The 72,089-nt window shown below is 40.1% G+C and overlaps 2 protein-coding genes and 1 long non-coding RNA gene across 3 annotated transcripts in view; 1 reads left to right on the top strand and 2 right to left on the bottom strand.

Annotated features, from left to right (window-relative positions):
- Positions 1-12,354, bottom strand: part of ptch2 (patched 2) — a 29,537-nt gene extending 17,183 nt beyond the window's left edge. Inside the window, exons 1-5 of the mRNA XM_019262072.2 lie at positions 11,700-12,354; positions 9,889-10,081; positions 652-841; positions 491-560; positions 308-399 (exon numbers count right to left, since the gene is read on the bottom strand). Coding sequence (XP_019117617.1) covers positions 308-399; positions 491-560; positions 652-841; positions 9,889-10,081; positions 11,700-11,846 — 692 coding nt within the window. The 5' untranslated portion in view covers positions 11,847-12,354. The remainder of the gene's footprint in view (positions 1-307; positions 400-490; positions 561-651; positions 842-9,888; positions 10,082-11,699) is intronic.
- Positions 12,355-23,557: 11,203 nt separating this feature from the next.
- On the bottom strand, positions 23,558-54,228 carry eif2b3 (eukaryotic translation initiation factor 2B, subunit 3 gamma). The gene is made up of 12 exons (XM_010752769.3): positions 53,914-54,228; positions 51,487-51,652; positions 49,340-49,497; positions 41,874-42,033; positions 41,142-41,253; positions 34,262-34,351; positions 31,929-32,065; positions 31,488-31,678; positions 31,258-31,320; positions 31,011-31,159; positions 27,149-27,252; positions 23,558-23,801 (listed from the first exon to the last, which is right to left on the bottom strand). Exons 2-12 carry the CDS (start codon positions 51,632-51,634, stop codon positions 23,749-23,751), a joined length of 1,365 nt encoding a protein of 454 aa, XP_010751071.1. The 5' UTR covers positions 51,635-51,652; positions 53,914-54,228; the 3' UTR covers positions 23,558-23,748.
- A 3,389-nt stretch (positions 54,229-57,617) lies between these two features.
- LOC113747019 (uncharacterized) lies at positions 57,618-62,366 on the top strand. Its single transcript, XR_003463298.1, has 3 exons — positions 57,618-57,896; positions 58,986-59,102; positions 61,914-62,366. It is a non-coding gene; the product is annotated as an uncharacterized LOC113747019 (long non-coding RNA).
- Positions 62,367-72,089: the final 9,723 nt, after the last annotated feature.

Below are 72,089 nucleotides of genomic sequence, written 5' to 3'. Positions count from 1 at the left end.
CCCTCACTTTCTCTCTTTGAATTTCTCTGTCAGGGCACCCCCCTCCAGTCCCTCTCTGGGCCCTAAAAGAACTCTATTACTGACCGCCGCTGTCAGTCACAGCACCCACTGACAGACTACTGAAAGCCCAACTGTATGTCTCCATCGAGCATGTGTTAAATGTTATGGACTCCTCCAAAAGTCTGCAACGCAAGTCAGATGGAAGCAATGACAGCAAAGGGAGAGCCAAGACTTTCTATGAAATGTTTTAATATGCAAAAAAAACAAAAAAACAAACGTAAATTGAGTCAAGTATTCCAAGACTTACGGTAAATAGGCGGAGCCTCCTTGTAGTTTGGCCCCTTCCCAAAAACAGTCCAATGGGGTGATTATCATACAGGGGAATAGCTTGTCAATCATCTGGGATCAGGAAATAGAAAGGAAGTTTTATTACACAAATCAGGTAAATAAAAAATGGCAAAAAAATAATAATCATTTGTTGTGAACTTACCCTTTCAATCATGACATTTTCTATAATAGGAACTCCTGATTTATAGCATATTTTGTTAAGATCCCACGATCTACAAGAAAGAAAACAATAATTAGTAAAGAATTAATAATCCACAACTTTTAAAAAGCACAATGAATATTAAACGTCCATGGTGCACTCACTTTCCAAACAGGGACACTTGGACTTTGCTAGCAGACAGGGCGGCTTCCATGTGAACCAGCAAAGCCTCCTGGGTAAGAATATTCGTGCCCTCTTCTTTGGGGGTCTGGATAAGCATCTGTGAGGTAAATACTGACTCCTCTCCCTGCTTCTCCTTGGTGTAGCGAAGCTCCGTGCTCACCCGACTACCAGCTAGAAAACAAAGAATAAATGATAAATAAATACTGAATTCTTGAGATAGATAGATAGATAGATAGATAGATAGATAGATAGATAGATAGATAGATAGATAGATAGATAGATAGATAGATAGATAGATAGATAGATACTATTCATAAATAGCACACAAATTCTTTAAAGTGCACACAAAGACACACATTTGGATCTTATAACAGTGTGTTGCGTGCATATACATATGCACACACACTTTCACAAGAACACACACATATATCGACCAACGCCCTTGGCCCTCGCCAGTGTTGGTTTTGAAGGCACTTCACACAAGCCAGCGTCTGGCCAAGAGAAATGAGTAATACAGCTTCTCATTGGCTCCTTCTGTGAAACAGATGTGCCCTGTTAGTTAGGAAAACCAGGCTTCTGATGCCCCAAAATCCTCTGCCACTCTTCTCAGGGCAGCAGATATATATCGACAAAGACATTTTGAATACCGACTTGCCATTCTTGATCTTTATATGCCGTGTCTACCTTTGAGGTAGTCTAGATGAAAATAAGTTGACCAAAACTACATCATAAAACTATAATGTTGGAACCAGATGACAGAAGAGAAGAGAAGAGAAGAGAAGAGAAGAGAAGAGAAGAGAAGAGAAGAGAAGAGAAGAGAAGAGAAGAGAAGAGTGACAGTGGAGGTGTTGATATGGCACACAGAAGCTGGGAATGAAAGACATCAAAGAACATGAAGATACAAGTAGATAAAGAAAGGTAAATAGTTTCATATAGAGATAAATATGGATGTCAGCAGTGGTGATGAACAAGAAAGAGATAGAAAGAGGATTAAAAAAAAAACAGAGAGAGAGAGAGAGATATGTTGTGCTATGCGGTAGACTCCAGCCCCCTAATTACAGGAGGTTGCCCTGAAAAGAGTTTGCCAGCCGGGGGGATCTGTGCCTGTGCCAAGTGGACATGAAACATGCCGCGCTGGATCACAGAGGGCCCGTCTGCCCCTCTCGCTGTCCCACTACATGACAACCCCAGAGAGAGAAAGAGAGGGAGGGAAGGGAGGAGGTGAGGGGGGAAGTTTGGAAACAAGGACTACCTCCTTAATTCTAACTCTCGTCACTCTTTTACTCACTTTCCCTACGCCGCACTCAATCCCGCCTGCATCTATTCCTCTCATACTCGTAATATTCTCAACAGCTCCTGCTTCTGTCTTTCTCTGCATCTATCTCCCTCTTTCATTCTTTCTTTCTTTCTTTCTCATTTTCCCCCCACACTCCCGGCACCTCCCCCAGCCTGGAGTAGGCTCCTATAATTGATGGGGAGAAAAGAAAAAACAACTATTCAGCCTACGCCGCGAAAGTGTGAGATCAGGTTAAAAACTCTAGGCCTTGGAGACACAGTCCAATATTTCTAGGCTTTCGCTTTCAAGGCTTTAATTACCTACGCAGGGGCTTGAAAATATAAGGTCACCTCGTTTATTTGCAGTCATGTGTGTCTTTTTTTTTTAAGTGTCTGGCTCAGTGCATCCCAAAAAGAAAAAAAAAAACAAAAAAACGACTCAAACGGGACATGTTCTTTGCACATCTGGTCTTACAACATTTGTGAAGTTTTTATAAGGATTTTATTCCAAGGGAACCACAACAAAAAAAGATTTCCTCAAAAATTTTGGAGACTTTTTTGTCTCTTTTCAAAGTGCTGGTTCTTTGAGTTTATTTGACTGGAACTACTTTCGCGCTGTCTAGTACATGTACAAAGAATCTGGCTTGGTGTGAAAACGGTGCTTAGAAGTACAGTTCTCTAGGACAGTTTCCTCACTACACAGATTTCCAATCAAAAAAGGGTACTACAAAATGGAACCCTTTCTGTTCGTGGACCTCTTTGACATCTGTTAAACCTTTTTTGACATTTCGTATGTTAACCTCTGCAGTGTGGGGTTTTGATCCCAACAGGAACTGGGTGGCTCGGAGAGACTCTGGCTCTGTAATTACAGGCCTCCTGAAGTAAATTATAGCTATTTGTGTCTCGTTCCTCCCATCTGGACCACCCAGGCAGCAAGTCCTCTCTCTTCTCCCTCTCTCTCTCTCTCTCTCTCTCTTTCTCGCCTTCTCTCCTCAACCCCTGGTCCGGCCCCAACCACCCAACTCTGAGCTTCATGACGACTCTTCTCAGTTCAGCACTCGCTTCAGAAGCAACCTTGTCTTTTCTTTTCTATCTGTCTTTCCTCTCTATCTCCTGGTTTCCCGTGTCTTTTCGCTCCATCTTTCTCCTTTTCTACTTCTTTCTCACTCTTTTTCAATCCCCCATACCCTCTCCCTGCACTCAGCCTGCGCTCCGCTCAGCCTTAAAGAGACAGTTCCCGGAAATTTTCCCACCCTGGGAAGAAAGCGCCTTTGAGTGTGGAAGTTGGGGTTTCAACACCCCAGTGGCTGGTAATTTTATTACATGAGCAATTTTCTAACATGAAATATTAGTCCGTGTTTGGCAACATGATGAAATGAGAAACGAGAGAAAATAAAATGATCACAACTTCTTTTAAATCACATCCACAGTTCTTTCATTGGATGTTTTTGAGAAACTCGACCACCATCTTACAAATTTCAGCAAACAACTCGACTCTGTTGGGTGCAACATGTGAATTCATTTACTAGCTTCACCACTAAAAGCACTTTCACAACAGTTACGACACTGGGAAAGTGAAAAGCAAATGAAAAATGTCATAACAAGCACTGACATGGTTTCATGGCTGTGGGTGTACAAATATAACGTTTGTATGAATGTGTGTGTCCATGTACCTCTGTGTGTGTGGGTGTGAGTCTGTACACCGGTGTAAACACTGGACCCTGTCTCCACCAACCTCAGTCATTTCCTCTCCACCTGACCCTTCTATACCCAAAAGCCGAACACCCAGAATCCCCTAACTCAATGAAATATGTGCGGCTTCTCACATCTGGCTTCTAGGACGGAGGCAAGGCCATCTTTAAAATGCTGCATTTCAAATTTATTCTATTCTATTCTATTCTATTCTATTCTATTCTATCTTCATGGCTTACAGGTCTAGTCCTAGTTCCAGGCCATGCTAGGTCAGAGCAGGCCACCTTCAAAGTTCAGTGTGGTAGATTAGCTGGATTAGGGGGCCTCTGAAAGGCCCCACGCTGCTATGGAGGAAGACCCAAGACGAAGAGGGTTGAAAATGACATGTATGTTTTTACTTGCTACATAGTGCCGTGGAAGTTACCTTTTCCTGATTTACACAGCATGACCGCATGCGGAGAAATGAACTGCTGATTTCTACGCAGGACCTCTGTTAATAAAAGATAGATTTAAGGGAAAGAGAGTTCCGACCACCAGAGAGAAGAAACAATATTAAGAAAAGACAGAAAGCTATTCCTCGGCTGGCATCTTGCATCATTTACTTTTTCACTCAACACTTCTTTTTTTTCACAATGTCCTCCAATAGCGGTCTATTATGTCTTTAGATTTTCAGCAAAGAGCCAAATGAGAAACTCATTCTTTCTGCCTGGCACCCAGCATCACAAAAAAACTTCTCTGTCCTTTTGTCACATGTGGACACACCAGATTCAGGACCCACTTTGGGTCCTCAGCCCGGCCCTGCCCTATGGCATTCCCTAGCCAGGGCACCACCTAAAGCAGGCTGCCCCCAGCAGATGGGCTGTTCCTCTATACAATCCTTCAATACAGCAGTTCCAGACTGAATGCAAACCCCTTTGTCATTCAACCCTTCAATTTCTTTCAGATGTTTCCCAACAAACAGCGGAATAAAATAAAGAGGGAACTTCTTTTTTTTTTTTTTTTTTCACAACAAAAGCAAATGGACCAAAACTTTCCCAGCCTGTAAAACAATGCCAGAGTTGGCTGTGGGAGGGTGAGGCTAGGGGCAAGAAAGAGAAGCTGGCACTTTGGTATCTTACCTATAGAAATACAGTGTGCGTGTGTTTTGTCTTCACACGCACCCTGTATCTGTTCATTAATCGTCAAAGACAGTTGTATTATTTTCGGAGGACAAAATCCTAATTAATGTGGGGCATGAGAAAACAAAAATGATCAGTTACAGTGTGTTTTCACCCTGCACCCTCCCACCATCGGGAAAAAAACAAACAGATCACACCTTAAAAACAGTATAAAACAGCGAAAACAACATGAAAAATCAGTTTCACTTACATTCTATTCAGATGTGCCAGTGGTGTTAGCCACCACACATAAATTTCCACCAGGGTTGGCATTTAGGCACTTTCTATTTCCATATGTATAGGCTTGCCTCTGCTAATTATGCTAATCATGGGCAGAGTTGGCCACTGTGAAAAATAGTCACATTAGACACTCCACTGACCGCTAATACTGCTTAATGTGTGGTTGAAACATACATTCATCCCTGCCTGAAAGGCAAAATTTTTCCACGTTGCTGGTCTCATTCAGACGAGAAATGAATTTATTGAGCCCAAGAACCATTTCTTTTTTCCCTCCCAAGTACCAAGAAAATGTTCAGTCTCTCTCCATCTCCCTCACCCTTTACTTTTTATACTTTCATGGTGCAAAGACAGAGGCAAATGGTGCAAACTCTAAGGTGACTGGTGCCGCTTTATTTTCGCACAGACCAAAGACAAAGGTTGCTCTTCATTGAGGAAAGAAAGGGTGCCACACTATATTGATTGAGTTTTCATTATCCTGTTTTCACTTGCATTGCAAGCCTTTCACAGTATATTGCATTCAATGTTGCAAAGACTGACAGTCCAGTGCCCTTTTTCTTATAAAAGGTTTGGCACCAAACAACACCAACAGCTTTACGTTGTCATTGTAAATGTGGCTGTATCTTCATAATCCACATGAAATGATGAATGCTGGATGTTTTAAAATCGCTACAGGTAGGGAGCAGTCTGTGTTTCCTGCATCATGGAAGCAAAAGCCATGTGTCTGTCATATGCACATGTATCTATAGCTGCTCAATCTGTGTTTATTTGTTAGGGGGTGGTCTTGGTCTCACTGTTAAAGAGTGTGTGTGTGTTGGGGGGGGGGGGATGCTGAAAAAGGGGATGGAATGAGGGAGACTTGGACTGAAGGATGGCGGGAAGGGGGGTGAAATAAACATTTAGAAGTGACCCAGGTTGACTCTGGTCTTGTTTGTTCTCTCTACCAGTGAGGTCCTGGGCCCTGAGCACTGGGAGTTTATTTATCTAGCTGGGGCACCACCGCGCACTATTCACCTCCAATAATGCCTCATAGAGCTCCCTTTCTCTGTCTGAACTGGGGCGCTGTGTGCGCTCCGATGAATTATAGCATTTACCTGCTGTGCCGCTCTGAGGTTTGTTTAGAGAAACTGCTCCAAACACCGAAATGCCCACGTGTGCATTCGCTCATTTGCACAAACTCAGGCGTGTTTTTCTCTAATCTTTCTCGCTCTTTTAATCAATCTGTTTATTGGTCTCTTCGTATATGCAAAAGACTAGGTCTGATTTCATAGCTAGCCGGCAAACCTAGCCACTTCAGTCTCTATGCATTCATGCTACGTGGACTGTGTATGGTCTTTACCTCCCCCTTTCCTATCCTCTTTCTACATGGCCTCTTTATGGGACATGTGGTGCGCCTGCTATCCGGATAGGCCCTGTCTCACTGCACTCATATTTGGACAGCTTGAGTCTGTGTACATGTCTGTCATGCCTCACCCAAACTCTGCCAAGAAGGATGAGTTTAGTTAATGTAAGAGTAAACACCACCACTTTTACATGGAGGCCATTTCTTTCCTCTCTTTTCCCAAAACAAGCTTTTCAAGTGAGGCTCTGTGAAAAGTGGAATAATCTGATCTGAATCTGATCATTATATAATAATGCAACACGCTGCACAAAGAAATCAGATTTAAGGAGGGGGAAAGCAAGAAACTGTATACTCTCTTGTAGTTGTTTTCTGATGAGAAAAGGACATACATCAGGCAGTCTTACACTTTTCATGTTTGTTCAAGTGGGACAGGCAAAAAAAAAAAAGTGTCAGCTAGCCATAAACCTTCCACCCTGTTCCTGCCCCAACCCCCCACTGTCTCCTCTCATCCTTCTCTTCTTCCTGCACCTCTTTTTTTTTTTTTACGATCTCTCTCTTTTCTGCTCGTGGACAATACAGGCCGAGTCACACGTTGCCCAGCTCACACCAACTTTCACACTTTCAAAGGGTGGGCAAGCTATATAAACGTATAGGAGAGTTTGTTTACAGTACGCAAACATCATTCACGGTGAAAAGACAGAAAATTAAAGAAATATGATGTCATTCAGCCATTTATAAATAATAAGGAAAACTTCCAGTGTCACTTTCCACAAGAATATTCAAATCTGTTACAATTAAACAAGACCTGTGTGAGTCATTTCGGGCATTTTGATGGGTAATTTCTATCTCAGATTGAGCAGTAAGCCACAAATAGTCCTTAATCCCCCCGTCAGACTAAACACCCTGATACTGGGGCTCTTATTCTCGCCAACACAGGTGTGATGGCTGAATGCATGACAAACCCTTTTACTTTCTTGTCCCGTATCCTCTTTGCAAATGCACAAGATGAACCAAAATGATGAGTAAAGGAGAGAGTGGAAGTATTTTTTGCTTGGGAATGCAGGTACTAACTTCAACCTCCCTATTCTCTGTCTATTCTCTCTAGACAGACTGCACCGCTGTGCCCTGCTTCACAGTGTTTTGGTGCTGTAGGAGGGAGGAAGCAATTAAAAAAGCCCTGGTGGCCTGACTTCACAGAGCAGGCAGACAGACAGGTAGAAATATAAACAGACATACACAAAGCACAGGCAGACAGGAAATTCTGGCGGGCAGACAGACGGCAAGGCAAGCTGTACACACCAAAGGTGGCAAAGATGACAAGTGTATGTGTTTGTGTATGCGTGGGTAGAGTGCGGGGGCAGCCTCTAGTATGAATATATGATGGGAAGCATATGCCCCTAACACATTCACACACACACACATACATCTTACACCCTGCTGGCAGTGTTAACACATACGGTGTCAATTCACAGCTAGTTTATACTGAACAAATTAGGATCCAGTGTGAAAGCTTTGTTTATGCTGCAATCAGGAAGAGCTGCTTCATAAGATTACTTGTCAGATACAAAAGAAATGACTCACAAGTACGTGTTATAAATTATATTTCTCCTAAATTACATTATATACACAAAAACAAGTCCAATAAAACTAGAGAAATAGAGAAATATTTTGCGTGCCTTAATATGAAATAATTTGTCTTATTAGAGAGCATATCATTCCTCCCTCTTCTGGCTTATGTACAATGGTGCATGTGTGTGTGTGTGTGCTCTTCTGTGTTTGTGTGTGTGTGTGTGAGAGAGAGCGAGAGACAGAGGGAGAACTAACCTCTCCTTGTTACCGAACCACTTTACTCTCCATTGAGGCCCTAGCAGCTTTGTCAATGGGCTATTGGTGGAAACAAGGCAGGCAGAAACTTTAGAAACATGGCCACGGCCTCTTAAAGGCACAGCATTCCTTTTCAGACCCCCCCAGTTCAACTCTCTCAATCCCACAGCAAAACAACTGGCACACAAACATCTAAACATCTCCTTTAAGAGATGGATCTGCCAATTAGCTCAAGAGGTAATCCCGAAGCTTTACACTAACCAGAATGAAACCAAAGGAAAAAAAGAGACTGTGGAAATTCAAACTCTTGTTGCCCGCTTTTGTATCAAATTCAGGCTTTTGCAACCTCAAGCACCCAATTTGCAGAGATTGTTTTTTTTTTTTTGTTATATTTTATTTAAATTGGGCCTGATACGGGAGGCTTATTTAAATTCCTCCGCAAATGAAGCGCAGAGCCTAACAAACACTTCTGACACCAGCAGCGTGTGATTTCTCCAACACCTCCGCACACAGCTCCTGTGGGAGCTGCTTGTCCCCGTCCTCTAGTGACATGGTGGGCTTAAAAAACCCCATAGAGTCTGTTTATATTCACCAACTGCTGTAGCGCTTTTAGAGTGTGCAAAACAGGTGGGTAAACTTCAGCTGCATTCACTTATATTTTTTCTTCTTGTGTGAGGAGGAGAGGAGGAGGGAGTGAGGGAGGGGGGGTTTAAGGGAGGTGGTGCCTGCTTGCCTGCCTGCCTGCTTGCCTCTTGTTGAATGGAATCCAAGAATAGTTAGGGACCACACAGGGAGCCGAAAGGGGGGGAGGGGTCAGAGCCCTCAAAGATGGCTAACCATTCACACAGTCCATCTGCTGCGGGGATCAGCCCCGGCACTGAAAGCCTGGGGGTTTAAAAGGAATTCGGCCAGTGTGAAAAACCAAATAAAGCTGCCTCTAACCCTGAAAATGTACAAATAACTTAAATCTAAAATGCACAGAACGAGGAGGGAAAGCTTTGTGAGTCAGCGCACAATCACAAACACAGTCATGCCTTTAGGACAGACATAAGATAGCGAGTGTGTGAGTGACAGAAGAGGGGAAGATACTATTGTAATGCAGGCGTGTTGGATGTGTTTGGGTTTCTCAGGTAAACTGACTTATTGAGAGACATGAACAGACATGACCAAACAACAACTGAGCTTGCAGGATACAACATACAGTATATTCCCACCCCCAAACGCCACAGGAAACCAAATTAATATCCAAAGTTAAATATGCAAGCTTCTTTCATCCAAACATAATAAAATAACTTCAAACCAGCTCCCACAAATCAGGTTCCACGTTGCTGCTTCAGTAAGATTTCAGCCAGACAAGCAGCAGCCAGTCACTGAACACCTAGTGCCCTCCCATGGCACTAAGGTGACACTAACATGGCCACCCTGCATCTTCCCACCAGCCACTATTGTCATTCAAACTCCAGTTAAACTCAGTGGGGAAAAATACAAGCTCATCAAAATGTACAAACATATCTCAGCTGAGTATTTATGAGCATAAAGTCAATAAATCCAGCAACAGACCAAAGACTGAACTCACAGAATGACAGCTTACCTGAAGGGTAAGTGATGTATCTGAGTGAGAAATACTAACAATAACTAGAGTCTGGCTGCTTCACAAGAACATCCGCAAAGATTAACAGAGATAAACTCACCTTCCACCCATAGCTGTTCGATGTCCGTTTCGATGGCTGCGACTCGGAGTCCCACAGACAGAGCCCCGAATACTAAGAGTCCAATAAAGAGGACCTTCCCACAGTGCCTCTGGATGTGGCAGCCCAGAGAGAACAGGAGGGCCTGGAATCTCGCCCGGATCCACAGAGGAGCTTTCTGACCTACCGCCTTCCCCTGGATTCGAAGTAGGAGGGAGGGCGACAAAAGGACAGTATTATTATTACTATGTTACATAAATAATGAATAAATAATGCAGAACTGTCCACAAAGGCAGGTTTCGTGGCTGTGTCTCTATCTGTCTCTCAAGAGTGAAGAATTTAGAAATCTAAAGCACAGCAACAACTCATATCTGAGACACTGGATAACGCACGCATCTGTACCCAGAGAGATGTGTCTGTCTGTGGAATTTAAGCTCTATCTAACATGATGACAACTCAGTGTGCTAACGAGTAAACCACATATTTGATGCCAGCGCTGTCTTTCCCTGAGTGTGCTGTCAGATTCATGCTAAAACTTCACATCTATCACCTGAACTCAACCCAGATTTAGGATAGGGTCTCCCACATTTGAGATGATTTAATCAACACAGTTGTGGCAATAATTTGTACTGATATAAAACTTTTGGTTAAACTTGTTTCCAAGCAGTTTAAACTTACAGAGAAACAAGCAAATGAGATTATAAAAAACACATTTTGATGTAATGAAAGCTGCAGAAATACTGAAATTGCAGATTATAGGTATCATTTAAGAGAAAAACAACAATACTGTCTGATTAACAAGATGTCTCTGACTCTATATGAAACACTGTATATGAATCTGATCTTTAGTGAGTATGCGGTACAAAGTTATAAACATATATGTCCTGAACATTGGTAACTGTTGCAACTATTCAGGTAAGTAGAAGTCTCGTTCAGTCTGATGAATACAAACAGAATGAGCTGGCTACAAAAAGAGTTTGTATTGCTTCATAGTAAACTACATTATATAGTTTTCTTCCACTCTGATTTGTAACAGAAATGTTAGATTCTCTACTGTAGGCCATTCAGTCCCTGTGCTACAAATGTCACTGCTGCAGAAGACATTGCACTGGTGTTGTGGTTTCTCTCAGCAGTGCTGAAACACGTCCAAGCATCCGGGCGGTCCAAAGATGCTTTGTCAGATCAAACTCAATCAGTGAATTCCTTTACAGGACCCACCACATTTCCAAACAGACCCCGGGCCAGTGCGCTCTCCGCTGCCTGCACAAAGCCAAAAACACGCACAACACGGCTGGGATATGAGAACAAACCCACACTCCCTCCCCTCCCGGTGGCTTTAACAACAACAACAACAAAACAAAATAAATGAATGAGAGTCTGCTGTCCATTCAAACAAACAGCATAGTTAACTGCCAAATATGTAAACGCTTGTTAACTTGTTATCACTTTATTCCAGGAGGTTTCCAAAAAAATGTCTTCTACAAGATTTGATCCCAGTAAACATAACGCATGCAAGACTGCTGCTGTCTATATCAACCTGATGACAATTTATATATATTTTTCCCTTATAAACAGTTAAACTGAACAACTCCTGGTTTCGCTGTCGACTCCCTCGGGGAGCTCTGGTGGTCCCCGGACCCCCAGTTTGAGAGCTTCTGCTTCAGCCTACCCTACATTCCCACATGCGCCCTCAACTCACGACTAGATAAGGGCTAAATCACAAGCTGCCTTTGGAGACTTTTCATTCACGTTTACCGACTGAATGAAAGCTGCCTTCATAGTAAATCCACACTATACTGGGAGCATTGTGTCACCTTTGAGATCTGTTTAAGTGCGAAAGCAGCGTGGCAGTAGCTGGGTCTCCGGAGTAGGTCTGGGTTCGCAGGCGGCTGGGAACGCGTATAACTCGGGGGTAAATCTCCATAGACGCCGGCCCCTGGGACCCCGCGATCCGAGGCCATAGTCCTAAGAGGGTAAACGGGGCGCAGAGCGAAGCGACAGAGAATCGGTGCGAGTTCAGAAAAAGCGACAATAATCCAACATAGAAGAGGAGCGCATCCAGCAGCGCCGGCGACAAGTTAGAGGAACGTTTTCTAGTCTTCCTTGGAGCCAAACAAGTCTCGAAACTCCATCCCAACATTATGCGCCGAAATCCGTATAGATCCTTCAGTCTTCATTCGTCCCGATAGTTTATGAAACGACGTCTCAGAGAGGAGTAGTTGTAGTAGTAGTAGTAGTAGTAGTAGTAGTAGTAGTGGTAGTAGTAGTAGCCTATGTCTGAGCCGTCCGTGTCAAGTCTAACTCCGATCCCGTAGCGGTAACATTTGGAGAAGTTCGCCTCTCGGCAAATCCTGAAAAGGGAGGTTTGATGGAAAAGGGCTCCGGCTCCCATTGGCCAAGGAAGAGGCAAATTACTTTGCAAACATCGCCTATTATTAGCTGCTAAGCAACAGCTCACCAAAGTGGAGAGAGAGGGGGACCACCCAGGCTGCTGCTGCCTGGGCTGGAGGGAGGGGAGGAGGAGGAGGGAGGGAGGAGGAGGGTGGAGGAGGGAGGGCGGGAGTGAGGGAGGAGGAGGGAGGGAGGGAGAGAGGGAGGAGGGGGAGGCAGAGAGGAACTCTTTCAATAAACTCTGCTGCACAGGCGCGCACGCACGCACACACCATTACGCACACACACTCACGCACACAGCTTGCTGCCTGCCTGCCTGCCCGCCTCACTTGCTCTCTGAACATTATTCCCAGTGGCCTGGCCCCTCCAGTTTGTAAGAAGCAATCGCACATGCCATCTATTGATATCACAGCGGCAGGCACGAACACAATTTTCAGCTTTTCTGTTTCATCAGCACAGACCAATCAGTGACAGAGAGAGAGAGAGAGAGAGAGAGAGAAAAAAGTCAATTCAGCTTTTTAGACAAGAATGTAAACATGATTCTTTTTTTTTTCTGTATGGGAGAATTACAGATCTTTCAACACTTTTCATATCACTTCAGGGTATCTCATGTTGGATGAGGTTTTGGAGCCTCACATTTGTTCCAGAACACCCTTAAAAAGACATTTTTAACCTCTCAGGCCTCTGCTGCTGGTGCAGTTTGTTATATGCAGCTGTGAGAAGATATGTGTGTAGGTTTTTTAGCACTAACAGCTGTAACCTCAGCTCTCGTGGCCAAATGCTTCTAAAAGTAGGTTGATAGGCTTTCTTACACCCTAGAAAATCCAACCTCTCATCCCTGTAAAATATTCACCTTAAAGGATTGTGGGAATTATTCCACGTACGCACATCTCTTTCATCAACACATCGGAGCTGCCTGGTTCAGTGTGACACCCTTATCTCTGTGGAGATTTTTTGGAAAGTTTCCATGTCTTGCAATGCATGATTTCACGAGTTCAGAAAGCAGTTCACCTAAGAACAACATCTGAAACGAGAAAGAAAGAAAGAAAGAAAGAAAGAAAGAAAGAAAGAAAGAAAGAAAGAAAGAAAGAAAAAGGTTAGGGGTGTCTCGGTGGTTTGCTAATGTAAGCCCCCATTGGCCCCACTCATGACAGTATGAGGGTGAAGAACAAACACTTTACCAGATTACACATCATTCTCTGCCTTAAACACCAACCTGTGCTGCTGCTGCCGCTCAGAACATTTGTCAGCTGACTGGTGCTAATTTGAGGAGCTTTGGGTGACTGTAAAACAATTTGAAGCTGGAGTAAAACAATTCGAATGCAGGTGTTAGTGCTATGAGCTCATTCAGTTTGTGACAACAGGTTCAATCAATGTCACAACCTGCTGCTGAGCTGTTGTGTCCATCATCATTGTTTACACGGAGACAAACGCAAAGCAGACTGAGGATGTGTGGTGATCATAGGTACTGGGGATCAGCGTCATTATGAAACATTTACAGCACAAACACAAAAGAAAATACAAAATAGTTGAATAGTGACAAAGAAGAATGATTATATAGTTGTAAAGGCTATAAGTCATGCAATTACAAGTCGAGTCATCCTAACACAGTTCTCATTCATTTTACACTCAGTGTCTTAAATTAATTTAAGTGGGGAATGCCATCAGTTGGTCCTAGAGCCCAACTCTTTAAATGTTTAAGATCAAAATCCAACAATCCTATAATGAGAAAAAGAAAATATGCTCAAAATATAACGTATCTTTATATATAAACCTATATACAGGTATGTATGCATTTTGTCTCACATGTTATTGACCATTTATATCAAATGTTTCTTTGATACTGGTGTTTAGCATGTCATATATACTTAATATGACATGTTTGTCCAGGATGTTACATATCAGACTAGTATATAAAGTACCAAACATATAGTACAATGTGTGAAATTTGTATCGAAAGTAGCTGTTAGTATGATGAAATGAATTCTGTATGTTCATAAACATAACGCGCATATCATAAACTGTTTTGACTGGCATGTATAAAAAGTTGAACAGCAGTCTTATGTCTGTCAGAACTTAGTTTTTTTTCTTTCCAACTACAATAATACTTAAATGTAGAAGAGCAGTGAATTGGATTCTTCTCAGAATTAACGATCTAATGATATAATCAGGAGTATTTTTTTCTTATTATTCGTTTACTTAAATAAGATCTTGAAAGCAGGACTTTCTTGTAATGTGTTTTTTTTTCTTCATTTCTAACATTTTTGTACGGGATCTGAATACCTTTTTTAAGCATTAATCACAATCATTCGAATATAAATAATAACAAAGCCAAACTCTTTTTTTTTAAAACTAAAATCAAGGTTGACCAACATGGCTTAAATAATCAAAACTTTAACTATGGTTACAGAAAAGCAGCAAAGATTCAGTTGAAGGCGACGTTTTGAAGCCAGTTTTGTCTCAGAGAGATAAAACTGGAGTCAAGTGTTTCTGCTGGTATGGAGTAATCTCCTTAGATCTCGTCTTACATCTTTAAAACAGGATAAGTCCACTCTTTTGACATGAAATGTAGGATCACAGATACTGCAGATAGTGCAGCAGTTCAGTGATACACCTCCATATATACTTACTCATCCATCTGTCCAAACGGAGCCGACCATACGCTCTTATAACCTGCTCACGTTTCTAGAGTGGCACTGGCCGGCCTGTTTTTCCGCTTTGCTGGAATTGGGTATAGTTTGCCTGGATTGGGTTGGGTCGGGTTGAGTGGTAGAGGGAAACAGGCAGCTGGAAATGGGAGCTAATGTGGAATGTGAGGAATTGGGTTGTGTGGTAGGGGGCCCCTTCAAGCCTAACAAACTCAGGGAGGTCCGAGGCCTGGTCTGGAGGCCTTGGATAAATAAACCATCTGAGATGACCATGCGCTGTGCAGATATCTGCCATCACACCGCTCCGGCCTCCAAACACAAACCGCCCAAGCCCTCTCTCCCATGTCTTGTGTCCCACATGGTCCCCCCCTCCCACCATCCATCTCTCCCACTCTTTATCCTCTCCCTTCATCCATTTTATCTCCACTACTATTCCTTTATTTCTAATTATTTCTTAACACCTTCATTTTTCCCTCTTGTTTCATCTGCTACTCTACTCCTGCTCTTCCTCCTACCTCCTCCCCCTATCTCCATTCCTCCATTTCATGTCTCCCCAGTGACTCCATCCATCCATCCGTTCATCCATGCATGCATGGCTGGCTGTCCGTCCGGGGTTCTGTCTGTGCTATAGGCAGAGCTACGGAACCGCTCTGGCACTCAGGCGTCACACAACAGCCGAGACGCCCAGAGTTCAGGCCCAGAAAGTGTTTATTTATTGAGAGACTATGAGACTGCGCACGACTACATTTCTTCTTTTTCTCTCATAAGGAATAAGTAAAGGTGGATGAGTGAGTAGAAAAATGAGGGATAAAACCGTTTTTTTTTTTTTTTTTTTTACTGGAACAACAGTGACGGTTGCCATCATTTAGGACATGCAGAAGAAGAAGAAGAAGATATACTTTATTAATCCCCCTATGGGGAAATTCTTCTTTCACTCTATTTTATTTTTTACATGCATTTTAACACACACACACACACACACACACACACACACACATGCAGTACAAGGGCATAGACATGCAAATGTGGAGAGAGATGGTGGAGTGATGGACAGCCAGCCAGACCAGCACCCAGCGAGCAGTTGGGTGGGGTCGGTGCCTTGCTCAAGGGCACCTCAGCAGTGCCCAGGAGGTGAACTGGCACCTCTCCAGCTACCAGTCAGTAGAAGTACTGACCACAGTAGAAGTGAGGTAAAAATAAAATGCAATGTTACAGGATATGTTAATAAAAACAACACTGCAGTGTATCTGGGGAACACTGAGTAAGTTACACAAGAAAAAGGCAGACACAGCTAAAAAAGATTTAGCTTGTGAGGAGCAAGACAGAGAACTATAATAGGATTTTAATATTCTTAAGACATTAGCTTAATGAAAAATTAACCCCTCTGAAAGTTAAAGGAAATATGTTTGACAGAAACTGGGAAACGAGTAACTTAGCTGATTAAATATGGAACAACTGGAAACAAGAACGTCTTTTATACATGTCTGATTACCCATATGACAGCTATTTGTTATATGTTATGTTATATTTGTGCTGTTGGGATGTGCTGTTTCCAGATAAAATAAAGAGGTGAAGATCAAACTTTAAAAGCACAACACTACATCATTCTCTCTTCCGATTTCCACATTTAATGTCAGTCCTTAGTGTCTCACTGAGCTGTGTAATATAGCAGCGAGTCCTCATATGCCCAGTTAGACCTGGCCTGGATAGAAAGGAAATCACACTTAAGAATCATGTATTATTATTATTACATGTTTTATTTTGTTTTTCAGCGGAACCAAGATCCCGCAAATATATTCTAAAGAACCTTCTCTACTCTTGCTCATGCTCTTGTCTAAATATATATATATATATATATTATATATATATATATATATTAATTAATACTAAGTTATTTAAGCTCTCACATCCTGAATAAAAGCCTCATGCCTTCTCTATAGAAAACTAATCTGGCTCCAAAAATCTAAATAAGTGATTTTTTATTGCAGGTCTGGAATAAAGATAAATACCCATATTCAAGCTATATAATCTCTGAGCAATAAGAAGGTGATTGAGGTTGTATGATGATGATCATTTTTTCACCCTCTCATTACACCCTGTGTATACTTATCTATGTGTGAGGGCAATTTACAATATTTCCATTATGCAAACCACTTAGATTTGAGATGTCACACAAAAATCCCCTCTTAAAAATAAAGAGAGAACAAAACACAAACACATTTCGGGTTGAGTCTTATTCAAATGAACAAATCATTTTCGTGATAACTGAAGTGAATATTTGGCTACAGGCCGGTTGACTATACAAATAAAGCTGTTCTAAAAACACAAAGAGCTGCGTGATTTGATGATGGCAGGAAATATGCACCAAATGAACCAAAACCCTGGTACTTTTTCAGCCATAAAACATGTTCATCTTGTGTGTTTGATTTAAAGTTCACAGAGTCATCTTACATATTGTCGGGAAAACCCATGAGATGTTTTTTCAACTTCGCAAGACTATAATTACAAATGTTTCTCAGATATCAGTGAAAACACAGACAAAAAAAAAAGCAAAAAAAGTTGCCCGGTAGCAGAGAGACACTTCTGCATTGAGCACCTCTGTCAGTCTAAGAGCAAAGTTGAAGCTGCCACCCACAGTCTCACACAAGATTAATTATGATAATGCATTTCTTTACCCCTTTGTCATCGTAATGAATGGTTGCCTTTCTGGGGGAAAAACACACAAAACACAGAGAGAGACAGAGAAACACACTTTTCTTTAAGTCTTTGTTTGTGCGGTTGTAACAGAGGTATTGTCAGACGCAGCTAGCAGGTGGTAATGCAAACTCAGACCTGTAGCTTTAAAAGAAAGCAGAACCTCGCAACTCTGTGTGTGTGTGTGTGTGTGTGCATATATAAGTATATGTGAACAAACATAGCTGAAGCGGTATGGCTTTAAAAAGAAGAAAAAAACCTCCCCACTATTGTTACAAATGATGAATAAAAGCTCAAATTCAAGCAACATACAGCTGTCTTTTTATACATAGAAATGATACATTTTAAAGACATACAGCACTTTTTTTTCTCCAATCACTTTAATTAGTTTGACATTTAAATGAGAAAAACTCACAATGCAGTAAGAACTATATCGTTACAAGTGTTGGTGTGACTTTGAACAGAATAAAGTGATTTGAAAGTTCTCGAAGTTAAAAAAAAAGAAAAGAAAAAGAAAACATAATTGAGATAGAAAAAAATGTTTATTTTAATGATTTGGAATAGCCAATCTGTTAACAGTTACAGCTGTAGATGTTCTAAACATTCAGACTAATAAGATTAGAGAGGAAAGGTCACCTGAGGGTGTAAAGCAGGTCAGTCCTTTTGCTTCTTCCTGTGATTTTACTGTGAAAGCAATTTAAGATGTGATCCCAATCAACCACCCAGTCAATGTTTAGTTAATTAGCTGGGGGGCCTCCACAGTGACAGACAGGGATATCTGGCTTAGTGTGGTTGTGTGTGTGTGTGTGTGTATGTGTGTAAGGCATGTCACTGAGGTTGTTATCCCATACATGGGATCTGTGTCTCCATACACACACACACACACACACACACACACACACACACACACTCTTTGTTGGCTAAGCGACTGTTGTATCTCTAAAGCTTGTAAAAAAAAGAAAGAAAGAAGAGTGTGTGTGTGTGTGTATTCAATTTTTTAAGTTAGAGATGGGGTGGTGTTAGTGTGTCTGTATGTGTGTGTGTGTGTGTGTTTGGGGTGTTGGTGTTGGTCGGGGAAGTGGGGTGGGGGTGGCATCTTGAAAGGTAGTGTGTGGAAAAAAAAAAAAAAAGAGGGAGGGAGGAAATTCATTTGTGGCTGGAGAACACAGAAGACAAATTGAGGAAGTGTTGTGCTAATGTGTAGGGGTCAGCAGCAAACACACACAGGTTTCTGACTGACTGCCACTTGGGTGGCCTGCGCTCTCTCTCTCTCTCTCTCTCACTCTGTGTCTCTCTCTCTTGCTCACCCACGATCAGCCCTCAAGCCATGAAGCCACCCAGCTACTCAGACACCCCCCCCCACCTCCCAACCCAGAGCTCAGACTCTGCATCTGTACGTCTATGTATTGCACATTTGTCTCCACCACCCATCAAATCCATCTATCTAATAGTATGGTTCGTTATTTTCTGTTTTATTCCCTTAAGGTTCAGCAGCACTAAAGTGAGACGTTATGTATTCACAGCATGTGTGCGGGCACTCAAGATGTTCACGTTTTAGCCCTTAACACGCATTCATGGTTGGTAGAACCATCAAATTCCACTTGGATTGACAGTCTCGTAACTAAACAGACTCCATATTTTTGTGGTTGCACCTCTCCATCATTGGAACTTTTTGGGATCTCCATTTAAACCTTAACCAGATGGTTTAGAACAATGTTTGGCTGGCAAAGGTTGACTTTGTATTGACTGCCCCACCAATGGGCTGCTGATTAAGGGGTTAATGTTGCTTATTCGACTGGAAAAAAGTAAAAGAAATGTCAGCCAAGCTATCTGGTTGGACATTTTCTGTTTCCTAAACGGAGTTGTTTGGTTGTTTCTTAGTTCACATCTCACTTCATAAATCAAAACGTCGAGGAAGGTCAAACACTCCCCAACTTGATCTGACTTTCTCTAGATAATCCACAGACTTTACTTTGGACAGTTTCTTCCTCAGTATAAAAAGTAGTTCCAAGAAAAACTACTTTCAGTCAGACATTTGGATCTTTGGATTATCCAGAGTAACTGAAACATTGTTTCCTGAAAAACCCTGATTTTTAAAAATATTTCAATACCACAAAAGAAATTCCAGACACATCCATTGTATTCAGGTGGCTGAGGAAGATATCTCAAAACTGTGGCCCACAAAACCAAAGTCTTTAAAGCCAGACACCACTTAAAATAAATGGGAAAATATGCTTTTGTGATTTGGGAAAACTGACCCTTTAAGTGACTAACCAACCAGCTGTATTTGATTTTAAAAATTGTGTTTTGGAGGTACATATGAGACACAAGGCATTGTCAAGATAACACATCCAGGGTGTCATAAAATGTATTTATCTTGACTAAAAGCATCTAATGTTGACACCCATTTGAATTTTCCCCAATCCGCTTTGGGTTCTTTCCCAGACTTTGAAAAAAACCCAACAAAAAAACCTCTGTTGTGAACAAGCGTTTCAATCTCCAGACTTCTGTCAACTTCTGTCAACTTCTATGACACTAATGTCCCAAAAAAAAAGTGATGTCTTCATGTTTCACTCTGCACACAGACACAAGAAAACTACACATTACGACGAACACACACCGCAGACACAGAAATGTGCTTAGGCATTAAGTAAATGCAAGAGAAACAGATTTTAAGTTCACATTTTGACATGGAATAAAGGAAGACAGTTTTTTAAGTTTCAGTTTTGTCAATGCGAACTGTTCAAGAGCATCTTCACTTATTGACATGCTAAATTTAACCCTTGTTAAAACAAATCACTGTGGGCAAATGTGCCGCCAACAAAATGCATAACTGATGATAATCTGCGCATAAAAATGTTTTATTTTACAGACGACTTCTCTTCTCTCTGGTGTTAGATAGATTTATTTGGGATGCATAATTAGATGAGAATCTTCTGTAGAGATGTCAGAAAATTCCACGAGGCTACAAAACCAAAGAGCGACAGACAGCCTGATATATGATCTGTGGCTTGACATCTGATCTCCAGATCTGCAAAGCAAACACGCACATTTGTGTACGCATGTGTGCACACGCATGCATGCATGCATTCACTCAAAGGGGGTGTGAGACAGCATTGATTAGTTTGTGTCACAGAGGATTAACAATAGTCGCACACAGGTAAGCCTGCGCACACACGTGTGCACATTAACAGCAGCAAACACATGTATGTGCTGGTAGGTTGGCTCAGCCATGGTGCCGTTGTATTGAGGGGACTCTGGGGTCTTTGTATAAATATACAAACCTCTACCCAAACACACCCGGCTGCCAGATCTCATCATGTGGTTGAAAAGAAAGGTCAGAGTGTGAGACCGCTAAAAAGGTTAACACAGCCAAGACAAAGAGCATGGACAAAGTGAACCTTAATTGTGGTTTTCACCATTTTTAGCTCAAAACTCAGGTAACAAATGTGGTCTTTCCCATCTAGGCACTCTTGTCGTCTGGGGAAAAATGACTATACTAGGTTGCAAAATTACAAAAACAAACTTGCAAGCATGAAAAATGAAGTGATTTCAAATGCAAAAGTACAGATTAAAAAAAAATAATTTTTTTAAGTGCATTAATGGATCAAATCTGTAACTAAATACAGAACAATCCATCGGGAAGATGGACACAGGTAAGACAAGGGACATGGAAAAGTACAGAACTATGAAGTATATTTCAGTCTGGGAGCTGAAGCCACATCTACAGTAAACACACTGGGAAGACAGTCCTGTGGTGGGGCCCAAAATGGCCATATAAAGAATACTTTGTTTCTGGAGCAGTTCATCTTTTCAGTCTGGGACCCACATTTATGGAATGTATTATTGTAAAGGAAAACCAGTCAAATCAAAGTGCGACTCCTTGTTTTGCATTCCGCGTGTATTTTAAATCCGTAATGTTTTCGAACTTCTAAAAAAGGTTTTATTGGGTTGCACCTGCTCTGGTCCACAATGCCAACAATTAAAGTATATATCATAATGTATACATTTTATAAAATATATTCTAAACAGCTGAATACAAACAACCAGGAGAGAGAAACAACTAACAGCATCTCAGATCTACATACTTATTGTTATTGTATGTTTAAGCCGTTAATCTGTAAAACTGAGAAATGATCATATGTGCATGTTACTGTCAATTAAACTTAACCAAGAGAAACAAAATATCTTCCTAAAGATTTTTTTTTTCCTTTTGTTTTCCAAGATCTTTGGATTGTGGGTGGAGCTGTCCCACCACCGCACACAATCTAAATTTTTCCAGCTGTGAGTAACTCTCCCTTTGTGCACTGCATTGTGGGAAAATCGTGTACATCAACAACACACTTTAGTAAGCGTTCTGTCTGGTTTTACTTTACTTCATTTTGTCCTTTTTCCCAGCGTGAATAATACACTCAAAACCTGCTTAGGCTTGAATATGCGAAAGGGAAATCGTTTGATATCCTGATTTGTAGTCGCTAGAACGGGTAAACCTCGAAAAGTTCAACGCTGTCTCTTAGAAATGATGTTTATGTATGACTAAACTATGTTGAGATTCCCGCCCATGGTTAGCCTGAGGCAACAAAAGGCCTTTTTTAAAAGTCTGAGAATGATTGTAGTTTTGGTTTAATACTAATAAATATGTTGTGTTTTGTGTTTGTTGCAGCTATGCCTAAACATATCCAAAAAAAAAAAAGAGGAGCAGATTGGCTGAGAAGAAATGAAACTCCTCTTACTGAACATTTTTGCAACATTAACATTTGCAACATTAACACCCAATAGTTTTTTGGTTATGCATTTATGTTGACTCCAATATGTACTTGTTGCTGCACATTAGTTATATATAAACATGCTTTAGGAGACTGAAAAATGTTGCATCCCACATTTATAATAATGCAAAAAGGAAAACAAAAGTAAACATGTTGTTTTTTTTAATCATTAAATCCCCTGTTGAGGGTGAAAATGTGTTACAGTTACAGATCCCTGCATCAAGAATTTATGTTGAGCAAACTCCAAAGTAACTCAAGAATCATAAACAACACTCAACTGCGGGGACTTGGGATGAAAACATAATTTTGTGAGCTCATGACGCAAACTCTAACATACCTGGCATTATTTCAATTTTTGTGTGGTATACTGTACATAAATATAAACAATAGATGAAAGCCGCATTAGTAAGGAATAATCACAAAAATATGTCCATCTAACTCGCTGACATTTAAAGGACAGCAGAGATGGAGGACATGACATCATAATCTCTCTCACACACACAGCATCCATCACATAATCAGGACACAAGAGACAGTCTAAATGACTCCTGCAAGGCCACAGACACAATAGGAAACAGAGGACAGTAAATCTCTCACACACATACACACAAAGCACCCCCACAGACATCCCTGTCCTCATCCTCTTCCTTCGTGACTAAGGAACTTCAAAACCTGTAATTTAAGAAATGTTCTTGCTGGAGGAATGCAATAAATCTTGTGACAGCAAAGGGAGAGAAGAAGGAAAGGAGAGGAGAAAAAAGAAAGAAAAGTGTCAGCCGTGAGTCAGTTTCCTCCTTTGCTGTGTTCGTGTGAGTGTGTGTGAGGGTGGGGTGTCGGTGTTAACTGATACAGGATCAAGCTGGGTGGTCCGGGGCCTACACATACACCATTTTTGTGTACAAATAAACTTAACCCCCACGCCATTGTGGTCACCCCTCCCACTGCTCTTTTCCTCCATCTCTAGTCTTCACAGCTGCACAGGGTGCACGTGTGCTCCACCCTCCCAAACAGGGGGAAATTAAGTAATTGAGATCTGCTATTAGGTGACAGTAAAGATCTGATAATAAATAACTAGTGTGCTAACACAATTACAAAGATCTACAGTGACAGTAAAGCGACGAGGATCACTAAAATTCCTAAAAGGTGAAAAAGACAAACCACCAATAGACTGACTGATGGGTTGAAGCACTTCTTTATTCGGACACAATGTACAAAAAAGCTTATGAGACGAGAGAGTAGAACCGTCAAGCAGCATCCAGGCTTCTGCACGGTCAGTCATCTGGTGAATTAGCTGTCCTCTCCTGTGTTTTGCTGCCTTTTGATTGGTTAATTAATGGGCGATGCCACTCCTTCCCTGTGGGAGGCTAGATCTCCATCAACTGGTCCGTCCCGACGATGACCTCGTTAGTCCTCTCAGCTGAAGAAGACAGAGAGAAATGTATAAACTCGCACAGAAAAAGAAAACATCAAAAGGCAGATATTTCTGTTGTGTGACGATCTCTGGAGACTTTGAACTTTTTGAGGTTTCTCTGAGGATTTGGAAATCTGTAAAACACTTCAGCTTTAAAAAAATCTCTCACCAAAACACACTCGATAAACCAAAAACTGTGTAGCGGTCACGCAATGCTCTACAAACATGCCGCGTTCAGAACTGCCCTCAGTAACAATGTTTAATCATTTCCTTCTACTTCACACAGCAGCGTTTCAACCATATGTAGATATTATTGGCTGTTAGAAAAGATTCAGACAAGGCAAAAAATTAAATAGTATTTCTTGGACATCCTGATTACGGATAGTATATAAATATGGTGGTAAAGTAGCTGCCAAACAGCACTGCATTATCACAAAATAAGAAAAAAGCAATAATCAAACATGGATATTGTGAAAATGTATTGTCATTATTATTATTATTTTAATGAAACAGTACGTCAGCAAATAAACCTTTAGTAGTTTTTTGCTCACATTATTACAGGATACAGCTAACTTTACTGAAAATGTAAAGGCACTGAAGTGTTTACTCTGAGGGAATAACATGAAGTCATTTCTGTATGTTGGTTTTGATACTGAAACGAAGGAAAAACAACAGCTGCCTGGCATAAAGGAAATAAACGTATATGCAATTTGGAGTTAATGGGCTACAACATGCACATCCACTGTATGGTGTTTTCATTTTCTTGAAATCAGTCCCGGAATCTTCCGTGCGGTAAGACTTAGGTCACCCTGTCCACTACCTGAACCTCACAAAAAGAAATAGATGATGCTTGAAGCTGGGTCTGCCAGCATTTTCTCACTATCTCTCTGTCTCCCCTCAACCCAAAGCTAGTTCAGCATGAGGAGAGCAGCCGCCGCTCCTCCCTACATCCCCTCCATCTCTGAGCAGCGGTACTGATCCAAAGCAAACGGTGGCAAAGATTTATATTCCATCCACACAGGCAGGTTTTAGTGTGAAGGAATCTGTTGCTCAGAACGAGTTCATCCTCTGCTGTGTGGAGGGGAGGACAAATGGAGCATGGGACAGCGGGAGAGGGAAGGAGAGGGAGTGACTGAGAAAGGGAGGAAAGGTTACTCAATTTGGGCCTGTTGATTCTTAAGCAACTAATACAGTGTTTAAATGTTAGAAGACAAAACATTTATGTATTTCTCCTGCCAGGCCAGTGACAATATACAGATCCAAAAAGTGAAGGAGAGGAAAAAAAACATGTTCGTGACGGAATTGTTTTGTAAGTGCTTCTTCTGGGCAGATGTAGCTGGTTGTCACTGTAAATAGTTCAATGCATTCATGATGAGCATTAGATAAGAACACAGTGTCAGTCTGTATTTGTCTAATATGTTCACTGTTTCAATACATGCATGTGTGTGTATTTATAAAAGCACCCAGAGGAGAGGTATGGATCTTTTAAATATCAACACCTGACAGACCTGTATCTGTGTGCGTGTGTGTGTTGAGGCTAACTGGCAGGGTGGTCTTTAGCTGCTAACAGCTTCAACAGTGTGAGTGGGTGTGTAATGTCTTTAGCAGCACAGCTAGATTGGTGGAGAGAAACAATACTCTGCTTTGTTACAATATTTAAAAAAAAAGAAATCGGGAGAAGAGTTTAATCGTTGCTACAGTGCTACGATATAAATTAATCTAATCTGAGCCAATGCAGACAAACTGATCCATCAACAGAACCCAAAAGCTAAATTTAAAAAAAAACAAAAACAAAAAAACATGCATTACTCCCTTTTGCTCCAATTTGCTGACGAGGACATCTTGTCGATTATTAGTGTATTCTACAGACATATGACACAGACCATGCAGACTTTGTCTATGATCCAAGATTATGAGAGAATGAGGATGAAAAACGAGTCAGGTTTGTTTTTCTGACTCTGCTCAGGGTGGAATGGATTTTGATATCCTCCACATGTGCCAGAAAGTTAATGCAGCAAATTTTTAGAATCATGAACGACTCTTCGGTCATGGCAGACGGGTCGTTCTCCTATTGCTCTTCCTGACGTTTGCCGTATCCAAATTGTGAATAAGAATAAGAGACTCTTTTCAAGTGTACATATTGTAAAGCCCTGAGGGAAAAAAGCTGCAGTTTTGGGCTATTTAAATAAACTCGACTTTATACAGTAGGTGCCTTTTAAAATAAGACAATAAGGCATTTTGTAAAAAAAAAAAAAAAAAAAAGTAATCAAAGAGAGTATAAACAGTAAAAACAACAGTGCGTCTGCGTCTCGGTGATAGTAAGAGCGACATTGAGGATCAGAGAGGCCAAAGACAAAAAGAGGCTGGAACTTTGCAACAGTGTGACTGAACCTTGGCTATACAGTGTATGCAAAACAATTATGCAACAAGGGGTCCAAGTTTCCAGCGTTCAATAACATAATGTTAGCAGCTCTTTTGCTTGGCCGGTGGGACAAACCTTTGCCAAAAAAAAAAAAAAAAGGCTGAAGTGAGATCAGTTTTGTTGCAGTGATCGCTCCCTGGACTCAACATTTTTAGGCAAGTTTAGCTCAAATTCACACTGTTGTTACTTAGAGCACCCTGTTGTTCACTCAATTAGGCTGCTCAGTCTGGTAGCCGAGCTCGCGCTCTCTTTCTTTATATGTGTGTGCGTTCGTGTGTGTGTGTGTGTGAGTGAGTGAGAGAGTGTGAGTGTGTTGGATGTGGCTGGAGGCTGCTGCTGTTGAATTCCGGGTGGTCCTGTTCTGGCCCTGCTCTCTAACCTCTCCATCAATGTGACACACAACACACACACACACACACACACACACACACACACACCGAGCTAGCCTTGGGGACAAGAGGATTAAGGAAATAAATAAAAAAAAATCTCTGACAAATTTCTCTATCGCAGAGACTTCAGAATTAAGAGACGTTCCTAGTTGGATTGAACACACTGACAAAAAACAAAACAGATACGGCGCACACATTAACACCTTACCAGCTGTAGGAAAAGTGCTGGTGGTGGACAAAATAGCAGCAAGACATCGACAACAGCAACACATGAACATTATGAGCTGTAACACATAATGGTTATTTGAAGTCGTTGTATTATTTTGTCCATTCTGTCGTTTCTTTCCATGTCTATCTGCAAAAAGGTCAGCTACTCCGTTTGGTGCTACATTCAAACACTTAAAATGTACATTCAGTTGGACTAACGAGATGAGAGACTGCTTCATGACAGAGGGAATCAAATACAATAAAGGAAGAGTAGAAATCAAATGTTTTACGTCCATCATTTCGTGTGTGTGTGTTTATATGCTAGTGGACCTCACCCTCTGCTTCGATCCGTTGTCCGTTTCCCACCAGGCAGTATTTGAGGTCTGCTCCTCGGCCGATGACGGCGTTACTGCAGATCACACTGCCCTGGATGTTACACCTGGAAACCACAAACACATGAACGACATCAGATTCAGCTTATATTATTAGATTTTCTATAGCAGTGAGTGTCGGGACTCCACATGGTGTCCTAAGATCATAAAAGGGAACCAAAAAAAAAAAAAAAAAGAAAGATAAACTTTTTTGTCATGGTAAAATAGTGAATACCTTCAGTTCTTTTGGACTCTAAAGTTACTTCCAATGAAATGTTCATAAGTCATGTCCACATTAATATCAGTGATGTTGAGTCATGAGAACACATTGTTCCATTTTAACACATTATTATTAAAAAAAAGAAGAAAAAAAAAAGATTGGGAGCCACTGGTCTCTGAAAATTCAGATGCCAATTTAATTTAATCTAATTTAAGCACACCTAGCTAAAACATATGACAGTCTTATACAACAGACTTGCAATAAATCTTCATAAAGGGTTTAATGTTTTCCATTTTTTTTCAAACTGTTTCCCTGAGGCGTCGATCCAACTTTATAAGAGAAAGAAAAACAAATCAACAGATACGCAATAGTGAAACATTCCTAGCCATTCAATCATATCCCTATCCTACATACAGACCTGAGAGTTGTAAGTGAGTGGTTCATTTCTGGTACCAACCGGTAGTCCAAACTCTCAAGTAATTAAAGATTAATATTTTGCTGGGAGAGGTTTGGTAATGCTGAAACATGATTTTCCGACTCTACTGTTTGCTCTTTGGCCCCGCTGGAGTTCCGAACATGTTTATGGTTCACATTCTGTTTTCTCCCTTGTACCTTATGTACACACAAGGCTGCATAGACACAGTTAAGAACATTCATACTGGGAGCTGCCCAGTGCAGCCAGAGCCTTTCACTGTTGGCTGTTCAGCTTCTTCGCTCGCACAGTTGTGTGGAGTGAGTGCCACACTGGAGGTCAAACTGACAGTAGGGACATTCAGCCTGGGAATCCTCCCACCTGCTCCTAAGACTCAAACATATCCAATCAACTGGACTTAACGACATGACATTAGCATATATATTAAAGAACAACAGCAGCCCGGGCCTGCGTTGCACATGCGGGTTAAGACATTGTTGGCCTTATGCTGCAGTCCCACCTGAGTTGGCGCTGCCAACCCACTGTGCACGCTCATTCAGCCAAACCATCACCATAAAATTCTTGGAGGGGAGACACAGACAGTCTTGACACAGACAGTGTGTGTCCTGTGTCGGTTAACTGTGGAGGGCGTGTATGTACAGTGTGTGTGTGTGTGTTGGAGAATGTGTGTTTCAGTAGCTTGGGGAGCCCGGTGGAGAACACATGTTGGTCTTGCCCAGGCAGTGACGCACACACACTTGGCCCTCTGCACCTCACACACAGACAGGTTTGTATTGGCCCATTCTATTCAGGTGGTTAGGCCTGGAGGGAGAGGGAGAAACGAATGTGTGTGTATGTATATATGTGTGTGTGTGTGTGAGCACGAATGTGTGTGTAAGCGACTACCTAGGAGGTGGCGGTGGTAGTTGGTGATGGGAGATTACAAGATTCAGAGTTTTGTAACATTAGAGAGAGAGGGAGAGAGAGAGACCACCAAAGAAGCTTCAGAGCTGAAACACCACTAATTACTAACACCAGGGCTCCTCCTTGCCATGACCCCCCCATCCTCCCTCTCTCTCTCAAACACACAGAAACACACACACACACAGAAACACACACACACACACACACACGTCAACCCCCACCTCCTGTGCCAACCCCCCTGTAAAGTTGACCCCTACTATCCCCCTTCCCAAACACGCAGCGCTTTGTCAACAAGTTCTGGTCAGCTCCAAACAAAGAAACCAGAAATGCGAGGGGTTTCTGCGACATGGCCGGGGTCTGCTAATCCCCTCACACTGGCTCTTTCTTTCCTTCTTTCTCCTTCCTTCTTATGTCCTCGAAGAAGAAAAAAAAAAGAAAAGAAAGAATTGCAATTTCTTTCTTGCGTGCTAGCTTGCTTTCCCCTCGCTTCTTTCTTCTCTTCTCTTCTCCCGTCTCTTCTCGTTCTTTCATGCCTTTGTGCGTGCACCTACATGGGCATGATGAGGGTCCCCATGTTGGCTGGCTGGGGTCCCTGAAAGGCTTAAGAAGAGATGGAGATGGAGAGAAAGAGAGAGAGGAAGGAGATGGCGTTGAGGCCTTGATGGAGAGAAAAGAGAGGGAGGAGTAAGGAATTGAGATAAAAAGAAAAGGAGCCTGTGAATGAGTGCTTTAAAATCCAGACTCGAGGCCAAGATGAGTCTCTTTCCACCAGGGATTCTGGCTAAGGAGCTGAGCACATCAATCTACATGTTAATTCTACAGTAGCTACTGGCACCCCTCTATACAAATCCTCTTTTGTTGCAACAAAGCAGTCAATTTTGACTACTTTAACTACTGGCTACATTGGACAGTGCTGATGTGCAATGATGTGGCTGACCATGGTGCATCATCCTGTTTTAGCTCTCCCAAGTGAAATCGTAATGTGGCAAACACAATATCTGCCATGTCCTGCAGCCACTTCTGGGTTTCCTCAACCAAGCTACCACCAATTGCCACTGCTCCCTGACTCCCCTGGTGAGATTTCAGCTGAAACGATGCAAAGAAAAGTGGCACGTCTGTAGAATTTTTAGCACATCCTTCGGTAGTTTCTGCTGAACAATGATTTCTTGTGACCATAACAAAAAGAAACACCCAAATTATAACATTACCCAAAGACAAGCAAATATGTACATTTGTGAAGATAGGATAAAAAAAAAAAAAAAAGCTTTGTATACCATTAAACCTCGCTGCTGGTGAGCCAGTCCTTACAAACTTACTGCACAGAATCCCAAAGTTTTGTTATGAAATAGGTTGAATATGTACAAAATGATGATGATGATGATGATAAAGGACCACGAACATTTCTATTTGATGGACTGGTACTGCCATAAAAAACAAAAAGTCTCAGGTTTAAATAGCTCACTGTAAATATCTTGTAGCTATCCTAAAATATAAAAAAAAAAATAGGAAAAGGTTTGTTTGTTAAGGGGACAACCTGCTAAATAACATTTCAATGCTACTCAGCCAAATAGCCTAAACCTTTGCTTTCTCGACTTCACTGTCCAACCCTCCATGGTGATCCACAAATTCCATAACCAGTGGGAAACTCAAGTAAATTAGCGGCTAAATGAAATATATGGATGTTGTGTGTTTCAGTTCAGCAGCTTTGTGTTTGTTTGGAACTGATCTCTGGCTGGTTGCACACCAATAGATGCATTGTTAACTCAGCGCTCCCTGTTTGACCCCCGTCGAGCACAAAAAACAAAACCTGCTATACCTCCCATCAACGGACACACACATGCACAAGCGTCTGCCTGACACACACACACACACACATTTGCACATAGGAGCACCTCGAAAATTCAGTGGAAAGATACACAGTTAATGAAGAAGTAGGCGTAGCACTGCTTTTCTATGTGAAAACCAAACAGTGTTAACAGAAGTGTTTCGAAGTCAGCACAGAAATAGTTCTACATAATGTCAAGTCATGTGAAATATGAACATTTAAATGGAGATAAAAGATTTTTATTACCAGTTTTTCCTGGCAACATGTTCTTATTTTGAAATTTCTTTGTCTCGCACTGCATGCGTGTGCTAACTGAACACCAAACAAAAGCTGACATGAGGATTAAAACCTTAATTTATAAACATGCCTTGAAGGTGAAATTCTTTTTCAGGCTAAATCATCAACGAGTGTGTGCATGAGTGTGTTCAGATGTGTGTGTTCTCACCCCTCCTCGATGGTAACCCCGTGCATGATGATAGAGTTGGTGACTTTGACCTTCTCTTTGACAGTGGTGGAGTTTCCGATGGTGGACCTCTTAATTGATGTCTTATCTGCTACCTGGCACATTGCTCCGATGATACTGTCTGATCCCATCTGAGCAGAGCGAACACACACACACAAAAAGGTTAAATCAGACATAAATACACACACAGCCTCGCCTCTCCAGTGACGATAAAGTGCATTACTCTTACCTGACATCTCTCAGAAATGACAGCAGATGGATGGACTGCTGGCTCCTCAAACAATTTGGGAGCCTGGTATGGAAAAGACAGAAGAGAAATAAACATGATGAGATGACAAGCTCATAGAATAACAGAACAATTATTAAAAATACATGATAGATAAATAAATAAATCAATTTATCATCTTATTCATTGAATGCTGTCAATGTCACTAATGTCAAGGCTAATGTCAGACTCACCAGTCGGTTTGCTTCTATGTAAGCGGCTAACGTGTTGACGCGGTAGCAAGGGCCCTCGTCCATAATGTGAACGTAGCAGCGGAGCTTTCCTCCGTGGTACGCCTCGCTCATGTCACCGCGGTGGTCGTTCCAACAGGAGCGCTCCTGGGCCAGCTGGAGGAGAGGCTCGTCTCGTGATGAGATGAGGAGCTCTGGACAATAAAAAGAATGAAAGAGTGGCAGGAAGGACAGAGTGAGGGGTTGACATGATGATGTTGTTTGGGAGGATTTGGACAGACAGGGTTGTCGTCCTTTGTCAACTCGTTACAAAGTCTATGTCACTGTTCATTTAGGGTGAAAGCGAAACCTACATTTCTCCATGCTGATGTCTTATGAATAAGAACAAGAGCTGTGTTAAAGAGGTTACGGATTAAATGTCTTCCCTCTGATTTAACCACTGACCGTGGTTGGTAGGGCCGTCGTTCTTCTTCTGGTTCTGGTCCTCTGCATCGTCTTTGATTTTCTGACTGTTGGTTGTTTTGGAAAACTGCTTCCGCACCAAATACGGTACCAACTCACCTCGAATTGATGAGATAGACCTACGATACAAGTAGCAAAAAAATAGACATGTAACATGCCACTGATCCTTAGCATCCTAACAAAATCATTAGTACCACACAAACATAAAATTAATGATCCTGGTTTAATTATTGTGACTCAGTAGGAGTTCATAAAGGAAACTAATAAAAAAAACAAAAAACAAGTGATTAAAAGAAATTGCAGTGAATGATGTGTAATGCTGTTATTGTTACTGGCAGTACATCTTTTAAAATTAAGTAGTGACAATTAGCACCTCAGGTCCTGAAAACAAAAGCAGATGAAGCTGAACCTGCTTTCACGTCTCTCTGCGTAAACCAGGAGGTAACTTCCCCATCTTAATTTCTTCTTCCTCCTCTTTGCACTGTGCTGTGCTCAGTGTCCCTCTCCTCCTCCACCACCACACACCCCCTTCCTCTCCTTCACTTGCCCTCTCTCTTACTTTCTTTTAAAAAGGGAGATTAGAATTTCCATCTGAATGACAGGAGAAAAACAACAGTTACTCTGTCCATTTCTCTCTTCGAGCAAGAGACACACACAGAGAGAGAGACAGAGAGAGACAGAGAGAGAGAGAGACAGAGAGAGAGACAGAGACAGAGACAGAGAGAGAGACAGAGAGAGAGACAGAGAGAGAGACAGAGAGAGAGACAGAGAGAGAGAGATGAGCTGTGAAAAGACAGTTCAAGAAAAGAGCTAAAGAAATAAATGAGTCATCCAACAAGACAGATGATATATGGAGGCGTTAGTGACGTAATGACATACGATTTATATCTACAGCTCTATGGTTAATTACTTTGTTCAACTGTGCCTTAACCAAAAATATTCAGCAGGGGTGAAGAGACATGAGAGTATGGCTAGGGGATTTGTGTTTTTTGCCTTGGCTTTGGCCTCTGTCAACTCAAAGCAGTACGGTTAGGGCACACTCCATTTAAAATTGTTAAGATGTAAAACTGGGCAATAACAGATTTCCACAATCTAACCTTTAGCCAAAAATACCAGAACACATATCGACAAAGTCTCATCACAACCCTGTTTTGAAAAATGTTATGGACATGCTGTTCCCGAGCTTCATCTTGTTTGGTATGCATCTGGATCTAGTCTTGTCCTTATCAAATATCTTGATATTTTCGTCAGCAGTCTTTTAATGTGCAGTTTGCCAAAAAGCTATAAAAATTGTCCATCCAGGAAAGAACTAACAACGATTTAATATGATTGTGGCACAATATTTTGCAATAGAAAGATGTATTAATACAAGAGTGAACTGCAATGAAGAGTCTTTTTTCCAAGGCTGCAGCTTTGCTGTTCTTTCTAACTGCAAAGCTGCATGTAGATCGCCTTTCATTGTGGTTTTTGGCCAGTCAGTGGATGAGCTCCTCATCTGTTGTTTGCTGTGATGACAAACAGTTCAGGCACACTGATCTGAAAACTTACCAGACTTCTTTTCCTTTATTTTCTGGCAATAATCCTACCTCTAAAGATCATATTACCATCTTGACTTTAAAAATTACAGAGCAAGTTTGAAGCATTTCACCCAACTGATGTCTCACATCAAGTCAATTTTATTAAAAGACAAGAATCTGCATTTAAGGATGAGCTGTATTTTGAACCGACATTTGAGAAAAAAAAAATCTAAATGGTGAAAAAAACTCAACTAAACCATGAGATGACTGTATCGTTAACACCCTTACATAATACCATAAAGTCAACACACCAATTTCAAGTGCAAATATTTTAATATGAGCAGATATCATTTGTTATATAAGTTCTCATTATTTTATTTTGATTTTCCAGAGTCTAACGATGCATCTATTGCCTTGGGTGGCTACAGAAAGCTCCTTGTGACACTGCTCCACTTCAGAGGCTAAAGGCCTAACAGCCTGCCTCAGTGGCACATAGTAAAACAAATTAACACCTCGCTGGAATACCCTGCTAACAGGGACCTTTCAAAGCCTTACACACCATGTAGCCATGTTTAACACTTGCTACAGATTAAGCCGCAAATGTGAATGTCTGTTTGACTGTGTGGGTTCATGTCCCAAGTCTGTGTGCGTACGTCAAACCCATATACAGCTCACAACACAGAAGAAAGCTGGTCATTTTCTGACAATTTTTAAAGATTCAGGCTGGAAATTCAATGTTGGATAACTAATTGTCTAATTATCTGATAACTCAGAGTGAGAAATAAGGGAAGAACTCACTTGTTATCGACGAGAAAGTCCACCACTGCTTTTTTCAGGCAGTAAAGGTGAGCATCCACGAGGCCTGTTTTGATGTGCATCCTCGGATGTCTGCAGGTAAAAGAAAAAAAGGGGGAAAAAAAAATAACAAAATGTACTTTACACATACTCATCGAGTTAGCTCGCTTTGCAAAAACTTACAAAGCACAAAAAAAAAAAAAAAAGAAGCTGTCGTGGAAATGTTACATGCAAAGGTTGAAAGAATACATCAGAATTTCCATTTGTGGAGTCCCACCGCACAGCACACACACACACACACACACATCAATTTCATGACAAACAGCTTTACTCTGGCTGCTACTTGGGAGGACAATTTGCTTTGATTCTTTTCATCACCTGCTGTTTTTATGTATCATGTTTGCTTCTCATTTACTGAAACCCCTTTTAATTTACCTCCGCTTTGCACATAGGACAGGAACATTTGATGGAAACCAGACCTGGCCATAGACTTACATAAAAGTCAGAGAATAGTGACATCTGTCTATTGTCCTCAGTCAGTTACCATAGATGTCACCCCACTGTGCTGCTGCCATGAGACAGGTTTATGTTGACTGGGGGGGCAGATGCACACGCATTTACTCACACCGGGTGGCCTGAGATTGAACATGTGACATTTATGAAGCGAGAGCCAAAGAAAACCATTTTATCCTCCAGGTTTCAATAAATAAATCTACCTTCACCCCTTCATCCTCTGTGACTACCCATCCTCCTCTTCCTCTGCCCTTTCAATCTTTACATAATAAAACCTGCGGGGCGCATTGTTCCTAAAAGGACCATACCACTTTATTTTACATGTTTTAGGCCATTTACTACAAATCACATATACCTTCCATTACTGCTAACCATTTTTTTTTCAAAAGCAGGCTGCACTGATTTAGTTTCTTAAAGTTGTAAAAGCAGATTGATTTGAAAAGCCTGTGTCTCATTACTGCACAACAATAACGTAACTTTGACAAAATCGAAAGCAGACGTGATGTTCACTGTTCACCATTATGTTCAGATCTGAGCAAGCTGATTTATAATTTCATATTGAAATCAATAGAAGCTAACAGCTGCCTGGGGAAAGAAAAAAAAAAATCAGGGATTCTGTGTTCTGTAAAATCAAGACAATCTGGGCTGTAGACAAAACTGAAAATGACAGTTCTCCCTCCTCTAGCCAAAATGTTCATGTAACAATTCAATTGTGGCTAATATCTTAGCATGGTAAGGTTTGAGCCAAAGTTCTTCTTGCATGACAAACACATACAATATAAATGTTGTAAAGTAAGGTGTTGGGCAACCACACGCCGGAAGAACTGCACTTCTAGGAATTGATTAAACAAGTCTGTGAATCTCTACAGGAGAGATCAACATAATTCTTCCAATGGATATTACATTAATTAGCCCATATGATATTCCCTGTTTTAGTGCTTTTACGATGACAGTGGAGAGCATTCTCTAACGATTTGGTTTGAAATTTATCATTGGTGTTTAACTGGGTTGACCTTATTGCACGTGAATGGAGTCACTTGCATTTGTTATGTCTGTCTTGTTTTTTGAGGTTTTCCTTCAGGCTGTCACCCTTTAATTTGACATATTGCTGAGTTATAAAAACACTTCCCAAGCAACCCGGTTCCTCTATTGTTTCTCTTATTGTTGGTATTGTTTTTTTCCAGTTTTAACCAGAGCCACCACCAGTGGTTAAACTAAACCGGCTAGACATCAATACCAGAAGTACCAGTAATGGGCTCAGCGGCAGCAATAGTATTGGTCTACATGAAAAAGTTAAATAAACATCACTGTAAGTGATATACTGTTTTCTTTCTGACAGTATTTGGATTTATTTTCTGCTTCTGTACAAGCGGCTATTATTTAAGGTTGGAAACATTACACAATAAAAGTATTGTATTTCTTAAAACCCAAACTAAATCTAAATTTTACTTGATTTCAAAATTCTTCTTTACCAAAACTAAATAGGAATGAGCAATAATGAACACATAAAAGTCAAATAAAATGATCTGCAATGATCCAGGACAGAACACTGAAAATAGTATGGCAATTAAAGAAAACTGAATGACGACACCTGACTTTTATGGTTTTCTAAACCTCTTCCTCTACCATTCCTCTGCTCATTTGCTTCCTCTCCCTTTCATCAAAAAAAAAAAAAAAAATCTACAATTTTCCAGGTCTCCTCTCCGCTCCATTCAACTCTCTCTCTCTCTCTCTTCACAAGGCTTGCAGTATAACTAGAGTGACTCAGGAGGATTGCTCGGTCACACATATTTTACCAGCAGATGCTGAAAGCCATAAATTAAACTGTGTGTGTGTCCGTCTGTGTTAAGGTATTTTATTCAAAAGCATAAAAACACATGTGCGTGCACACACAGACACGCTCTGTGGGTGTTTGTCAAATGTATTTATTCATACAACATTCCCCAGGTGTGTGTGTGTATATATATGTGTGTGTATGTATGTATCATGGGCTTAAAGTGGAATTTATGGGAACACCCAGCATGTGACATCACAGTTTGGCACCTGCAGGTGGGCAGGAGAGAGCGAGAGGAGGAACAGGTGCCCTTAAAGATCTAGGGGCAGCATGCTGTAGATCATGTATAAGGGATGTTTTACGGTAGAGTAAAGTTTAGAATCAAATGTTAGTTTGACCACAGCCACTGAAGATAAAAATTCAGCTGGTATTAGATGATGCTTCTAATAATTCACCTTTAGATATGGGGTCTGCTCACATTCCAAGACCTTTAATAACCCTACTATTACATTTATTTAAAGTTTTATAAATTTCTGATATCAGTCGATGTGCTGTTTTTTTTCCAGGTGAGGCAGGGCGCCTCCACTTTAAAACCTCTTCAAAACTTCCACACTAGCAACTAAAACTACTACAATGAGTCTTCGATGATTATTGTATGATCTTTGAAAATTAAAAGAAAAATGCAAACTAACACTTTGCCACCACCAGTTTTTATGATGTCAAAGAACATTTCAGCAGAGCGATGAACCGGTATAAACTGCTGTCACATGCATGATGATATTGAGGGAGTATCAAAGTAAAGGTGTTGCACTGTATGTAGGAAATCATTTAGGAAGGTACCTGAGAAGGTGTGGTGATCATATATGAGGTAATACCTACTAAACAGATGCTATGATTTATACACCAGAGCTTTGTGGAGGCAGAGCCTGAAGACACACAACGCAAGGGCAGGAAAATACAAAACACTGGACCTACTTGCACCATATATATAATTTTTTGAAAAGCAACAACCTTTTATTTCACTGAAATAACATTAAAATCCATTCCATCTCATCTCGGGTCTTAAAATCAAATGGGATTTTTAAAGTAGCATTCACATGGACTATTTGGAAGCTAAACATTTTTTCCATTTTTTAACCGTTGTTAGCCCTTCTGACTCAAAACGCAGAGTGCCGGCCACATGCTACTTTATTAGTTTACACTTTTTTGCAGAATCCAACTACAACAAACATCTTGTATTTCCCAAACAAGGGTAAACATCTTGATTTTCCTGACAGCAACATCATGTGATTTCTGGTTGCTGCGAGTGCTGTAGAGCTCGGTGTCAAGGGGAGCAGGAATTTAGTGCCTCTGCAGGCAAGGATGACTCAACCCTTGGATTAATGACTGACTACTAAAGTACCACTAAAGTCCTCAGTGGGAGAGAGGAGTCACATCTCTCTTGCTCTCAAACACACACAAACACACACAGCATAATGTCTTATTTAGTTACAACTAAAACCCCACAGCGGACGATGACTCAGACACACCAGATTGACTGTTAATACCCTCATTAGTCAGGTTTCCACTACAGAGCCAACAGGGCTGAAGAGCTTACGACTTATTCAGGGCATTCAACTATCGCCTCCAAAATAAAATGTGTTTGATTCCCTTAATACCATGCTAGTCTAATAGATGCTTTCTTAATTGAGCTGACTCACATATCTGAACCTGTGCTTTAAGCCTCAAGTGCACATGGTCCTGCTGGTATATATAAATGACTGATAAAACCTGCACTTTCGGTGTGTGAGACCATTGACACATCATGCCATCATCTCTATAAAAGTCTATTAAAAAGGTGAGAAACTAGTAAAAGAGTCACAGTTTGCCAAAGCCTAAGGCTCGGTCAACAAAAACTGCATTTTTGTCGGACAAACAGTTTGATTGATCGTCGAAATACCAACATTACTTGACTGATCGTTTAAGGCATAATGTTTTAGGTACGCAGAAAAAAGGAAATGAAAACCAGACAGTCGTGTAAGTAATCAGGCACTTACATTTTAGTTTTCTGCCAAATGATTCAGAGGTCCTGACATTTTCAAAAAACTATAAAGAGACCGCAAGTAAACAAATATCCATAAAACAAATTAAGCGGATGCATAAAAGAACTGATATATGAGCATATAAATAAAATATAGTAATTACAAACATATCACTTTAAGGCTTGACATTACTAGCTTATATTGATAATGCTTGTTACTACAAGGTACAGAACCTCTGAGTACCGCGTTGTCATAAGTCATGCAGTATCTTTTTGAAATATACTTTGTCTGTTATCCTGCCCCCTTTGTTGCACTGCAATGGAAGTTTTGGAAGATACAGCACATGTGGTATTTGTGTTGATTGGGTTTTAGCTTTGCTGCCTTGTGCCATCATTGCTAACAGATGCAGACAAACTCCAGCTCCAATATCTTAAAGGTCACTGCAGTTAAGATATGCTTCTAAGAATTCCTTGGCTGTTAGGATTTGAACTTCAACTCAAAACAATATCACAAGCGAACGTGTTTAACGTGTTCGTAAAGACACATGAAGCAGGTTTACTGGTTTAGTATGAATGTAAATTTGTGATTTTATACTGACTGTAACTAATGACATTACCCAAATAACAGGAACCTCAATAGTTCTGCTTGAATATTTCTCATGATCCAAATAATTCTGATTTTAAATCGGCCTATTAATACACAGTCAACCACTCTTCCAGGCCAAGAGACTCTGACAGGTGGAGCTGTAATGTACGAGGGGAAGCTCGGCTGGAGTCCTTTCACAGCGTTTAAGCGATTTCCAGGTCAAATAATCTCACATGTGCAGAATGTTTTGAGCTAACACACTCCAACCATGTGGAAACCGCACAGAAGGGAAAGGAGAAAAAAATAATAATACAGAGAGTGGAGTAGAGCTGCAACGAGTACTAATTTGAGTACAAAAAAATCCTCAAATAATTTATTTTTGCCTCGAGTATTTGTTTAATTATTAATTTCGTTTAAGTAGTAACTTGCGTTCTGCCCCGGGGATCGTGTTCAACACGAACTATAAACACGTGACTCAGAGTCAAAAAGCTGGCGCTATGGAAGACGGCGAAGAGACTGTCCGCAAAAGATGTCAAAAGTTTGGGATCTATTGTTCGGTTTTAACAGGCCTGTCGTTTCTGTCACACATTATGCAATAGTATTGTTGTTTTGAATGAACAGTGGACTGGCAGGCCACTGAGAAGAGTCAAGTGCTGTGGATGCTGTGTCAGCACAAAATCTGACTTGAGGCAACAATGTCTTTTTGTGCAAACGACTAAGGTAAGATCCAACTGCTGAGTCGAAATGTTTCACGAACGAGGCAGTGTGCATATGGAAAATACAAATTACAAAGGCAGATACCTGTAGTGTGTGTGTGTGTGTGTGTGTGCAGCGACAGTGATCTTTGACTAAACAGACTGAACTGGTGCTGAACAGCGAGGTCTTCTGAAACTACCTTGGGCGGGTCACAAAAATCCAGATATTTATTCTGTTACTACGTTAGGCTGTAAATACTGCATGTCAAGAGACTTTTTCAGTCTGTTTCGTGTGGTTGTGTGACGGGTGTGTGCGTGTATAAATGATCAGAGGTGATTTAAATGTTATAAGTCTTTCGATGTAAGTCATAAATGTTTAGCTGTGGGCTTGTGTTTCCATAACACTGTGACAAAGCGTGAGTGTTTTCTCTCCATCAATGTCCATCTCGAGGTCGTGTTACGTGTGTTCATATAAGCATTTCTGTGTATGTGTAAAAGATATATATATATATATATATAGATATAGTATATATATATATATATATATATATATATATATATCTTTGAGTGTGTGTCTGAACAAGCAGCTGCTCAGGCCCCCCTCTTATTGGCTAGAATTTACAGTGGCTTTGGCTCCATGAAGTATTTACGAGCTCCCAAAACACCCGCTCTCACACATACATGCATTTTAGGACTCAGAAACGAAAACCTACCTAGAGTACTCTTCCTGTAACAAAAATCCCACACACCCACCACAAAACCTTCAGCCTAAAACACACCGACTCTGATTAGAAACCAAAACATCTGCTCTCCTAACTAGAAACTACAGATGTGCAGGACATATTTACCATCAGTCAAACCCCAGTAAATGATCTCCACTGAGAATCCTCCACTGACAACATAATGCACAGGTTTAGCAATGTATGCAATTAATGGTAATTAGATATGAGTGATAACAGTTGAGATGACAGATATAATTTCCTCTGGCAAAATTGCCAGCAGTGGCTGGTAAAAAATTAAGTCTCATGTTAGAAGATTAGTTCAATCTGAACGTCAAAGAGCTTTATTATAATTCACATAATCCAACGTATAAATCAGTCAACATGCAGTACAATTTGTCTGCATGTTGCGCTCATTGTTAAAGGGCTACTTCCCCTAATTTACAGCCACGAACATATGAAAAAGTTGCACTAGACGTATCCACAGACCTTGATATGAACAGATTTCACTGAAACTACTATCTACTGAAGAAGTCCCAATGAAAACACAAGACGGACTGCTGTTAAATTACTTACTTTCTCACGATAGACTTCCTAATCGATAGCCCGTCCTCTAGATCGGCCTCATTGGCCATGAACAGCAGTCTCTTCCCTGACTGATCGACTCCCACAAAGTCTCTCTGCTCAGCTGGTGAAAAAAAAAAAAAAAAACAATATTTAGTGTTAACACAAAATAAGACACTCTTTAACATATTCGCTTTGCATAAAGTCTGTGTAAAGTAAGAATATATATGAGTTTATCAGACCAAAGAAGAAAGTCTTATTAACCACTCAGCCAAATATGGAAGATTAAAAATATTGTCAATTTATGAAATTAGGTGTCAAAATCAGGTAAAGAATTTGAAGCGATTGAAACGTGTCAGATGAGTTCAGAAAATGACATGACTGACTTTGAAACTCTAACCTCTCTGCTAGAGGTGCAGGGGTATGCTCAGGGTGGCCTCAGCGTGTCATCGAGCCACCATTTAGGACCACCCAAAGAATCTTGGACTGAAAACTGGTGAAAAACTGTTTAAACCTCTAACTCCACATTTCAGTTATGTATCGTTCAAAGTCTTTTCATGTTTTCAGCAACTATTTTCCAACATATTTATTGTATTTTGAAAGAAATCTCAGAATTTCCTTCACACAGACTTCAAACATATGAGGAAGTCTTGTTTCTTTTCCTCCATATCAGAACCATGTCATACATGACCACAGTCATCTATGCAAAAATCTCATTTTACCACAAGCCATTTTTCCCGTTACCTGTTTTCTTCTTGCCTTTCTGACCCGGGACTGTCTCTGTGAATTCATGGGCTTTGCTCATTAGCATAGCCAGTGTTGCATTGTAGGCTCTGAACAGATCAACCACCTCGTGAAGCGCCACATCGGTTATCAGGTCACAACTCACCACCAGGATGTCTGTCTGAAGAGGGAGGTTGAAAAGAGAAGAAGAAAAGTGAGTAGATTAGGGCAAAATGACCATAACTTACTGGATCTGCTGTGCTGCGTTGACTATAATTGCTTCAGTAAAAAAGATTTCAGGCTTTCAAAAAGATTTTTTTTGGCTTGCACTTGTATTTTGGAACTAAATCTTCCCACCTGTTGTGATTTTGCAAATATTTCCTATGTGAGCGTGCACACACTCACACACACTCACACACAAGACCCCACAAAAACACAGAAATGCAGTTTGAAGGGTGAGTTGTGTTTACAAAGTGAGGTTTGTTCCCTCACAACAGTCATCTCGGCATGCATGCATGCAGACTATACATAAATTAATGTGGCGACAATGCTCCACATAAACACCTCAAGACACGAGAGTTTGGACTGTTATTTTCAACAGTCACAACAGAAACTGGCTCACTAAGCAGGATTTTTTAGACAGACATATGGACAGACAACAGTGAGCTCTTCCAAGTTTAGCTCTGCTTGTATAGAAGCCAAACCCACACAAACACTTGCAGGGCCTGCGTTAAAGTGGCTGAAACTCCAGTGACAGTGTTTTTGTTTAGGAATGTGTCTGTTTCTCCTCAGATGATCCAATTTGTTGTTTGAATGTGGTCTTTATTTAAAAAAAAAGGTTTATATACAAGTTGCCGTGCCTTCCCCTTTAGCTGCAGAAATATCGCTACATGTGCAACAATATCACAGCGATGAATGCAAACAAATAAGTGAAAAGTTGTGACATTACAGACGATTGTGCAGAAATATTAAATATTCAGGTGAATTTTCCAATCAACGATCACACTAATGACACAGAGGACCTAAAATTAATTCTTTGCATGTCTACATTATTTAATATTGCTTCAATAAACAGCAATGCATTTCCTATTATAATTTCAATAAAGATTTGCAATAAATCCATATCATGACTCATAGCTCCTTCGGTGAGCTTTTTACACATTGCTCTGATTGTACGATCATTGCATCTCAGACTACAGTCTTACATTAAGAGACACAATGATTATTGTTTAAAAGTTTTGGATTCATGTCAAGAGAAATACAATATGGCATTACGGTCTGTGAATGTCACAACATGTTGGAAGAAACAGCAAGCCTGTGTTTGCTAAAAGTATCTGAAAAAAATCAGGACTAGACTTTCCATTTATTGTTTTAAGGACCATTTAAGTGCTTGACAGATGACATATCTGAAGTATTTACTTTTCATCCTGTGTGAGTGATGTGAGTACAGCAAATCGAGGCCACCCTGAACCTTGCAAATATTCAAATATGTTGGTTTCCAGGCCAGGTTCATTTTTTCTATCATTCTCCTGGCAGAAACTGACATGATATCACATAAATAACCTTCTACTTTCCTCTTTTACCCAGAACTAGGCTAGCTTTTGTGCACTTTATAGACTGATCCAATAACAGCAACCACTTTAAAATCACAATGACACAGAGAAAACAAGGATCTCTGTGCTTGAATTCCAAAACTCTAAGGTTTTGTTTAAAAGAAACACTTGATCATTTGGAAGAACGACAGAGAGAGAATATTCTTTTAGCATTTCACCCTCCAAAGGTTATTTCCATCATGAACTAAAACTCAAAGTATGTGCAGCTATGTAATAATCTGTAAACCAATATATGTTTTAAAATGTATATCAACACAGCTTGTGAATTCCACAGACATATCACTTACTCTACCACCAACAGCAGGGAGCACAGAACCTACATCAGTCATTTTAACTGGCCTCCACTGATGATACTTGTCTGCATGTGTGTATGTGTGTTTACATGTGGGTGCGCCCCACATTTGTGTGTCTGTGTGCGGTATCCATCTGTCTGTCCAGTGATGAAGGCTGTCAGCATGAGAACTAATCCCACCATTAGCACCAGCCGCCTTAATGACAGAGACATCTTTACTCTGTCTGTGACGGAGGGAAGACAGAAAAGAAAAGAAAGCGGGGGGGAGTATTAAATAAGGAAGAAAAACACATGAGCAAGAATCAACAACCACTGTCAAAAACAAAGACAGAAAAAGAAAAAGGCAGTAAAAAAAAAAATAAAGGTGGATGGGGGATGATGGACAGACTGAAGAAAAAAGGGATGATGTGAGGCAATATCAGAGGCAACTTCTGCTGAACAACAAAACATACTCTAAATGAAGACACAGAAGTTAAGAGTCCACTACAGCACAAGTTACAAAATATTAAAATATTCATTTGAGTTTTCAATAAATGAACGCTGTGGTTTAATGTTTAGCCGAGTGGATGTCTCTGTATGTGTGTGTGTGTGTGTGTGTGCGTGTGTGTGGCGAGGGCTAGTATCAGTGGGGTCAAAGGTCATGTAGTTGACCTAGAGGTAACTCCCAGCATAACCTGGTCTGGACGTGGCGACAGGAAGCAGCCACGGCAACTTGGAGGTGTCTGCAGGAGATCTACTGACACTGAGACTCGGAGACCTTTCAACTCTCTTCTCCCTTTATCACACACACACACACACACAGGCAAGCTCGCACACATGTTCAGAAACAGAGCACACAAGTATGCACACATAGACACAAATAGAGAGAGAGAGAAAAAAAAAAAAACATGCGCCTGCATGATCCCCACACACAGACACACACACACACACACACAGGCGACAGCAGAGTGGAGTCAGCTGGAGAGGCAGAGACACTTTGGCCTTTCAACAGCCAGGATCTCTGGACAGGTCAGGACCACACACACTGAGGCACACAAACACACGGACACACACTTGTCCCTGTGGTGGCTGACATCAATCCAAACTACTGCTTACACAATCTTGAACCATTTTGAACCACAAAACTTGGAAAACTTTGTATGTATGGTGACTGTGCAGTTTTTTTGTTTATGAGCTTTCCCGATGAAGATTTCTTTGTCATCGTCAAATAATGTTTGCTGTTGTCTCCTCTTTGTTGTTAAGGATTCTTTTCAGTTTCTCTCGGTCGCCTACATTTTTTTTTTTCCATCACTCAAGTTAAACATTTTTCCAATTAAAGCTCTAACAAACAATATTTTGGGTGTTAACAAAAAGCCCACTGTGAATCAACACCCAAGTCTTTGACTTTATGCCTCTTTCAGTTGTTTTCTCTCTGTTTTTTTGATTGGTTGGTCTACATACATTCATACGTACATACAGTGAGCAACATCATCTTAATTTACATGTGCAAACCTATAAAGAACAGGAATGTACATATGAATTGGACATATACTTTGATAACACTTTCCCTGCTGGTATTTAGTATGAGGGTGCCTTTTCAAGGTGTACTCATGGATGTATCATGAGAACTGAATGCCATGTTCCAAGATGTCCAATGAGTCCAAACAATCTCATATCGCTTTAATATTCATGTCCATGGCCCAAACAGCAGATGAGTAACATTTACGCCACAATCTTCTTCTCCTTCTCCTTTCAGCTTTTCCCTTCAGGGGTCGCCACAGCGAATAATTTACGCCACAATCTGATCCTTTGAAATTATGCTAACTGTATTTTAACAATGCTCCCCTTCATATGTAAGGACGACTTTCCACCTTCAAATTTATCTAGATCAGAACGTATGAATGATTTGGCTGTCAGACATGGGCAGGCAATTAATTTTTAATTTTTAATTTTTAATGAATACAGAACATCTTATTAACTTGTGCACCAAACTAAGACCTTCAAACATTTTTCATGCCACTTTTAACATGAACTGTATTTTAACCTTAAACCTTATATTATGCGTCACAAGAAGGAGAAAAAAAAGGACCGATGGGGTTAAAAGCCGGAAAGAAAAAAAAAAAAAATGAAACAAAGTCTCATCTAAGTATGTTTGCTGTGTCCCTCACAAATGAAAAGCCTCAGCTCCATCTCTCACTCTTCTCTCTCTATTCACCTTTTGTCTTGAGCCTTACGAGCTGACTAACATATATAGACCAAAGGTGAACCTTTGAATCAACGGCACCAATGTATATATAGTTCTTTTAGCCTGTATACGCTCATTCTGCCAGGTGATTAAGCCCGAATGATAATAAAAACGTCAAAGTGGGTTTAAAGCATACAAAGCAAAAAGTGCATGTTAAGTACTCCTTTCACTGGTTTGGCTTCTTGTGAAAGACCTAAGTAATAATCAGGCATATCCCTCCACTTTTGTGTAACTTTACTGTTTGAAGAGTGAACAAAATAAAATATGCTGCTTGTAATCTCTCTTTTCAATAATCAAGAAGAATGACCTACTCTGCTCACAAGAGTGTACACCGATTCCTGTAAGTATTTTGTTTGATAGGTTACACCAAATCCCCTCATGGGAGGGTGTTTGTGTAAAGAGATGAGTGAGTGAGTGTGTGTGTGTGTGTGTGTGTGTGTGTGTGTGTGTGTCTATACTGTACTCATGCATCAGTTTGACAGTTTGAGTGATTTCTGTGCTGGGATTTGGCAGGCCATGGTTACAGTTCTTCACTCATCACCCTCCAGTGGGTGAGTGTGTGTAACTCAATGCCTCTAATCTAGCTGGCTGCTCAAAGGATTAGGAACTCTACGATTCTCAATGGGAGCATGCTGGAGCTAGTCCTTTTTAAGTGTGTGTGTGTGTGTGTGTGTGTGTGTGTGTGTGTGTGTGTGTGTGTGTGTGTGTTTTGTGTTTTGTGTGGTTATACTATGAATCTATTAAAAAAATCTCTCAAGCAAAGAGAATAAGAATCTGTACAGACCTATTCAATTGCCAGAGGAAAAAACATTAAGCTCCCTTGTCACAACAAATTCAGCTTTTCAAATCCCTGATAAATCTTTTTTCAAAAGCAAAACTGACTGATTTTGCTGTGAAGAATGTAATGAGCTGCAGTGGCAAGACATTTATATCTTCAAATGTACGTTTGATGTGGTACACTCTAAATAGGTAAGGTATCTGGAAACATATTTTAGAGAATTAGGATTGTTGGAATGGTAATCCTTGGAAATTTTGATTTATTTTTTTATTCTTGGGATCACGGTTCAAAAATCAATCTTTGAACCAAAATGGATTCTTGATTCAATAAAGATGTGACGAAACTTAGTCTAATATGACAAGTTTTGTATTTAAATTTTAACCGCCCCCCCACACACACACTATTCTCTGCTTTGTTGTCAAAGTTTCCGCCAGACGTTGACGATCATTATTTAGCTTACCTGCCACTTATGTTTCATACTAGAGTATAGTAAATCCTTACTGTTTCAGCGCACATTGCACAGCATTAAGTTAGAGCCTGAAAGTACCCCTAAAAGCTTGCATATTGAATGAGTCATGTCAAGCTCATTCCCCAGGACATTATTAAATAGAAAAAGCATCTGAAAGCTTGGCTTCATTGAAGATTGGGCAGGTTGAATTAATTTTTCCTTCTCCATAGCATCACAGTTGTGTGTATTTTGTGTGTCTTTTCCATTTTTGTGGTAATAAAAATACATGCCGTATTACACTATTTTATTCTGTAAACTAATTCAGAATCAGAGGATATAATCTCAATAATAATTGTAATTTTAAAGATCAACAACGCTAAGTTAGGCCTATACAATCTTTGACAGTCAAACAACATCAGCACCAAGAAGCAACTGGTTTAAAAATACGATTGTAAATTCCACAAACCCTCATATAAGCACGTCACAGGAGGTCAGTCAGAACCACGGCATATACAGAGGGACGACATATACCCCAACATACCCAAACACAAATGCTGCACAGATGTGCATGACTAGAGGATGAGAATAAATGGTGCACCGGGTAAACTGGCAGCACAGGGAGTTTGAGTCTTAAGCATGACCTCATCTGTTTAGACAGAACTGGATGAAGGGAGGGATGGAGGGATCAGCAGGCAGGATACAGGGGGGGTCTGGAAATTGGGGTTGGGGGTCATGGATAGCATGTCAGCGTGTGTAAATGTGTGTCCCTGTGCATGTTTGTGTGTATTTTAATAAGGTGAAATGAGGCACTACAGCAGCCTTGACCATTCAGGGGAGGGAAAGGCACGGATCAGTGGTCACCCAGCAGTACACACAACACCCACCAGGACCTCCCCCGCAATCTTTGTCATTTTTCTAGTCTACCTTCAATCTCTCTACAGTTTTGTCGAGGGGGCTGATGTTACACGAGAAAAAAGTCCCTTTCATTACAAAACTCTGGCATACAGACCCTGGCTAATGGTATTGGTGACCATATAATGTATTGTCGGACTCTCCCCTTCCACTACATAATAAAGCGGAACTCATTTGTTGCAGCTTTCATTATAAACAACTAAACCACGTTATCTTGGTCACATTAAAGTCATAATGAGTCGACAGTAATTCATTAACAATACTGGAATACATCAGTGTTTTGGGGAACCAGCATTCTTTCATTAATTCACAACAGTCTGGTTTCAGTCTGGTTTCTGTTAGGGCTTTGATTCACCACACACAGCATAAAAGGTCAGAGTGAACTGGCTCTGTTAAAAGTAGCATTGCAAGTAATAAAGCATGAATTATGGTGCAAAGTGAATTACCCAATATGAAAAACAACTGACTGATAAACACAAATGCAGTTTCACCATTTTCCCTTTATACACTTATATCATTTACCTTGTGGTCTAAAACACATTAGTGTGCACAAAAAGTTAAAAAGGTGAAACAACACATTTAAATTAATACTCAGGCAGTAAGGTTACAGCAAATACACTAACAAAAACACTAATTATTCAAAGTAATCAAGCTCTACGAATGTAAATGTACTGAATTTGAATTTAAATTTTCTGCTTTTGTGTTATTTTATGTATTCATTAGTTAATTATCTGACTAATAGCAGATCATCTGTTATTCATTCATCAATTAATATGGCTCATTTGATTTGTAGGTTGAAAACGGCATAACTAGGGGAAAGAAATGAAGTGAAAATAAGTTTTATGTAAGGAGAATAAACAAGAATTTGCTGATGGTATTGTGCTGACCTTTGTTTCACTACAATTCAACTTGGATCTTTTTTTGTTACCCGTGTCCCCAATTATTGTTAATGATTAATAAAAATATTATGAGGTTAGGGTGTGAATTTTTTCCAGCTTCAAAAAGGGGGCACATGCCAGAAAGAGTTTGAGAACCACTGCTGTATTTAAATGGAACAATAAGGGGAGAAATTTGCCATTTGAATACAAAATATAAACCAGAATCAACATACCAAGTAAGATTATGCACAAAGGGGCAAAGGGGTTACACTCCTAGCCTAATAAGCACAACGTAGTATCGCTGTAGTACCCACGAGTCTGCATACACTAAAATACACACACCTTAATCCTCTCCTGGATGTGTCTGAGAGCGTCTGCAGTTCCCATGTCTCCATCTTCCTGGATGCAAACCACATCTAGTTTCATCTTCACGTCCAACTTGATTTTAGAGTCCGAGCTCATCATCTTGTGGACCTCTCTGGTGGTGATCACTATCACCTCTGACAGGACAGTACACAGAAGTAAAACGTTAGATCACATATTGCAAAAATGTCAGGATAAGTCATCGCCGCAGTGCTCTGTGTGTGTTTTCTTTTACAGGATCCATTTGCGGCAAATAAATCATGAATCATTTCTTCCAAAATTATTATTTACACACTGAAAGCAGCGGAAAAAAATGTGCACACTCAGTCGTGTCTTAAATCTTATGTGCACTATATTTTGATCCTAATACAAAGATAAATCTTTATGATAACAGGAACATTTCTCTAGAAGTATTTTCACTGAAAGAAGAATTGTTGGTCTTGCTCTCTGATCTAATGAGAGGCCATCAGGAGCTATTGGTTAACCCAAATTTGTATTCTTGCTCACACAAAACAGTTTCTGAGCAGAACACCGCCAAAGATGGCCCAAAAAAGCCCAAATAAGATGTCTATTTAACTTTCACACATCCTAAACCTTAAATCAGGCTAAGACCAGTGTTCCACTTTATAAAGTTGGTTATAACTAAACCACTTTATGAATCTAGAACATTGCAGAGTCCGTCTGCTTTAATTAGCCTTGTCTGCATAAAATGTTCTCTACCGGGCATTTGTTCACTCTAGCTGTGTCAGCCTAGTAAAACCAAATTGCAGGGCTTTGGCTAGCTGGCTGCACACAGTAAAGTGCTGGCCACACAGGTTGATTATGTAGCTAGTTTTATTTAGGCTAGTGAGGACCTACAGGCTTTTATAACAAACAGCCCTGTTTACTGGCAAGAACAGCGTACTGCAACAAATCCCTTTATAAGCCCGGAGTTTCTGGACTGAGTGCAAGCTGCAGCACAAGAGTCAAAAATCTGGACTGTAAATCTAGACAGGAAATGCACACCTGACAATGGCTGCTGAAGTGATGACAAGCTGGTGAAAGTACAACTAGAAAAAGCAGCACACTTGTAAACTCGATACCTTTTATGCACTGAAAGGAGCAGGCCCATGTTGCTGGAGGCAGTCAGAAAGTTTTTTCACGGTACCAAACAGTATTACACTGGTCACTGACCATGAATGGAACAAAAAAAACTTACCATTTGGTTTTGTTACTAAAATAAAGATTTTTTTTTTCCACATTTGCTGTTTCCAATTTTAAATGTTTGTTACTGCTTCAAATTTAAACTGATTTTTGGTTTCCTTTTTATTTGAGTGTGTTTCAGCACACAAATCCCATCAAAGTCCAGATCTTTCTTTCAGCATAACATCGGGATCCGGCCAACAACTGCTTATGTTTTTAATGTGACCTTCCTAAAACATTAAATTCTGAACTTTATTTTGTAAAATCCTCTCCGTCTTCTTTGTATCACAGCAAAATGATAAAATGCAACAGAGTTTGTCTTTCAGTATCTCAGTTAGGTTTTTAAACCTGTACAGTCCTTGGGTTTAAACTGAAAAAAAAAAAAAAAAAAAAAAAAAAAAAAAAACAGTTAACAGGAGATGATCTTTGGCCCTCTTTCCACATAAATGCCAAAATGTAGTTAGCACACGTTTTATTCCAGTTTTTCCAAGTGGACCACATAAAGTTACACTAGAGGCACCGCTTCTTTACATATTATGTGGAAACCAACCAAGAATGCCAGTGCACTTCTGTAACACTTTCCACCTCTGCCACTGACACACAGAGGGCCAACAGCTCGGTGCAGCTGCTACCATCAGATCCAATTAATGTGAAGTTCTAACGAGGAATTTGTTACAGTATCTGACCTGGCTGACAGAACATTGCATTTTTTTAAAAAAAATAGTCTTTCAGCTATTTTTTATCATGTTAATCACAGGACGGGTGAAATAAAAATATCATAATGATAATAAACAGTATCTCTGGGTGACTAAAGACGTCCCAACAAAACTAAAAGGAGAGGATGGTGGTAGCAGTAATCGAGGCATATGTAGTAGTAGTAACAGGGGTATTAGATGTAGTTGTTGTTCCAGTAGGAGTACTTCAATGAAAAACCAAGCTCTCACCTTCAAAGCCCACCCTCTCCAGCAGGTTCAGCGGGTACCACATCAGGGGCTTGTTGCCGACAGGCAGCATTGCTTTTGGGGTGTTGTATGTCAGATCAGTCATACGAGAACCCCCACCAGCCGCCATCAGGACCGCCTGGAGCTCCATGATGTCTGCTGGGGACAGCTAAGAAAGAAAATTTACCAGAACTCATATTAATTCATGTTTATGTCTATAAAAGTTTGTAAGTGGGTCGCTGTTGTATTGAGACATGAGGTTGTACAATCTGTATGGGTTTGTACTTTTGATGCGATGTGGCACTGTGAGACTTTCGATGAGGCAGCTTTGAGGTTACTATCTTACCAAAGGTAGCCACTTGATACAGCTGCTGGTAATGCACTGAATAACTCATGGCTGGTGACCCAACACTAAAGCTAAATGACTATTGCATACTAAAGAATATGTTGCTGAACCATTTGTGCCTTTTACTCCCCTGTGCTGAACAAAGACACTGAAGTCAAAACAGTATTCTGTTTGACTGATTTTGATATTCACTTGCTGAACTTTGATGATAGTCAACTTTTGCTTGAAGTGCCCAGGTTCAAAATATAAACACTGGGGTGACCGAGCCTTTTCTGTTGCCGCCCCCAGGCTCTGGAATCCGGAAAAGCCCACCTATTTAGGATGTCTTTTAACACCCAGTAGTATAATGACACTTATATCTTATTCAATTTTGTTGTATTTTATTGTTTTCACTGTTCCTTTATTGTTTTTAATTTGTTTGTTTTTACTTATTGTTCTCTTTATTTATTATCTGCTGTAAAGCACTTTGGTACACCGAAAGGACTGTTGTAAAGGGCTGTATAAATAAAGTACATTTACATTTAAACATACCTAAAATGTCTTGTCCTCTTTTTATCGTTCACCGAGAGAATTGTTTTTTTTTTTCTCTACTTCTCTCTTCTTGACATAGACAACTATCAAAATACTAGATACACATATGAGCAGTTCCCTCTATAATACAGCCCAGAATGATTCACAGTGAAATTTAGTTGTAAGAATAAGACACCAATAAGATACTTACTAATTCATACTGGTACTTAAATGTACACAGGGTTAACAATTAGGCATAGTTTTAGTAAACACTATACCTATCTATACCTACTAGGTACCAACAGTGCTGGGAAACAAAACTCAAGATTGGGATAAATGATATTCTGCCAAACCTCTAAAGTTATTTATGTGTAGGATATTTTTATAGTTACTACAGGCAAACAGGGTACGGGTAGGGCTGGGTATCGTTAAAAAATTTGCCACTACCCTTAAAACGATACCGATACTAACTGAGTACTTCATTCGATACTTTTTTTCAGCTTGATTTAGTATTAATCCTGTGAAAAGAAAGCAAATCGGTTGCATAAATGTCACCGGCATCTCGTAATGATAACCAGCCAACGCTGCACGGCTTGAACCCACTTTACCACCATACAAACTACTGTTGGACCAATCACACAGCGCATTGAATGGAAGAACGCTTGTGGTGATTGGCTGCGAGCAAAACCATAGAAACAATTTTTTTCCTTTTCTTGATCTGGGTACAAAACAAATCGATTGCAGGTATTGTTTGACAGGCCCAGTTTCGATACTACTTGGTACCTGGGTTGTTTCGGTCGATACCTGAAAAGTATCGAGTACCGATACCCAGCCCTAGGTACGGGGCATTTTGAAAATCTCTCAAAACCTAGATGACGAGGTCATTGCTGCTGAACATGTGAAATACATCTGATGTCATTCAGGAAGGAAAAGTTTCTGTTTGTGTTGTAATATGTGTAACTGTGGCTGTACAAAATTCCCCTCTGTGGATCAATAAAGTCTATCTATAAGAACAAAATATGCATATTGTTTCCCAGTGCTAGATACCCAATAATAAGAGTATATATTTTTCTTCTTTCTTCTAAATGCTTGATTACTTTGTTTTAAAATAATTGCTTTCTTCCTGCTGTATTTACATTAAAGTAGCAGTATCCTACTTTTAAGTATTGTTATTGGTAGCTGATCAAAACGACCAAAATTGCTCTGGGCCGCATTACAAAGTGCTACATACTTGTGTTAATTGTGTGTGTACGACAAGAGAAGTGTGTTTTCAACACAGCATGTGTTCATTCACACATTTTAAACCACTGACGACACGTGTACAGGTTCAAATCCCATCATATTGTTAAAGCGTGGTCGTTCTTCTGGATTTTATTGCTCATAAATCAACAGAAACTCCGCATTTCTTTCCACATCGTGTCAAAATCAGACGACTCGCCCACACAGCTCATCTGATAACGTTACTACCAGCCGTGTCGTTACACTTGGCATATGCTCAAGGCACTACTGCCAACTGAACCCACGACAAGAAGATAAAATGTGGCGCTGAGCCGCTGAAACGTGTGTGGATGTACCTGTCAGTGCTCCCTGTTGCTCCGCTGAAATGACAGCAGCTGCAGACGCATGTGAAGTTGGTTGCTGTTGTTAGCACTTTGCTAACGATTAGCACACGGTGCCGCGGCTCCGGCGGCGGCTCACGGGCAGCCGGACGCGTCCTCCGAGAAAGCGAACACCTGCTCAGGTAAGCGTCGGCGGCGGGAGTGAAATTACTCGTTCAATACTTTGACAGACGTCACGTAAATGAAGCTAAACGGCTAGCATCGTATGATGACACCTGTGTGCTTTCAGTGAAATGAGTCCGTGTAGGAATCTACTTCCTCTCGTACAGTGGTTCCTACAGCATTTTTACTACACAAGCGGCTGGCTACAACTTTATTGTCCACTGTGGTGAAAACACAGAAACAACAACAAACAACAGCTTCCTCTCTAATATTGGTTTATTCAATCAGAACAAGACATAAAAAGTCAATTAATACCAAATAAATGAAAATAACAAATAGATAGAGATAGAGATACTTTATTTACGGTGGCCCTGAAGTGCAAAACACAACAGAAAATTCAAAAACACAATAGCAAATCATATAACACAACAGCAAATCAAATAACACAACAGCAAATCATATAACACAACAGCAAATCATATAACACAACAACAAATCGAATAACACAACAGCAAATTCAAAACGGAAAGGGTAGGTACCCTCGGGTGACATAAATCGTACGTGCTGCTATTAAAGAATATTTTGATGCACGTCATGTCCATGTCTTGCATCAGAATATTCTTTATTAGCAGTGCGTACATTGTCACTAACAGCGCTCATATTTTGAAAACATGTAAGCCATGTCTTTCCGGTTCAAAGGACCACCAGTCCAATCAGCGACGATTCATGTCACCCCAGGGGAACCTACACTTTCCGTTTTGAATTTGCTAATGTGTTATTCGATTTGCTGTTGTGTTATTCAATTTGCTGTTGTGTTATTTGATTTGCTATTGTGTTATTTGATTTGCTGTTGTGTTATTTGATTTGCTGTTGTGTTTTTGAATTTGCTGTTGTGTTTTGCACTTCAGGGCCACCGTACTTTATTGATCCCGAAGGAAATTAAGGTGTCCAGCAGCATATACATGTAACACGTTACACAAAATCAACATATCAGCCCAACGACAGCAACAAAAAACAAAACAAAACGCATAGCACATACACACACTGCACAAAAACAACACATCCACACATTGTGAAATAAGCCACATCTTAAAACACCTGCCACGTTTTTAAACATCACTGACATAACTTATCTTGCTTCCATTCATCATCGCCGCTGACAAACAAAACAGTGGTTATATTTATATTGAACCTTGTTTAGTCGAAAACACTGAAGGGATCTCTTATTTAGCTTTGATTGCCATTGTGATTATAATGGGGATGAAAGTAATTATTGTTAGTTGAAACAATACATAAAATAAGCAGATGGTAAAAGTTAAAAATGATACAAACCTACCACATGAGCTCACATAAAAGAAAAATCTGGAGCACATTCACAGCCGGCCATCACTATTTCATCATTAATGGTTAAAAACATCATCACCACACATATATGGATGACACGTTAATGCATTTGACAATTTGATGACGTGAGAAATGAAGCTATTTTTCACCCAGACAAGTAAACACAATAGAAAACGCGATGATTGATGATTGACCATTCTAGTTTCATGAGTTGTTGTTGATGATGTTAACATTTTATGTGTCATATGTTGGAGACTTTTTTTCCCCAAATGACCACTATTTTTAAAAAATGGCTTTAAACACACACACACACACACACACACACACACACACACACACATTTTTTCCCCCTTTGACCATCGTAGAATTCCTATAGGATTCACACACACATGCACACACACACACACGCTCACACACAAAGTGGTGTGAGCCGATTAGCAGCCAGAAGCCACCCAGCTACTCCTCCAGACTTCAAGCTTGAAAACTCCCAATTCACAGAGCTGAGACGTAACAGCAAATTGAGCTTGGGGAATGTGGCTTTGGTTTTGTTTGCTCTGGCCAGGAGATGAGCTTGACTGCTCGTTGCTGCTTGCTCGAAACCCAGAAGAGCGAGAGAAAGGAGGGAAGAGAGGAGAGATAAAAAAAGAGAGAGAAAGAGACAAACAAGCTTGCCTGTCTGTTATTGCCTGAATGCCAGAATAATAAAATAAAATACTAATGGAAGGAAGAAGCCTGGTGGGTTGAAATATTGGAGGAGGAAGCTGGAGGAAGTGAAAATAGCTTAGAGAAACAGGTCCTTGGAAGAAAGGGTCCTTACGTAATGAGGAGAAAAGAGCAGAGGTGAGAACAAGGAGCTGAAGAAGAATAGAGAGAAGGAAAGAAGAGGAGAGAAAGAGACAATGAGAGAGATACAGACAGACAAAAAGAGAGAGTGGGTTCGTGTGAGATGTCACAAACAGTTAAGTGAACAGCTGATGCTCTTACCTGTAAGAGTTCAGATACATGCTCAGCTTAAGTTCATTTAGCAATGAAACACTCAGTCAGAAATAAATAGATACATTAGAACCAAAACAATGTTGTTCCATTGTCAATTTCTTAAGAATGACCTGAGAAAAAAAGCCAGTAATCCTAGTAATCCTAGCCTACTGCTAAGAGCTAAAACAAATGTATGATACTCATCAAAGTACATTTATTTTTAATGTTTAATAACCCTATTGATTAGAGATGCTCTGACTGGTACGACGTGTTGCTGACAAAACAACCGATTGTGGAATTAGTTTACAACTCCAAGCATTAAAGGCACAATTAAGCAAAAGTGTTGTGTTACATTTAAATAGGTGCCCTGTCACTTTAGTATTGCATTTCCATTAGATATTCAAAAAGTATAGTCAAAATGGAATCAGGACAAGATATCCTGACTTTTATTCCCTTATATTGGTCAAGCTTTTAAACCACTGGATCCTTCATTTACTATAATGCAACCATGTGCAGTGTAAGTCTTTTAAAACATACGCCTCCAGTTTGTAATGCATTCTTTCTGTTCTGTTCTTAAAGTTCTTCAGCCGTTACTGAAGATATGTTTGCATGTCTGGCTAATAAACTTACCGTCGTGTTAGACGAATGCTTTTGCAGTTAACTTACCTGCTTTTTGTCTGAAACACAAAGGTGTACAAACATCACCAAAACTAACTGTTTGTGCACTCTGTAGCATTGTTTTGGTAATATTTTATAAAGATAAAATGTAAAATAAAAATAGAAGTAAAGCAAAACCCAGATGTAACAATTTATCTGATAAATATTAATAGTTATAGATGAACATTTTCTGTACAACAGGTTATACTTTCCAACTCGCTCAAGCTATAAAAGGTCCTTCGCGTTCTTCTGTTTCTACTCTTCACCCGCCCAGTTTACAAGGTGTTGTCAGTGTGCAGGTGGCATCCCTCTCTCTTCATAAAAAAGGGGGATCTGGCAAAAAGGCGAAACTGCAGTAAAAGTCAACCTAAACCACTGACACTCACAGAGATTACTGCCTGGCTGGTTTACCTCAGAGCGCTGATGTGTGCGAGACATTCCACATTCAACTAAACTGGACTGCAACGTTTACTGGTGTCACTGAAAGCTCACATGACAAGACGCAAATGTGTCTGTGAAAGATAAAAAAAAGTGGATGACAGTGTCCTTTTTTTTTTCTTTTCACTTTAAAGAAGAGGCCCTGGCAGCGGAAGCAGCGATAGGTACACCCTTCGCTGCTATTGCGTCATCTTGTACTTCATGTCTTCATGTTCATTGTAAGGAAGAGAAGTGTGTGTGAAAGACAGATTGTTGTCAAGATTTTCTTTCTCCCTTTTCTGTGGGAATTTAGGGAGAAAAAAAAAAAGCTGAGAGCGAGGGCAAGAGTCTTCACAGGCAACTGCAAATCCACTGATCCCCTTGTATTTTGCATATTGTCAAAGCCTGGCTAATTTGTCAAAATGAAGACATCCGTCTGAGCGGTGAGTCGGGGGGCAAATGAAAAAGCACAGAATACCACAGCTCTGAAACAGAAACAGATGGAGATAGGCATGAGAACAGACGTAGAGACAAGTGTGCAGGTCTAGTCACACAGTGACTTGAAATGGAGCAAGATTTCCTCTGATTTCCTCCTCCCTCCTTGGCCATGTTGCTGCGTCTTGTAAATCATTCTCAATTCACTGAAACAAGCCAGTTGGATTAGCTTGGTTTAGATCATAAACATTTGCAGCACAGACCACCCAGGGAGAGAGCAGAGCCAAAGCAAGTGTGTGTATATGTGTGTAAGCGTGCATTGCATGGGCGTGTATGTGTGTGTGTGTGTGTGTGTGTGTGTGTGTGAAGCCTCCCTCTGAGTTTAGAGGTGGGCACTGCAGCATATACGCACTCAAATGTGGTCTTGCACACACACACAGACACAGACACACACACACACACACACACATACACACAGACATACTTATACTGTGGTTTGTGTTTGCGCCACTTCCAGGGCCAGTGCACTGTGGGGCCCTCACCGCTGCCGTGGAAACCAAAACAGGCCCGTTCACCCAATGTCAGAGATTAACACAAACATACACATAAAAGACACAGATAAAGATGTCTCACTGCGCTGCTGCTTAACAATGCTGCAGATATTCTTTTACTGTAAGAAGATATTCCTTTTTTAAGACGTTCATTCGATTTTCCCACACAGATGACACCATAAATAATTACCTAATTGGCTAGTGTTCATAGTTTTTAATTATATTGAATGTATTTTTCTTTGTTGTTTGCGTAACCATGTTTTTGTCATTTAAGATTTTACAAGATATGAGCGATGGTCTTATTGGAACAAAAAACAAATAGATTTGTTCACCATAACTTCTCGAGACCAGCTGCAAAACATTAAGTGTCATCGACCCAAACAACTGCGATATGATGCATGTTTTTCCAAGGACTTTCACAAATAAATGCATGTCTCTTTTTCATACAAAAGTTCAACTGTCTGCGTCACCAGACCTTAAAATTCATTCTTTTTCACTTGAGCACACAGTTGGACTAATTCTTCTCTTGTTTCTCTTCACATGTAGGAATGATCTTAGAGCCAAGCTGGTGTCAGAACCAGGAAATATCTGGGCTGGGCTTTGAAGAGCCAGAGTGGGAAAAGCTGGGCAACTCCCTGCCGCAAGGCGCTGGCACTTTTCTCTGTATGCTACTTGTCTGTCTAACCGCGTGTCTAGTTGACTTTCTAACTGTGTGTTGTCCATTTACCTGTGTTTTAACTTAATAAGAGTTAATAAGGAATAGTTGGGTCATCATCATATATCTGAGGACTGCATATTTATATAGCAGGTATAAGGCAGGTGTGATGGCTCTTGTGTAACAGAGTCAAGCTTGTTCTTGCCTCTGTGTTCCTCCTTCCTTTTTTTGATGGTGTTGCAAAATGGGTTGTCAGGTTTTTAATTGTAATTGTAAAGGTGTGGTGTGGTTGGCCACCTGTAATGAGGTAGTGGAGGTGGTAAGTTCTACTGTGTTATTGATATATTTCACAAAGTGAAAGGTTTGAAGTGAAAGAAAGAGATCTAAAGACTTCAGAACACAAGGAACAACATGAGATGAAGGGGTAGCAGATGATATCAGTAAAAGAAAGGAATCTCATTGGGTTTTTTTTTTATCACACAGTTCAAACAGCAGGCTCCCTGTCTTCAGTGTGTGTGTGTGTGTGTGTGTGTGTGTGTGTGTGTGTGTGTGTGTGTGTGTGTGTGTGTGTGTGTGTCTATCCTGTGTGGTTGAAGGACCTCCCAGTCAGTGGACAGTCCGTAAGACAGAATATGGCCACAGAAAGACACACAGTCACAGTCACAGACACAGACACACACACACAGACACACACACACACACACACAAATTTATGAAAAAATGACATTACAGGAATCTTTTTTATGTTCAAGTCTGGTTTACGGGGCTGTAACACAATAAAGGTCCATATTATTCCATGTTAAGGAAAGCTTTTTTAGATTCAACAGGAAACATTTTACTGGACACAGGAAGTAGTGGTAGTTTTACGAGTTTAAAGGTCCAGTGTGTACGATTTAGAGGGCTCTAAATTTAATATTATATGTATAACTATGTTAGAGTATCACCTGAAAATAAGAATTGTTATGTTTTTGTCACCTTAGCCTAGGCTACAGGCCTCTTCTACAGAGTCCACCATGTTGAACCATGTTTCTATAGTAGCCCAAAATGGAAAACCTACACATTTATCCTTAAAATGAAGTTATGAACAAACAGAACAACAACTATTTATTTGGAATAGATAGACATGACTTGCAACTTGTTCAGTGGGACATTTTGTGCAAAAGTATGATACATTTGAAACAAAAAAAATTAGGAATCATTGTAATATGTAATGTAAAAACACAACAAATTAAAGGATTAGCATTTTAACATTATTGTAAATTCAGAGAGAAAGTCAACTCATCTAATACCAAAGATCTAGAGGTACTAAAAGTACAAGTTCAGGATGCTTTGGTAATTCACATCTCTCTCCTCTGAAATGTTTCATGGATAAGCAATGACTCAGCAATGGGTTTAGCTCTTTTTATATATAAACCTGTCCCGTTTTATGGACAACACACCCAAAATATTTGGTCATGTTTGATCTTTCTCTATCTGGTGGCCTACATGTGTAGTTAAACTTTCCTTCTCTTTCAGCAAAAAACAAAGTGCACATGCACAGACACCCACTCACAGACACACACACACACACACACACACACACACACACACTCATGCACCTACACACACAAAAATCTTCTTTTTAACCGAAATAAATGTTTATAGCATTCCAAACATTTTGTGTGTGAGACAGTATGTGTGGTCCTGTCTGCACCTAGCTTGAGGTTTGAGGTTAAGGTGTCTGCCGGTGTGTTTGTGTGCACGATTTGCAGTGATGTCTGTGCGTGTGTGTGTGTGTGTGTGTGTGTGTGTGTGTGTGTGTCAGTCTGTAAGTGAGAGAGAGAGAAGGATGAAGTGAGGGACACCCATGCTTGCTTCTAAAATGTTTGTGTTTTGAAAAATGGAGAATGAAAAAAATGTCTGGGGTAATCCAAGCTGTTTGGGAACGCTGTGGCACAGTGGTTGGTACAGATATTAATCTTGAGGGCAGGTAACACAGTACGTTGATGACGTTTGGTGGATAAAGCGATAAATAAAATACATTTTGGTCAATATACAACAAAAAGGGCAAAAATTCTTTCTACTGTGATATGCGTCCACAAATTATCATCATGATCATATCTCATATGTAAAGAATCAAACAGTACAAATATTTAAAAGGGTGGTATTTGGGCACTGCTGGCAAATAAGATTTGTTTGGCTGATGCTGTCCACAGTTTAGTTGTAATCTTTGTCCTAAGACAAAACAAAAAGAAATACCATTATAATTAATTATACCAGACTAAAATTACATGCAACCAGTCATATCATCATCATGTATTTTCCTTCACCTTCATTTAATTGTTAAATGTCCTAAAACTGGTTGGGCAGCTATATTTTGAGCTTTTAATCATGGGAGTTCAAATATGCATGCCAGATTTGTAGAGGATCAAAGTGTGTGACTGATTGCCTATTGAAAGCACCCCATGTATTCACATTTGCAATGAAATGAAACCATACAGCTTTAGCAATGACGGAGGCCCCAGTGGAGACATTGGTGGACAGACACAAAAACACACACATGCACTATTGGTTATATCCTTTCACAGCCAGTTGTCAGTGTTAATTTTGCAGTGACACTTATTTGGAGAACGTGAAATTAGTGAAATTAGAGCTTGACAGTTAGCCTTGAAAAGCTGACAAAGAATCTCAACTCACTCGCTCATTATGCAGCCTTGGAACTTATCAAATGTCTTCATCAGTAGGGGAAGGTCACTTGGTGGTCATGAAACTGTAAATGTTCACAGATGAATATCTGAAAGTGTCATAACTTACTGTAACGTACCCCTGTGATCTTGCAGATTTCAAGCCTGTTGGTCTTCTGAGGGCATTTGTATCTTCTTCCATATCTCTGTGGGTTTCATCCAGGTTCCTCCCCACAGTCTAAAGACATGCAGGCAAGGTGAACTACTTAACCTGGGCTTTAGGTGCGAACATATTTGTCTGATTATATGTGTTAGCTGCCGTAACACTACTACAAGTCACCCTGTGCATGCTTGGTGACGATACACTCCCCATCAATTATTATTGCTGAAATAAACCAACGAAATAAATATGTTAAATACGTCTACACCATGTATGAACCATAAGAATTAAACACTGGCCATGTTTTTATTTGCATATAAAACGGACTTTTGCTGTAAAACAAAAATAACCCAGCCCCAAATAACAGTAAAGCCATTTAGTAACAAATAGCACAGCATGCCTTCCCAGCTTTTTACAAATCTCTGTGTTATTTCCCCAAAGGACTGTAACGCCAGGCACTATAAACTATGTGGAAACAGTTGTTTGCATTTAGAGACTATTATTGCTCCGAGTAAATTGCACAACACACATACTTGTACTTGTGGGCATATTCACACATACACATGACCACACACACAATTGTCATTGCAAGGACGCACAAAGGATGATGCAAATGATATCACTAGAACCAGTCAACCCATGATTACCTGTACTTTTAGTGTAGCTGGTTGAACTGAGCCTTTGTGTTTTATCTTGATTTACTTTGGCTAACGTAGGAGTTTTGTGCGTTTTGGAGCTTCTTTTTTTTCTAACGGCTCATTCGCTTTCAATGCCAAAAGAGAACTGTCTGCACTCTTTATCTTATATTTAGTACTCCATATCTCTCTGTTGGTTGATCAGTCCACAACTGTGGTCCAGACTGTAATATCTCAATGTCTATTGTTGGGTGGTCTGCCATTAAATTATATGCAGACCTCCGTGCTCCCAGGAAGATCAATCTGTCACATCATCTAGTCACAATTGTCCAATATTTTGGTTCATGGCCAAATACCTTAAAAACTATCAACATTCCCATCATCATCTTCTGTTAACACACTAAACTATGATGGATGGTAAATATTATACCTGCTCCACATCAACATATAAGCATTATCACTGTGTACGTGTTTGAGCATTTAGCTCAAAACACCACTGTGCCTAAACACAGCCTCAAAGAGCTGCTAGCATGGCTGTAAAATTTTTAAGTCTTGATAAATTGGTTACCTATGGCAATACAGCTCTTACAGGAAGAAAGAAACAGCTGCAGTATTGGGTTTAGTGTGTGTCTGTGTGTGTATTTGTGTTTCTGCAGTGCAAAGACAAATAGTGTACGCAAATATTTCATTGTGTATTTTGGCAGGCATTAGTAAGCAGATGGAAGAGCCCCACCACATGCAGGTAGTTTGAAAATCAATCACATAAAATGTAATAGGGTCACTCCACAATTAATAGTATCCTGTGAATAAATAAATCAATGACGAAGGTATGCGTGTGCTGTGGATCGGATCTATCAGCCCACACCTTTTGTCTAACACAGAGGGATGCACAACAATATGTGCAAATGTGTGTGTGTTTTAAGGAGAATGAGATACAGTTCGGAGGAAAGAACAACATCTAAGTGACTTCTCGTTTTTTGTGAAATATATCATTATCTTGCGTAGGGAGGCTGAGTATCATTTCAAGGGTCTCTGTATCAAAAAGAAGATCGGCGCATATGCTTGAACACACACATTCACACACAGATATACACGTCTCCTCCAGATGTTGAGGGTATTTTGTTTCAGCGAAGGTAGTGCAGCCTCACGTCAGAGAGGGGATAAATCACAGCCCCTGGACAGCAGTGAAGACACTTTTAGAGGCATTCGTAAACCCACCGCGTTCATTTTGTTCCCATATGGCAATATTCACAGATGCTGTTTGGAATGACACTTGTATGCAGAGAACGGTAGGGCAGGAGTAGTTGTGCACCGGGCCAATTATTTTCAAGGCTACTCATCAAATTTTATTTTCTGTTCTGGAGGAGATGAAATGGAAATGTTGCACCACATAAAAGACAAGATGTTCATGCTGTTTCTAAAAGTCATGAGATTATCAGACGTACAGTACTCAGTGAAGTCACATCCACAGAGACTGAATACTCAAGAACAGCGATTCCCAGACTTTTTGACTTGTGAGCACTTAAAATGAAGCAAAGTCTACCTGTGAGCCCTTTGTGCAAATGTGAGTTGTGAGCAGTTTAACCAAAAACAGTTTTTTTTTTAACTCTAGGATTTTTAAAGGCCCTGTAATGTATTGAATACTTTACAAGAAAAGAAATAAATTTTTTTTAGCAAAAATCAAGATAATCTATATAATTTATAATATCTCTCAGATAAATCTTTTGAAACCCTGGTGGGTCCCAACCCCGAGGTTTGGAACCACCAGCTAAAAATATCACATCCATTTCCTGGTTAAATAAAAAAATAATAATAATAAGTTTGAGCATGAAAGTCCAATATTTGGTTTGACTGTAACTGTATCTGCACGATAATACTATATGTGACATTGTAAAAATTTGGGTGGAGATAGGAAAAGACGTCAAACAGACCTTAAAAAATGTTTTTTAGGGAAGATATCATGATTCTATTGCTCGAGTGGAGCTGCATTGTTGCCAACGGTCCAATGAAGTGACTGAAGTTGGTCACAGAAATAAATGTGTGCATGTTAAATTGTACATATATACCTAACTATAATGTATATAAAGATGACGGCCTTTGTGCTTGTATAAGAAAGGTAGAAGTCACACATGCCTATCAAGTTTATTACACCATATCTGACTCAAAATCCCAGGTATACAGGGAGACACATGCATCATCACCCTTGGTCCTGTCACTCATGTTTAGGTTCAAATTTGATCACACGGTTAAAAGAAACTGCCTCTCTTCTGACTTTATTCTTATTCTTCTCCTCTACCTAACATCACAGGCGGCACAGAGAGCTAAAATATGACTCCCTCCGTTAGATATTAGCCTATATGAGACACCAGTGGTGAAGCCTCAGACCTTCAAGTGGGGGTTTCAAAATGGCCTTTGTGGTTATGTGAGTGGCAGAAGTTTCCTGGCCTTGACCACTAATATAGTTGTTTCTCCTCTCATCTTGATATGCAGCATTTTTTAACAGAGGAGGCATCATCAATCATATATTCAAATGCGGTCACTCTCTCTCTCTCTTTTACACACACAGACACACAAATCTCCTATGTGACCTTGTAAGATTTAAAGGAATTCTTTACTTTTTATGGCCATTTCTGTGTGTTTTAGAGGAATGAGCTTTAAAAGCTAGGCAAATACTGTTTTTTTTATGCGACCTCTAAGAACTCTGTGTAGTAAATCTGATTAAAGCATACAATACAGATGAAGGGGTTACCACTGATAAACTGAACAAATCAATTATCAATTAAGGTAGAACTTTTAAAAAAACATTTTACCCACTTTGTGGGCTGGAATGGATTAAAGGCTGAACTTTCCTTTTTTTCTCATCCCACGCACCATTTGTTCAGAAGACCTTTAATCATATTAATATTTAATCTAAACATTTCATGGAACCATAACTGAAGTAAGTAATAGGTAACTCCCTTGGGTCTGTTAAAAATGTGGACATAAAACTTTGCTGTTGGCCTCTGAAGACGTCCTGCTCCTGCAAGAACCAGTGAATGATTACCATCTGCTGGTCGAGTGGCAGTATTGCCATCAACTAGCACTAAAGACTAAAAACTGATATGACTTGGACTCTGTTTTCAATGGACATGAGGTGTGTGTAACTGTTTCTGGTCTTTTTATATCAGTTAACGTCCTGTCAGGGGATATCAGCCTTTTTTTTCAGTGTTGTAATATTGATATCTCACTGAATTTCATTTGTTAGGTGAAGCAATGATGCAGCTCTAAAGGCTGAAAACGACGTCTGCATCAATTTCTCCTTTGCAATAGATAAAATCCAGAGATGGGTGCTTTCCTTTTTTAATATAAAACAACAAAATCCTCAGAGTCATTTATGCATAAGACCAGTTTTATTTACCGAAATGTCAGAAATCAGACTTCTGTATCTCTCATTTACTTCTACCATGAGTGTCTGAGTTGGGCTACAGCGAGGAAACTAATTATTAAAAGTGTGTACTGTCTGCTCCGAGGGGGATATTCTCTGGACATGATGTGACTGACCTTGTTGCTTTCAACCCATTCACACTCCTGCCTTGCTTCACTGGTGGATGTCACAGTGTCACCCACAGGGATGAGGGAGAGGGAGAAAGAGAGAGAGATGGTCGGTAGACATTCCTATACTGGTCGCTACTTACAAGTTCTGCATTTATAGACACACACAATAACCCCTCCCAGATACACACACACGCACAGCAAGTCACAGCATCCTCACGTAGATCCCTGGCAAAGCCAAAGCGATGCAACTGCTACTCTATTGTCAAACCCCTTAACTCCCTCCCCTCCCTCTCCCACTCTTTCTCCTCTACCCCAATCCCTGCTCGCTGGCCCCGCTCTTTTCTCCTGGTTGTCATGGAGATGGCTAACAAAGCCATCACTTTTACCAATTTCCTCAGAGACAGGTGCTGGCACAATGACTGCTTCCTCGCCGGCTGAAAGGGGAAGGGGCAAGAGGGGTCCATGGGAACTCCAGGCGGACACTCTGAGGGCTGTCCAAGTGTCCTCCTCCCCAGGCCTTGCCGAGAAAAGAAGGCTAATTTGTTGTCCCTGTTTTCCCAGGGAGGGGGGATGCAGGAGGAAGGAGGAGGGGGTCAGAGAGAGAGAGAGAGAGAGACAGAGAGACAGAGGCTGGGGGTGGAAGGAGGGTGAGTGAGCAAGAGAAAATGAGGCAGAAAGAGAGAGAGAGAGAGTGTATGCAAAGGGGTGTCTACCAGTTTTCAAAACAGACCGCCTAATATCAGTCTCCGCTCACTTTCTTCTGCCAATGGGTGGCAAAGTCCTCCTTTCTCCCCTTGTTCCTTCATCTCCTCTCGCTTCTCCCATTCTTCTGCTACAACTCTTTGGGCCCGGAAACAATGGCGAGTCATGGCATCATGACTGCAAGATGTTTCAATTTAGCTTTCAGCAAGCGTTCACTTCCCTCTTTGTGTGTGCTTTGTGTGTGTGTGTCTGTCTGTATCTGGATTGTAATGTTTAGTGACAAATGAGCTCAGCAGTAAAATGAACAATTTTTTTTTTTTTCCATTTTCTTCCAATTACTGCAAGTGTGTTGCTAAGTGTGGGTATGACCAAAAAACATTTCAACGTTTCACATTAAAGGATTTTTTTGTGACATTTGTTTATTCACGACATTACATTTATGTAACTAATCTTCCTAATGCAATATAAAGTCATCTGCTGTGGGAAATATGGTATTTTACAACTTTGAACATTTTAGTGTTATTGTGACTCTTTATCAGTTGTTGCCTGTAGGTGGTAATACAGGTGTTTCAAGGCTAACATCTAAGTCCATATTCAGTACTGTGAATAAAATAAGTTTTTCTTCAGATTTTTACATTACTACTTTATATTTTCTTACTGCCATTGTTTACCGGGTTTCTTTCAGACAATGGCTGACTGTGAAAGAGAGGCTGTCTGTTGGCACAGCTACAAAGTATTTATTGCCCCTTTAAGGAGAAAAGCAATGGTCTTTCAGTTTGAGGGAGGTGTATGCGTATGTGTGTGTCTGTTTGTACATGTGTGTGTCTGCTTATGAAGTTGTGAGACTTTGTGCATGTGTGTGTGTGTGTGTGTGTGTGTGTGTGTGTGTGTGTGTGTGTGTGTGTGTGTCCTGTGTTTGAATAGACTATGCAGACTTTTTGTTGGTGGCACAAAACCTGTTGAGGCAGCATGTAAAGCACTTACCTTTTGTAAAGGGCATGCCATTCAGCTGCAAAAGACCCTGAGGGCTGTTGTATTGACCGGTATGTGTGGGTGTATTTGTGGGTGTGTGTGCAAATGATAGGCTATGTGCTTATTAAAGTCCGTGGCGATAAATCATCTTTTTTTTTTTTCGGGTGTTATGTGCTTTGCCAAACAGTAAAAGCTTAGTGGACTGAGGTCCTGGTTTAAATATAAATGACATTAAATCTGAAAGTTAATTTGAAATCTGAAACTGAATCTGTAATATATGAAAGTAAGGTTGCTGTATGAAATTTACTGTAAAAAATATATAATGTTTTCATTAGTGTGAAATCACCTATAAACAATAACCATTGTTTTTGGTTACATTAGAATCAGTCTTTTGTATGTACCAATGCCACAGGCCCTCTTCATGGAGGGATTATAGAACTGGATACATGACCCAATTATGACGTCTATTCAATCTAATGAGAATAATCATCTGGCACATTTGTCAAAAAAAGTTTTCTAGCTTCCGGTTTTACTGTACCTCCTGGTTATGCGGTCCAGTGAATAGGCAGATTAGTGTTTCTCCCTCTGACCCCGACTGTGAATTCCTGCCCAGCTCATAGACTTTACATTGTGTTGACGTCAAGTCTTGAGGAATGTTTTACAAATATAAAACTCCATGGATCAAAAAGTCATGATAGAAAGAGTCATAACTGACCTTGTTTGCAGTTTGGTGTCCTGTTTTAGAAATGTTTCTTTGATAATATTTATTTTTTTTGCAATACTGCGAGTGGCCACAGGGAAGTGCCAAAATACTGCAACTGCTTAAATGGTCACTTGAGGTTGGACTACAAAAGTGAGTCAATCTCCATAAACCCCCATGTTAAAATACCCAACTTCAGAGAGGAAATGTTTACAGCGTGATACAAAAAAAAAAAAACTATTTAATTTCTCTGTTGTGTATGGGGGATGAATTTTTATATAATATACCTGTTCAAATTATATTAAGGCCTAGAGTTATGCATAATTAAGAGTGTGGCCACTTTGACTGACAGGTGGGTGGCTTGGTTTCAGCAGTCAGGCTTCATTCAGCCCACCCTAGCTCTGCTCGCGCTCCATGTCTTTGCTCATGGTGACGGCCAGAGCCACCACTCCCTAAGCTTTACAACAGCTCTTCAGAAACCTCTGGGTGATGTTATGGAGACTATGTCAAGTTTGATTTATGCAGTCTATTGATTCCACTAAATCCTACACATTGGACCTTGGAGATGAGTGACAGTTGACTGCCTTTACAAGACAGGACAGAGAAATATACATTCATCTACAATTTTTAAAGATGCTACAGTATGAGTTACATTTTATTTGAATGCTTCCTTTCTTCTTCTTTTTTCTCTCAGTGAATAATGGTATAAATTTTAGTAAACCTCATTCATTCTCAGTTTGTTTCTCTGTACAAAAAAACATGTGACAAGTGTGACTTGCTGACTACCACAGTGCCTTCAAACTATCATTGGGGGGCACCAAAGTTTCAAAATCCCGCATAGAACGGCATTATCATCTTGCAGTCATTATTTCCTCTTACTGTCATTCTGTACTGTGTGTATTTTTGTTGAAAGATAATCAGTTTTAGATAGCATTCGCATGTCCTCGTGCCTCCTTTTTTAGTAATAATGACAAACTTCCAGATGTGACATTTGAGCAGGTTGCCATGAAGTTTACATGTTGGTTGCGATAACACACATCAGCTGACCTGCAGGAAGTTTCTCAGCTGTCAGGGAAATCCTCATTTGTCACACTGAGATCTAAGTTTAGCAACCATTACCTACATTCACTGAGAAGCGAGGGGTGAAATACCAGACTGTGGGGTGAAACAGGGCCAGGGTGACGAGTATATGTCAGTGAGCCACAGGCAGTGGTGTAATGTAACTATTATTATAATAGTTACATACAATATATAATAACTACTAATATATTTATTTAAGTACTTCTGTACTTAAGTACAAATCTGAGGTACTTGTACTTTGTAATTTGAGCAACAAAATGTTTTTTTTACAAAACATATAAAGTGCTTAAATATATAACGATATACCCATCAATATATACTACAGCTGAAACAATTAGTCCATTAATCAGTTGGCAGAAAATTTATTAGAAATTTTTACAAAAGTGATTTTCATTGGTGATTGTTTTTTTATTTATTTGTTTATTAATTTAATTGATGATTTAGAAGTTTAAACTATTAGTCGGACAAAACAAGCTTTAGCTTTAATACTTAAAGTATTAAAAGCTCAAACAGTTTCAGTTTTAATAGCATCTGCAATTCTTTGTAGTATAAGCACCTTTTATTTACTTGGGGCAACTTTATTTTATTTTTCATCCAATAGTTAACAATAATGGTAACAGAGACAACTCAGACCTGTCCTTCAAATTATGTTATATACAGTTCTGTCGATGCCTTTGACTAAAGTCAAGTTTTCTGTAGTATTAATAAATGGATTTATATCACATTTTTAAAACAAATATCTGGATTAAAATAAAATAGAGTAAGATATCAATACAGACTAAATATAAAACTGTCCAAACAAGATGTCACCCTTAGTAATCATTATCATATCCATGACTCATTTTGCATGCTGTTGCTAGGAGGTTTGTTTGTTTGCAGAGCTGTGTCATTTCATAATATTTTAAATAGCGCAAATGGACATGTGTCATACACACGCTGTCACTTACCTTAATAAGATCATCTGTGGGAGGGTTGTCATTGATACCGTTACAACATATTTCTTATGCTGCCTCTGCTAAATCACCAAACACTCAACATGACAGGAAGTGGTGGGTGATACAGAAGCTACTTATCATTTCTAACCTTGAACAAACTTGAGATAACTATAATCCAAGGTCAGTTCAGTGCTTGCTTTTCTGCCTCTGCCTGTAGGTCCACATGAAAGGAAAAAATGACTGTCTATATTTTACTTTGTTCTATTTGACTTTATAAATATAAAATAATATTTATGTTATTTTATGAATCCTTATGTAATTACAAATGACCTAATCATTTTGGATAACATTTAACATAACATTTAATTCTGTCCAGTAGATGTCAGCAAAACACCAATAAAGAAATGACCGAGCAGAGGGAAAGCCACCACTGATCATTCACTAACAGTCATCAAAAGAGTTGATGAGTGAAAAAAAAATGTTTGCATTGCCTTGTTGCTGTCATATGCCCTTTCTAGTTTATAAAAACCTTTACTAACCACATTAGGAATCAAACCACATCCACTGTGTCATCTGTGAGAATTCAGGTCAAGCTGCTGTTCTCTTACAAATGTTAATCTAATGAGAGACATCATTAAAATCTAAGCAATGTTTACTATTTTGTATTCAGGCCATGAATTTTAGTATTATAGATTCTGATGGAAATCCCAAGCTGTAAAATACTGCACAGCAGGAAGACGCAGAGGAAACTAACATGTACTTTGTGTTTGATTTCTTTTCAAAGGAACTGCTTCAGGCGTTTCTTTTCATCATGTAAATGTTGACTACACATGCTCTTTAAAATAACGTGCTCTTTTTACCCATCGGGGGGAAGCATTGAGCAAGTTATTTCTGTCCAAGTGTCTTTTGTGAGTGCAGCTGTGCTGCTTGACCCTCACCATCCATCTCCTCCTCCCTGGCCTCACTCCTTCCTCAATTGAACTGTTTATTAGCTTTCCAAATGAGAGTAGTAAAGTGACAGTGAGGTGGTCTGATGTAAGGACAACACAATGTTGTATTTGTGACCAAATCTGACTCTTGGCTTGTTTACATCCTCTGCTCCTCTGCAGCTTTTGTTCCAAAAAATGTGTTTTATTTGCTCCACTGATCCAGAACCTAAAAGCCCAAACAGTGACAGCTGAGACCATCTACTGTAAGATGTTGTTGATAAGCCTGAGCTCAGCTTGGGAACATCCAGCACTGAAACATGCATGTCATCACATCACACCTCGCTCAGTTACTATCTCATTATATTGTCCGCTTTTTCTCCTCATGTGTTTTAATGAGAGTCTAATCAATGTTGCCACTGCAACTGGCCTACATATACAGTTTGCCTCGCATGCTTAATTACTCTCAGAACGTAATTCACTGTTAGACTTTGAAATAATATTAGTAAAGTCTAAGTCAAGTGGGTTTCATTTAGATTTATTTATGTTTTTTTTATATTTATCATTTCCACCACACACACAGTACATAGTGAAACAAGACAGTGTTTCGTTAGGGACCATACAGTAGAGAGGTAGATATTGAATAAAATTAAGTAGCAGCAGATATAAAAGGTGCAATGTGTGCATG

Source organism: Larimichthys crocea, chromosome XII (genome assembly GCF_000972845.2).
Source record: "Larimichthys crocea isolate SSNF chromosome XII, L_crocea_2.0, whole genome shotgun sequence".
Lineage (NCBI taxonomy): Eukaryota > Metazoa > Chordata > Actinopteri > Sciaenidae > Larimichthys > Larimichthys crocea.
Note: the sequence above shows the minus strand (reverse complement) of the source record. Positions and strands in the feature narration are given on the sequence as shown.

Excerpts from the sequence above, each read along its gene's own strand:
- eif2b3 (XM_010752769.3), bottom strand. The coding sequence starts at position 51,634 with ATGGAGCTCCAGGCGGTCCTGATGGCGGCTGGTGGGGGTTCTCGTATG. Across the intron at positions 31,679-31,928 it reads CGACGGCCCTACCAACCACG|AGCTCCTCATCTCATCACGA; the intron begins GTCAGTGGTTAA and ends TTTATTGTCCAG. Across the intron at positions 23,802-27,148 it reads ACAACGGATCGAAGCAGAGG|CTGAGAGGACTAACGAGGTC; the intron begins GTGAGGTCCACT and ends TGTCTTCTTCAG.